At 30.9% G+C, this 72089-nt stretch overlaps 6 protein-coding genes across 9 annotated transcripts; 3 read left to right on the plus strand and 3 right to left on the minus strand.

Moving 5' to 3' along the window:
• Nucleotides 1-11961: 11961 nt before the first annotated feature.
• LOC114179476 (lipid transfer-like protein VAS) lies at nucleotides 11962-13928 on the plus strand. The gene is made up of 3 exons (XM_028065825.1): nucleotides 11962-12467; nucleotides 12598-12630; nucleotides 13551-13928. The coding sequence occupies exons 1-3, from the start codon at nucleotides 12155-12157 to the stop codon at nucleotides 13649-13651; spliced, it is 447 nt and encodes a 148-aa protein (XP_027921626.1). The 5' UTR covers nucleotides 11962-12154; the 3' UTR covers nucleotides 13652-13928.
• Nucleotides 13929-20163: 6235 nt separating this feature from the next.
• On the plus strand, nucleotides 20164-26933 carry LOC114178604 (copper chaperone for superoxide dismutase, chloroplastic/cytosolic). Its single transcript, XM_028064610.1, has 6 exons — nucleotides 20164-20493; nucleotides 20577-20603; nucleotides 20698-20770; nucleotides 21338-21472; nucleotides 23911-24134; nucleotides 26402-26933. The coding sequence occupies exons 1-6, from the start codon at nucleotides 20266-20268 to the stop codon at nucleotides 26663-26665; spliced, it is 951 nt and encodes a 316-aa protein (XP_027920411.1). The 5' UTR covers nucleotides 20164-20265; the 3' UTR covers nucleotides 26666-26933.
• Nucleotides 26934-27406: 473 nt separating this feature from the next.
• On the minus strand, nucleotides 27407-31001 carry LOC114176972 (nudix hydrolase 14, chloroplastic). The gene is made up of 7 exons (XM_028062175.1): nucleotides 30756-31001; nucleotides 30360-30465; nucleotides 29392-29469; nucleotides 28750-28842; nucleotides 28570-28662; nucleotides 28311-28409; nucleotides 27407-27860 (listed from the first exon to the last, which is right to left on the minus strand). The coding sequence occupies exons 1-7, from the start codon at nucleotides 30959-30961 to the stop codon at nucleotides 27624-27626; spliced, it is 912 nt and encodes a 303-aa protein (XP_027917976.1). The 5' UTR covers nucleotides 30962-31001; the 3' UTR covers nucleotides 27407-27623.
• Nucleotides 31002-36780: 5779 nt separating this feature from the next.
• On the plus strand, nucleotides 36781-39889 carry LOC114178475 (probable sugar phosphate/phosphate translocator At1g12500). Of its 3 annotated transcripts, XM_028064406.1 has the most exons (3): nucleotides 36781-38207; nucleotides 39235-39312; nucleotides 39485-39889. In XM_028064406.1, the coding sequence occupies exon 1, from the start codon at nucleotides 37073-37075 to the stop codon at nucleotides 38129-38131; it is 1059 nt and encodes a 352-aa protein (XP_027920207.1). In that variant the 5' UTR covers nucleotides 36781-37072; the 3' UTR covers nucleotides 38132-38207; nucleotides 39235-39312; nucleotides 39485-39889. The 3 variants fall into 3 exon arrangements, with proteins under 3 accessions (XP_027920207.1, XP_027920208.1, XP_027920206.1); XM_028064407.1 differs by lacking the exons at nucleotides 39235-39312; nucleotides 39485-39889 and adding an exon at nucleotides 38309-38553; XM_028064405.1 differs by lacking the exon at nucleotides 39235-39312 and having other exon boundaries at nucleotides 36782-38207.
• Nucleotides 39890-42166: 2277 nt separating this feature from the next.
• On the minus strand, nucleotides 42167-50144 carry LOC114177222 (protein TPX2-like). Of its 2 annotated transcripts, none has more exons than XM_028062489.1 (16): nucleotides 49783-50144; nucleotides 49424-49582; nucleotides 46941-47082; nucleotides 46541-46646; nucleotides 45903-45953; nucleotides 45473-45570; nucleotides 45302-45377; nucleotides 45150-45212; nucleotides 44913-44996; nucleotides 44738-44793; nucleotides 44568-44646; nucleotides 43507-43569; nucleotides 43349-43411; nucleotides 43089-43166; nucleotides 42681-42757; nucleotides 42167-42582 (listed from the first exon to the last, which is right to left on the minus strand). In XM_028062489.1, the coding sequence occupies exons 1-16, from the start codon at nucleotides 49970-49972 to the stop codon at nucleotides 42564-42566; spliced, it is 1404 nt and encodes a 467-aa protein (XP_027918290.1). In that variant the 5' UTR covers nucleotides 49973-50144; the 3' UTR covers nucleotides 42167-42563. The 2 variants fall into 2 exon arrangements, with proteins under 2 accessions (XP_027918290.1, XP_027918291.1); XM_028062490.1 differs by lacking the exon at nucleotides 42167-42582 and adding an exon at nucleotides 42923-42967.
• Nucleotides 50145-65153: 15009 nt separating this feature from the next.
• On the minus strand, nucleotides 65154-68680 carry LOC114178116 (transmembrane protein 64-like). Its single transcript, XM_028063833.1, has 4 exons — nucleotides 68018-68680; nucleotides 67568-67804; nucleotides 67258-67475; nucleotides 65154-65662 (listed from the first exon to the last, which is right to left on the minus strand). Exons 1-4 carry the CDS (start codon nucleotides 68285-68287, stop codon nucleotides 65482-65484), a joined length of 906 nt encoding a protein of 301 aa, XP_027919634.1. The 5' UTR covers nucleotides 68288-68680; the 3' UTR covers nucleotides 65154-65481.
• Nucleotides 68681-72089: the final 3409 nt, after the last annotated feature.

A 72089-nucleotide genomic window follows, 5' to 3' on the forward strand; every position in this document is an offset into this window, starting at 1 on the left:
TGAGCCGGGTTCTAAATGAGTCGGGTTAAAAATCAACCCGTATTAAAATTTCTAAAAATATTTCAACCCAAACCCGTGGTGAGCCGGGTTGGCTCGTGGGTTCCAACCCATTTTGACAGCTGTATTAATTTTTAAGGTTAAATATGTTTTCGGTCTTTAACTTTAACTTTAACTTACAGTAAAAATTGGAATTAGTCTCTCTTCAAAATTTTGGCTCAATTTAGTCTCCTAACTTTAGGATTGCATGAATCTAATCATTTTAAACAATTTTTGTTAAATTTATTTGACGTTATAAATGCATTTCATGATAGTTTCTTAGCTAACATTGGAAAAAAAAAATTGTTAAACAAGATAAACAATTCAAATGCTATCATAAAATACGTTTAAAATATTAGATAAATTTAATAAAATTTGGTTGGTTGAGAGGACTAAAATTTGAATGTTGAGAGGCAAAAAACATATATTCAACCATAATTTTTTATTTCTTTTAGTTAGTTTCCTAACTTAGTTCTAAAAAACATATTTCTTATTTTTATTTTTTTTATAATTATTTAAAGTTGATTCAATTATTATTTAATATTTTTTTATTTATTTAATTGTTATACCATTACAATTTTTATATTTAATATTAGAAAAAATATGTATCCTATCAATATTCAATATATGTATTTATCTTTTTATAATAACAAGAAAAAATGTTATTATTATTATAATCATAAAAATAAAATAAATATTTTTTACAATTTGACTATAGATAAATTTTGTTATTTTATAGGTAAGTTTTTTATAGACATTTATTTTAATTGAATAGTTGATTAAATTTAGAAAATTAATCAAATAAAAGAAATAGTTAATTTTTGAAAAAATATTCATGATAAAATTGATAAAGTAATTTTTTTAATTTAATAAAAAATTTATAAATTGAAAAAAGAAATATGCATACCAAAACAAAATTTCTGGTATAAATAATAATATATTTTTTTCTGTAGATTTATTTTATAAAAGTATATTTATTAATTTTAAAAATTATAAAAAAATAAAAATAAATATACTTATTTTCTGAAATAAATAAAAATTAAACAAAAGTTTCATCCTCATTTAAAATAAGAATTAGGCCAAATAAAGTTTTACTTCAAAAATAAATACTAAAATTTTTAATGACATTTCTACATTATATGATTAAATATGTCTTCATTCTTATATTTAGACATAGTAAAATTTATTAATATTTTAAACTTAAATATATTTTTATCTTTAAACTTTAAAAATAAATAAATATTATCTTTTAAAAAATTAATTTTCTTTTTGACTTTTTAAAAAATATTATAAACTGACATTCAAAACTAAAACATAATTATAAAATATAATGTGTTTAACGTGCCAAACAAATTTTAACACATTTAAATTTAAAAAATTATATCTATTATTTTTGAAATTTAATTTAGAAATCAACACTATAATTGATAACTATAATTGATAATAAGAGAATCAAATAGATAAAGTTGTCACATTAAGATAAAGTTATTTATTGTAACTATTGTACTTATTTAAAAGCAGTGAAATGATAAAGTCAAGTTATATGATAACAGAAAACTATTTTATAACGGGTTTGACCATAATTATTACAATCTGACCGCACGAATCCGTTTAAACCTTTTACATAAATAGAAATTTTCAAAATCAGTGTGAACGTGTCAATAACCTACTAAACCGGTACAAAACCAATCGAGAATTGCTGAAAAAATTTATCTAGTTTTTTTTTTTTCTTATATATATATATATATATATAAATTTGCTATTGATAATTAACATTGTTATAGTTTATTAAAATTAAAATTTGTACATTTAATTAAACTTATATAAATACTTATTAAGAAATTATAAAATGATAAGTACAAAATTTATTTTACAAGTAAGTATTGTTTTGTGTAAGGGTGTCAAAGTGTGATCTGAATCCCATTTGTAGAATGATTGACTTAGAATATGAGTATGGGTATTGCCTGAATCCGTCCCCGTTTTAACGGAGAATTCCCGCATTGACTGGGTATGGGGAATTCCCGACTTTTTCAATTAGGTATGGGGATGGTTATGGGGATGTACATATCTCCGCCATAATACTCGTTCCCGTCATATCTCCGTCATCATTTAAATTATTAAAATATTCACAATTAATTAAGTAACCTTATATATATATATATATATATATATATATATATATATATATATATTCAATTTTTTATTTCTTCTAATTATTTGGTTTGTCATGAAACTCATTCGCATCTCTAATATATTTTTCATTTTCATCTTATCATAACATTTATGTAATTATGTTAAAATGATGTATGTCAATTAAAAAAAATTATGTCTCATATTTGAATATTTATATTATTTTTTAATATTTTTATTTATCGTATATTTTCCTTCCACATGAGTATGTTTAATACTCTCAATTTAAGTGTTTAATAGCATAAACCTTTCATTTACTAGGTAATATAAAAAAAATATTTACTTATTTTTATTAATTTTTTTTCATTTTCAGAACTCTTTTGTTTCGATAAAACAATTATTTCTCAACCATTGAGTATATATGTTGATATTTGAAAAGTGTTCTTAGATGTCTAAGGTATTTTTCATCTTATCATACCCGTAATTATACATTTGTTTTCCTTTGTACGATTTCTTTCAATAGTTTATAAGACACACATTTGTTAATTTTTTAATATTTTTATTTGTTATTTATTTTCATCATGTAAAATACTATTTTAGTATATTTTATCTAATTATTTTTTATTTTTTAACTCATTATATCAATCATACTATAATTTTTACGGGGATGGGTATGAGATAGTGAAACTCGTCCCCGCCCTGCCCGTTGTCATTCCTAATTATGACAACTTGAAATAAAATTAAACTAGAGCCCATTAATTGATTAAACCAAAACATAGTTTGGTCAACCAATTTTACAAAGAATTGAGCCATTATTTAAACAAACTAATAACTTTAAACAATATTGTCGTAAAGTTATGCATTAGTCATTCTCCAATGAAGTCATGATATAATATCAAAGTGAGTCAACTTGACTCACACGAGTTGGTTCACCACTGGTTGAACTAAAAAAGGGTTAGTTCAATCCGACTAACTTTTTAGTGAGTCAGAAATTTTGCAACCCGATCCGACCCACTACGGATTGGTGGGCTAGTTGGTTGGTTCACTTACGAATATTTTTTTTACAATTTATTTTATATAGTTATTACATTACAATGAGAGTGAATAACTTAATTTATTTTTTATAATAGTGAAATGAAAGTGTTCACCTAATTATCAAAATATTATTATGGAGATAATTGTTAAAGATTAACGTATCAACTTATATAACTTGACAAACAAATTAATTAAACATTCAAATTATTCAAATATTTTTTACCAACATCGTAGCATTTAAAAATATAAAATATAATATTGTGAACCTATATAAGTAGAAGTAATAAATAATTATAACCAACAAATTTTAAAAAATGTTAGTGGGTTAAGTGGGTCAACCCACTTTCAACCCAACTCAAACTCATTTAACTTGTGGGTTAAGTGAGTCAGGTTCAATTCAACCCGCTTTTGTAAAACAAAATTTTTCTCAACCCAACCCGGCTCGACTCTGTGGCGAGTATGGGTTGGTTCACGGGATGAAATTCATTTTGACATCTTTAGTTTTGTTAGGTTGAGTTTGATTTAAAGTCCTGTACATGGTATCATATCTATGAGTTCTAATTTGTTATAGCTAGGGATGACAATTTGTCTTTTGTTAGTACTCGCGATTATTTATTACTTATAGGTAGCGGGTATTTTAATATCCTTCTATAAACGAGTTAGGTGCGGTGTCATACCATCTGTACCTGTAGATATATGTTATCTGCAGAAAAATTAAAATTAAAATTTAATTTATATTTTATTAAGTTAAATTTAATTAAAAATAAAATAAATTTATATTTTATTAGATTAAATTTAGTTAAAAATAACATAAAATTTATTTTTATTTTTTATTTTTTTAAAATTTTATTTTAAAAATTTATAAAATATCTTTTTAAATATATATGGGTATTCACATATATTCGCGGGAACCCGCAAATATTTTTTAAATGATTATGCGATGGATAGGGTTATATTTTTTTATTACGGATCGTATTGTAAATAGGTATTATTCGTGTCCGATCCGACCGATCTGTTATCAATTCTAACGAAATTTATTATATGTGTTAGGAATATTAAAAGTATTGTTACATATGTTATTTAACAATCTACTAACTCATTAATGTTTAGTCTCATGTAAAAGTTTTATAGAATTATGATATCATATAATTTAATATTATCTGTTTAGATTTTAAAATAGTGTCTTGCTTGTTGAATTATACGATTTTAAAATATCGGTAGGTAGATAACCATTAAACTCTCTAAATAAATGTTTTGAGATGTTTACGCTTAAAAAAGATTTAAGTTTAAAAAAAAAACTATGGACCTAGTAAACAATTTCAAAAAGTTCGGCAATTTTCACTGTGATTCTAATTTATATGTAATCACATAATTCTCTGCGTTCAAAGGAAGAAGTTGTGGGCTAAAAATATGAATTTAACATTAAAACGATACCGAACTTTGATTTGAAATTTAGAAAATTACTAATATAAAACAGGATTAATCCTAAATAGGTTTGGCTTAGTTACTCGTTTATTTGAATACTTTCTGATTATTGGAGTAGATGTGAAGTATATGCTCTTATAATCAAACTTAAACTTGTGTTATTTATTAACATGAGATGAATTTTCATACGATTTTATCATATAAAAATTCATGTTTTTATTGATAATAACTTGCCTATTTAATATAAAATAAATGAATAAGTGGGTTAAATTTATTTGGTTAATTGATAAATTTTAAAATTTTCGGTGCACTAAAATCGAACCCATAATAGCGAGTTAAATTAACTCACGTGTTTCAACCAGTTTTCATACCCATGATGAAAAATACAAAAAATTAAAGAGAAATGATACTAAAATAAAATATACCCATAAATATGAGAATAATGTAGTGATTAAAAGTCTTGTTACAATGTAAATTACATTTCAAAGTGTTCCAACTTGGTCCCTAATAAAAATTCCATATGAATTTGTCCCTAATTAATTTATTTATTTTTAAAAGTTTGAATTGGGACATAAACAGTAGGCCTTAAACATGATTGGGCCGGCCCTTAACCTGATTGGGCCAACGTTGGATTTAAGTTCTGCGGGTCAATTTTTTCCTACACTCAACTTTTTTCTTCCCGCACCCCATAAAAGCTAATATACCCCTTTTATACATCATTAAAATTATATTAAAAACCCGGTGTATTTAGATGATACAATTTAATATACCAATTTATTTATTTTAAGAATTTAATTTTTTTTTAAATAAAATGACATTTTTTTAAATAATTTTTATTATTATAGTTATCTTTACGTGAGTGTAAATGACTCTTTGCATCCTAACATTATCCGATGCCATTTTGGAAGCTAAAAACAAACACTTTTATAATGAGTCAATTTAGTATGATCTAAAAGGTTTGTTCTTGATTTCCATGATCGGTGTAAAATAGGCTCGCAAGTCCAAAAGAATCATAAAAAATAAACACGGTGGAATAAATGGTGGCCTTTGAAGTGGTGTAGCCTACGGAAAATGCAAGAATATTTCTCTTCGACCATAGTGGCACCAATATTTATGATATTCTGTTTAGAAATATTAAACTCATTGGATATAATTGTGTTGTGTCTCAATGCACTTTTTCCTTTATCATATCCAACATTGACTTTTCTAGCTTGTTATGTAATACTTTTCTAATTTACCATAAAATTTAAACAAAATTAGTGTTTTATTATTTTATTTTTTAGGCTTTTGGAAATTCGATGTAAGTATAAACTATGAATGACTATTTTCGTCAAAAAGAAAACATATTTTTGGGTTACCTATGAAGATTATATATATATTTTATTTCTATGTTAAAGTTCAAAAGAATTAGGCTAAAGTTGTCGAAATGAGTTATAACTCGCGAGTCAATTTGATCTCACCACAGTTTTGGATCGGGTTGGGTTAAAAAAATTACAAATTTCGGTATGGATCAAAAATGGACTTGGTCCACTAAGAATCCGACTTACCCGAGTTGAATCTGTGATGAGTCGGATTGACTCACCAACCCATTCATAAATTTTAAATATTAAATTATATTTAAAAGTGTAAACCTATATATAGTGTAACTGGTCCATTTTTGACATATAATGAATGATATAACTTTGTGTAGATTTTAGAACAAATATAGTTGTGTAAAAGTGTATAAAATAAAAATTCAAAAAGTAAAATGACACACCAAAGTTATAGTTATCAACTTAATGTCACTTTCTTTTGGCTTTTAGTATATTTTCTTTCGGTTGAAGATAGCTTTTTTGAATCTATAACTCTATAATATGACAATTTTATTTAGGATTGAAGAAAAAAAAATCTAAATTCTTTTAATTAAATGAGTTAATCCGTTTAATCCATCCACCCGTGATGAGTCTGGCCGGATTCGAATATTTTAGGTTCGTTAATAAATAAGTTGGATTAGATTGACTTACTAAGTGACCAATTCGTTATGAACTGAATCAGATCAAATTGAATAATCCATTTTGACAACTCTCAATTAGGCAAAATAGTTCCAGTTATTCAGACTCAATTTCTATTTTTTTTTAAAATACATGAGCTTGTTCCACAAAAGAAAAATATGAAATAGTTATTACGCAATTAAGTGTTTTGATTCAGTCAAAATCAATGCAATTAAAAACCACCCGATATATAGCACCATACGAGCCTGCTTTATTGCTTGTGTGCGGCAACACCTTTGGTAATCAATACCATTTGAATTAGATATCAAATTTCCAGATAAATACCCTTTGGGAGGAACAATAAGACATCTCATATTAGATTGAAAAGGTTTATATATTTTTAAAGATAATATTTAGGCCAATAGTCCTTATCCTTATTAAAATTATGTATACTGGAACAATATATTTACAACATGTAATATAAACACTTAAACCAATATGAAGCTACTCACTATTTAAGGATTTGAGGTATTGACTAGCTCATATAATAATAAGACCAACGATAATGTCTTTGTTTTGTGCTCTCTCTTGGACTTAACCGGTTCTTGTCATACAATTATTTATTTTTGAGTCTAAATTTTTTATTAAATGTTTAGATATTATCTTTTGTCGAACATTAAAAATACAATATATTAATATTTTAAATATTATTTTATTATATTATAAAACGTTAAGAACATTAAAAATACAATATATTAATATTTTAAATATTCTTTTATTATATTATAAAACGTTAAAATTAGTGATAATTAATATATTATAAAAATATATCGAAAAAATAACACAAAAAATGTATCCTTAGCAAGTCTGGTAACATTTAGTTAACATAGACCAAATGATAATGACAAGAATATATTTTTTAGTCAATTATATAATTTTGATGTTTCTGAATTTGCTCTCGTATTCTCTATTATACACCCATCTTATTGAGTATAGCTTTTGTGTTTATTACTATTATAATTTCGTATAAACATATTAAAAGATTTAAATGAAGATAATTTATAAAAAGCGTCCTCGTTTGTTGAAACTTTTAAAATAATAAATAAAAAATAATTGGTAGCAATTTTTTCAAGTGGATGTTTACATTGGAAACGGAAGGGGAAATTGGACGGGTGCCGCCGCTACAGCATCTGCGTTGACCGTTGACCTCCACTACAGGTTTGCGCGTTAAGTGAATGCGAGTAATTGGCGTTTAATAAGTATCCGTGCGATACCAAACGCTTCCGTTTTTTTTTTTTTCTTTTCTTTTGTCTGGGTTCACACCTCTCGTCATAATTTTATTCTCAAATACTTTTATATTCTGTCTGCCATGTTTTGTTTTTACTTTTCTAATTTCTCTTTGTTTGGATTTTATTAAATTTTTAATTGGTGTATTCTTCCGTTCTTTATATTTTTCATTTTATTTATTTAATAATTTTTTATGTGATGATAAATGATTTATAAAATTTAGAATATGAGATGAAAAAAAAATTCTTCTAACCACAATAAGTAAAAAAGCTATGTTATGAGGAAACATAGTGGTGCGAAATTTAAATGATGTTCATCTTGAAAAATAAGAATATATATAATAAGAATGTCTCTTGTTTGATATTTGAGTCAATAGGTGGCTGTTGATGAGACCTTTCCAAGAATGTGACTGATTCGTGAAGAAACCTCTCCTCTTTGTGTGGACATAGAAGAATCCATTTGATATAGATTTCGATCATTTTTAATTGATTTCCGCGTCTCATGGCTTCTCGAATCTTTTCCTATTTTATTTATTTAGTTACTATTGGTCAATGTGATGAATGTTCAAAATATGGTTGTTGAATGGGCGTAGAAAAAAGAAAACTACGGAGTTACGAGTCTAATAAGACTATAAGAAGTTTCGTGTTTAATCGCATTTGGACCAATTTCCGCTCTGTGATGTCACCTTTCTTGGTTACAACATTACAAACATTATCAGGTTCAAACATCCTCCATTTTTCGTTATATAATTTCGTTACATTACTCTACCTTTTTTTAAATCGCTGACGTATCATTACATTCCTCTAGTTTTAACATGTATTTGGATAAACAGTGTAATAATTTTTTTAAATTTTAAATACGAAATTTGAATTTCACTTTATTTAAATTGTTTTATTTTTTAAATATTTATTTAGACAAAATAATTCGAATTTATAATTACATTTAAACATAACTAGTAAATAATTATAGTAAAAAAATATATAAAGAAAATACTAATTTAGAAGTTACCCACCTTAGCAAATAAAAGGATGCGAGGAGGATTGGAAAACCGTCAAATCATGAATAAAAGAATATTATTTGGAACGTGCAGATTCGCTGTTTTTAAAAATTTAATCATTAAGAATTTAATCGCGGTGGATTGCACAAGTTACTTCGAATATAATAACAACTTTCCGAATTTTTCGAAAATTTCAGAACTAAAAAGAAAATATATCTCTTTACAGAGGAAGTAACCTAGGACAATAAGAAAAAAATAAAAGGAGAGGAAAAAGAGTCAAGAGAAAATGTGTGTTTTAGGAGAGCACTAAAACACATATTTATAGGTGCAAATGAAGGTTGTGATGGGCTACAAAAATCTCATGGCCAACAAGGATAATTGAAAAGCTCTGCAATAAAAGATGTTGTAACTATTTTTTTTTTTCTTAATTTAGAATTAGTATCATAAAGGATATGAAATCACAATTTATATTATCTCCCTCCCTTATTCTTCTTCTAAAATCACATTGCCTTCACCTAGAAACAACTCATATTTCAAAAGTAGATTATAGAAACGTTATAAAGACTATCTCATTGCATATATTAATCATTAGTATGTCATATACATATATATAATGACACCTTCTTTATAAATATTAAATATCATTAGGTGAAAAGTCATCAAAAATAATTATTTTCTTTTCCTTTGAAAATTGAGGTTAAATTCACTCATTTTTTTTTAATTTTCTCCAAATAATTGAGTAAAATTACTTACACCCCCACATTCATAAATATTTAAAATTGATTGGCAAATGAGCAAATACGTGGTCGTGCTTGTCCTCATTTATAGGTAGGGAGTATACAAACAACTACTCATGTACACATGATAATGGTGGTCCACTGCATCATTTTCCATGTCAGGATCAACTCTCAGTTTACTCCCACACTATTTCTAGTTCTTTCATGTGAAAGACCACTTATTCAAAACACACAAGACAAAAATCCTTTTTCTCTCCAAAATCCATATGACCATATCATCAACCTATAAGTCCTTAAGATTGTTGGAAAACTGAAGAATCACAAACAAAAGAGCACTTCTTAAGACATGTAGATTCACTATCCTTAAGTCTTTAAGGACTTATCTGCGATGTGTTGTGCAAGTCTCCCATGATACAATAAGAAATTCCTTAATTTTTCGAGGATCTCAGAACTAGCAAGAAAATACTTCTCCTTATAGAGGAGGTAACCCAAGACAATAAAAGAAAATAAATTAAAAGGAGAGAGAAGAGAGCCAAGAGAATCAATAATGTGTGTTTTAGGAGAGCACTAGACCACATATTTATAGGTGCAAATGGGGGTTGTGATGGGCTAAAAAAGTCTCATGGCCAACAAGGATAATTGTAACACCTCCATGATAACTCTACAACGGTTAAAAGATGTTGTAACTGCTTTGTGAAAATAAAACAAAAGCATTTGCCATACAAGAGTTAATGGAGAAGATCAAAATGAATGCAAGTGATAAAGACACTACAACAACGATCATATATTTTGTAAAATACTAAAATCACCGTTTTTACAACAAGGAGAGGGTTAGACATGATGAATTCCGGAATGTGAAAAAAAAATTATATAGAATAATAATTATGACAAAAGAAATGAACTCAGTTATAAACTATATAAAAGAGTGATCAAGAGAAAATAAATTGAAATAAAATAAAATAAAATGCATTGAAATATCAAATCTATTACATAGTTATTATTGATGAGTATTACACACATAACATTAATTATTAGAAAATGGATAAAGTATACAGATACTAAGAGTAATCACGTATATAATATTACATAATATGTAACTTTTTATTTATAGTTATGGTACAATATTTTTTACTTTGTTTTGAAAACTGAAATTGATTGTTTGATAAAAGTATAAATTTGCAATAATGATAATAAAATATTATATATATTTTTTTTGCAGAAAAATGCTTTAGAAACTCAAGTGGAGTCACAAATGTGGTGGTGAGTGGAAAGGGGTTCACTAACAAATGTGCTGGAAGTATGAAGTCAACAAAACCTAATCTCCTTTATCAAGTCCATGGTCCATCCACAATGTTTTAGTATCCAATACTTGCGGTTTTAATTATAACTCCAAAACTGGAAAAGGACCCGCTGTAATTCGAAAGCATAACTACATCCGTGCAGTTACAAATCTCCCCGTTGTTATACTATAGTTATCAAATATTAAATTAAAACAATGGCCAAGATCCATGCAGTTTTGTTCCAAGTTTTAGAGGATCTAATCCCTCAAAAGATCCCTGTAAAAACTAGCAATTATTTGGACCTTTTAGAGTAATTAATTAATAATTAATGGAAGAAAATGAAGAAGGAAGCCAAGTCAAATCTCAGTCGGGACGCAATCGTGCTAATGTGTCGCCATATATTATTCAATGTCTTATTTGACATAACTAATAATTTTAATTTCAATTTCTGCAAAATTTCATAAATGTTAATACAATTTTTTTATCCGTAAAAGAGAAATATATGCCAGAAATTTAACACAGATACTAATAAGGTAGCTTATGCAAATTCTGCAGTTTACTCTATTTTCTTTCTGAAGTATTTTCTTATAATATATATGTGTGTGTAAATATTGAATTTTTTGATTTAACCTTTCTAAATTATATTATTTTCATCATTTATTTATAAAGCACCACTTGCAAACATTATTATCCACTGATGAACTAATGACATATTATAAAAAATTGAATTCTGAAGCAAATTAAAAAATAGATTAAAAAATAAATAAAAATGTTTACCATCTAAAATAAAAATAAAAATGTTTTCAGTATACACCGCCTTTAAACCTTGTACATTAGGCTGAAAAATATACTTAACTCCTTTATATAATGAAGTGACGCGTGTGATCCTCATAAAGTATGGCCAATTCACAACAACAATAATTTCTCACATCACCAAATACATTTCAACTCTTATAAAATTTATTAAAAACCAAATTCATGAGCAGAAAAATTAATCATGAATTTAATCAGAGTCTACATCATCGTGCCAGCGAGGCAGCAACAGGGTCTATAAAGCAGGAAAAGAACCGCACCTCACCTAACATAACAACCCCAAAAGGAACCGCCCTTGGTGAGAAACGCAGAAAGATATACAGAGAGAGAGAGAGAGAGAGAGAGAGAGAGAGAGGGGAAAAGGGGATCCATACTCCATAGACACTGAAATCAAAATTTCCGACAGACAGGATCAATCGTTGGAGTGGGAAAAAACACGAGAAAATGGGAGGAAGCAAATGTTTGGTGTGGTTGGTGGTGGTTTTGGCCTTGACGATGAGTTTGGCAGAGGCGCAATCCGGAACTACCGCCAGTTGCGCCCAAGACCTGATTCCGTGCGGGGAATACTTGAATTCCAACAGCACCCCACCCAGTTCTTGCTGCGACCCACTGAAGCGAACCGTCGAAAACGAACTCCCTTGCCTCTGCAACCTTTTCTACAACTCTAACCTGCTTCAAGGTCTCAATATCACTGTCGAAAGCGCTCTCGCTCTCAGTCGCAGCTGCGGCGTCACTAGTGATCTCTCCAGCTGCAATGGTACACACACATATCTTCCTTCTTCTGTTCATAGCCTGATTTTGATAGGTGTTATTGAGTGTGTTTTCACATGGGTGCATTAATTATGGTTGATAATTTTGTTCTGTTTTTTCTACTTTCAAATTTTCAGGGGCTCCTGCTCCAGGTTCAAGGGCACCCCCAGGTAAAAACGTCTTTCACATCGCCAAATTTAATTTCTTCTGATGTGCTTTGTTTATGGTGTGGCAGATAATAATATTCAACAGAAAAAGATAGATGATACTAATAGAGATGCTATATAGACTTTCATCACTTTCATTAACATACGTTTCAGATAATCTGCCTCACGAATGTTTTATTAATTATTTCACAGATAAATTTGTTATTTTATTTTAATAATCATTAAAGAATTTTTTACGGTTAAATTTCAGAATAAACTTCTATTTGACGTGGTACACTTTCATTTAGTTAAAAAGTATCTCTGTATTATTTTTTTAAATTTATGAATATCCCATTCCTTATATTTAATTTTGATCAAATGTTTTTAATCATGGAAAGAAAAAAGAAGAGCGCAGTTCAGAATTGAGTAAAATAATTTGGTAAAGTTAATTTTGAATTGATAAATATGATTAAAATTGAATTAAATGAGATAGTCAAATATGAATTTGGAAATGGCCAAAATGACGCGTATTCTTGTCTACCTACCGCTTCTCCTACTTTTTTTATGACAACATTTTCTCCCTTCTCATTCCACATCCATTATGACGAATAGAGTTTTCAAATGCAATGGGAAATCTGAAAGATATTGCAATAGATATATAATAATGGATGTGGTACAGTATTCATTGACGAGCTTGGATTTAAGTCAGAAGAAGCATAAAGCGTAAACATGCAATTTGGTTTTCTCATTTTTGTCACCCACTATCTTTCACGAGGCCTATCATGGCACGAACCTTCCGTCGAACACAATAGTAACCACAAAATGATTGATTATTTGTGAAATGAACTTGCGTGTGATCCACACATCTGTGATAAATTTGCAGTTTGTAAAGTACACGTTGTTTTGTTTTATTGGTTCATAAATATTGAATTTTGTCCTTGCAGCCACTCCCGGAGGAAGTACCCCCCCATCAGGAGCAGCCAAAGTAACATTCACCGGAATTTCTTTCCTTCTCTTATTTTGGGTATCTATGCTGTTTAATTAAGGTCGCATTTTAGTCTTCGGAGCCTCCTATCTCCTATGTTCAACTTATCTTTGTACTGTTCAGCCATTTCATTGTATTTTCTTGTTCTTTTTCCTCGTTAGAAACCTATGATTCAATTGAGTAAAATAGTTTATTTACGGAGTGGACATTCATTCTTCTGCTCAATTTTTTGTTTCTACACTTATTTGTGGTGCTTTGTGTTGCACCGTCTATATAAACTGGATTGTTGTATTATGAATTATATCATTATTATTATTATTATTATTATTATTATTATTATTTTATCAGTTCTTCCCCAGTTTTCTTACAGATAACTCAGTTAGAACCAAACCAATGTGTGTTGATTTAAAAGTTAAAATGAGCCAAGAAATAATACACGAAGTAAAGATGTGAGCTTAATAACATTGATGTTTTAAACAAGGGTAAATGTTGGAGAGTTCTTTGCGTGTGGGCAAACTAGGATGCTAAAATTATCCGTGGACTCTATTGTGGGTGTTTTTATAAAACAATAAAAAGTTAAACATATATAATTTATCTTTATATTAATCATATGTTTTGGAGAGTGTTCTGGGCAAACTACGATGATAAAATTATATGGGGACTCTATTGTGGGTATTTTTATAAAACAATAAAAAAAATTAACATATAATTTATCTTATGTTTTGTACTTGATAACCTGGTATACAAACATTAATATGGTTTTTATACTCGCAGAACGTCAACGAATTAATTCTTATCATAGTTGTTTCTTTATATAATATTTTATTTTCATTTTTATTAAAGAAAGGTTGGTCGGGTTTCGTCCGGGTGCGATGGTTGAGGGCCCATCATCATAAATAAGGTGCCCAATATTTTTAAAAGATTATATAACTAAGGACACAAAACAACACAAAGAAAGACAATGAACATAAGATAAGAGTTTTCAAAAGGATGTTAAGAGAAAGGGATTGATCTATAGTATTTACTCTAAACAATAGCATCATCTTTCACCTAATTAGAATCAACATGCATCTCTTTATCTGCTCACACAAATTTTTGATGATCATTGCAAAGGAAAAGACAAACAAGTAAACAAAAACACAAGAAGAAGGGTTAAGTTAGTCAAAATAAAAATGAGCAAATAATAAACCAAGCCACTTTAAACACAATCAACATGTATTATCAAACATAGAAGACACACTAACTAAATTATCCGGATACATATAATGAAATCAGATTCACTGGAAACTTGTACATGTGGAAGTCTCTACTGTTATGTAAAGACATTGTCAATGGGTTTCACCCTATCACACACAAGGTTAATCCATGATCAATTAAGGTCATTATCATGTCTTAGACCAGGACACATGAACCATTCTACTCTATGTGAGTCTAAATGATCATTAGAGTGTTAGGATGTAACCTTACTTGAATCCATAAATTATTACATACACTATATTACCATCAAAGGAATTTATCCATAAAATTCTCACATCTTGAACACGTTATCTTAGAATAACTCATATATCATGTAAAACACATTAAATCAAGTCTCAAAAATACCACATCAGTCATACATAGCTTCATACATCATAATTTTAAAATTAACTAAACACATGAACCATTCTACTTGATGTGAGTCTGAATGATCATTAGAATGTCAGGATGTAACCTTACTTGAATCCGTAAATCATTACATACACTATTTGACCACAAAAGGAATTTCTCCATGAAATTCTCACATCTTTTAACATGTTATCTTAGAATAACTCATATCTCATGTAAAACACATTAAGTCAAGTCTATCAGTCATACATAGTTTCATACATCATAATTTTAAAATTAACTCAGTCAATCACAAATGAAAAATAAGGAATTAAAATTCTACAACATACTCGCTTGAGCTAGAAATTCTCTTGAACTAGAAATTCTCGCTTGAGCGACATGAGCTCTTGCTTAAGCTAGAAAATTCTCACTCGAGCGATAGGGGCTCTCGCTTAAGCTAGAAAATTCTAGCTTAGGCGATAAGAGCTCTCGCTTAAGCTAGAAATACTTGCTTGCATGGTAGTCAAAATCGAGATTTTACTCAAGATCGGAAAGGAAAATATAAATCGTAAATCGGAGGAAGATCGTAACATAGATCGTAATATCCTACAAATTTTTTAATCCTAATAAAATATTTTTTTTAATCTTTAAAGAGCAGATTTTTTAATCTGATAAAATATTTTCTTGATTTTTAAAAAGCAATTTTTTTAATTTTAATAAAATATTTTCTAAATCTTTTTGAAGAGTAGATTTTTTAATGGTTTAATTACTCGTATAGTACCCAGTTTAGGGCTAGTGTGTCAAATAGGTACTCGGTTTTAAAAAAGTATCATTTGCATCTCAACTTTTGAAAATTGCTTCAATTAGGTCCCTTTCAGACAGAGTTGACTAACGCCGTTAGTCAACATGTCACGTGTCAATCTGTGGTTTTTTTTATTTTTTTTTTCAAAAACTTTTTAATTTTTAAATTTTTTTTTTAAAATTTTTTTAAAAATAAAAAATAAAAATGCCACGTGTCAAGTCCTTATGTGTGACACATGACATTGTCAGTGTCACGTGGCATTGTAATGCCACAGTGTCACTATCAGATGTCATTGTGTTGATTTCAATTTAGTCCCCATATATGTCTTTCTGTTTCAATTTAGTACCTAAGTATGTATATCTGATTCAATTTTGTCCCAATTTTTTTTTAATAATTAAAATATTTTTGTAATCCATTTTTTATAAGATTAAAAATAATTAAGTATAAATATTTTTACAAAATTAAGTACTAATATTTATAATGTTTCTCTCAATTTCAGACCAAATTTATTATTTGTATAAATGTTATACTAATATTTTTTATTAAAAACGACTTTTTAACATATTACTTTATTAATTACTTTTTTATTAAGTACTCATATTTTGTTAATTTTTATTTTTTTTCAAAATAGAACAATATTGTGTCTTACTAATTTTAAATCAAAATTTCTATTGGTATGAATGTTATACTAATTTTTTTTATTAAAAATGACTTAATAAAATGACTTTTGCCACTAAATTTTAATATAAATATCAAATACTTAATTTTTGTAAAACTTTTATACTTAATTACTTTTAATTTTATAAAAAAATATTTTAATTATTAAAAAATATTAGGTCAAAATTGAATCAAATACACATAAGTAGGTACTAAATTGAAACGAAAAAACATAAATGGGGACTAAATCGAAATCAACACAATGACATATGATAGTGATACTGACACGTGGCATTGCAATACCACGTGACACTGACAATGCTACGTGTCACACACAGGGACTTGACACGTGGCATTTTTTTTTTTAATTTTTTTTAAAAAAAATTCAAAAAAATATTTTTTTTTTAAAATCAAAAAAACCACAGATTGACACGTGGCACGTTGACTAACGGCGTTAGTCAACTTTGTCTGAAAGGGACCTAATTGAAGCAATTTTCAAAAGTTGGGATGTAATTGACACTTTTTTAAAACCGGGTACCTATTTGACACACTAGCCCCAGACTGGGTACTATACGAGTAATTAAACCTTTTTTAATTTAATAAGAGAAAGGAAATAAAGGAGTTGTTATCCCACTGATTGATTTTCTTAACTTTAGATGTGTGATAGAGAGGGAGATAGTAACTTTTTAAATAAAAGTTACTTTTACCTACAACTATGATTTTATTATGCAGTTTTACTTCTGAGTGGGCTTTTAAAATTGGGCTTGTTAGGTTAGAAATTTAGGGTTTTTGAAAATTAGGTTAAAAAGTGCTATTGCCCCTGCAAAGCTTAGTGTTGCTGCTGCCGCCCCTGCAAAGCTTATTGTTACCGCTGCGAAGCCTACTGTTGCTGTTGCCGCTGTGATGCAGAGTTGGTGTCGTTGTCGCAATACGAAGCTCGTGTCGTTGCCGCTGCGATGCGAAGCTCGTACTGTTGCCGCTGTGATGCGAAGCTCGTGCCGTTGCCACTACAAGTTGTAAAGCTGGTGGTGCTGCTGCGATTAGCACCGTCGCGATTGGAAGGGACCGCATCGCCGGAATCCCCGCTCCCAGCCGAGTTGCGATTTACAAAGGCGATCCTTGAAGATCGCGTATTTTAAGTGGAGCGGAATCAAAGAGGATGCAGAAGATCATAAACTCGTACTATCTTACGTTTTGGGTCGTGATTTTGACAACCATGCTCGCTTGAACAACAGGAGCTCTCGTTTAAGCTAGAAATTCTTGTTTGAGTGACATAGATTCTCACTTAAACTAGAAAATCTTGCTTAAGCTAAAACTCGAACGGAGAACAAAGTGAAATTTTGTTATTTTCGCTCAAGCTAGATTTTTCTCGCTTAATCTAGAAATTCTCGCTTAAAATAAAATAACATATTTTCACTTACTCTCAGCATGCAAAGCCCAAATTCAAACAAAAAATACACAAACCACTCCAATTCAATACACTCATCCATTTAACGCATCAAGAGTTAATGACCAAGATAAACAATTCATTTCATAATTTTCAAGAAACCTAGCTTCCCTTACCTCAATATACTTATTTACACTTGTTAAGAGCTTTAAAACAATTTTGTTCTTAGTAACCCTCCCTTCAACCTAAAAACAGCAGACAAACAACAGATGATTAAAACAGCGATCCAAAGACATGAATGTGTTCACCACAACTTAGTGAATTCATAGGAGTGACAATACTCCCATACACACCGAAAAAAATGGAGAAAAAGAGAAAATAATTCATTTTTTTCCTATAAAACTAGGATGAACTCAGCTTACTCTAACCAAGATTTTCGGTAGACAACATAGATTACTCCTGAGTGCTTCCAAGAACCGTCTTTGTCAATAAAATGTTGAAGATTGAGTGAGTATCGGAGAAAAGAAGGTTGAGATGGAGAAGAGAAATGAGCTGGTGAGTGTTGTGTGCGGTTAAAAGAATTAGGTTTTTCAATTTTGAACATTAAAAGTTTATGATATTTTACTTTTAACATTTTAGTGTCATTATTAAATTATGATGTTATTTTGTCTATAATTAAATTATTTATATTATTTTGTTAAAATCAATTTAACCATAGGTTGAATCACTAAATCTAGAATTAGTGTGCTAATAATTCAAGGAGAATGTTAACCAGTGCCCTAAGGACACTGGTTAAGAAATAATTAATGTGCATTGGTACTATTATTTTTACATTAAAAAATGAAATAATTAAGTATAATAATTAAAATAGTATAAATGCACATAATAAATTTTATAAAGACAAATATATTTTTTTAAATTTTTAGACAATAACTTTCTGATACAAAACAAAGACTTTAGAGCTTTTAAGGTCTTTACTAAAAAGCAAAAAAAAAATTAATGAAGTTTCAAATTGACACTTTAATTATTCTTTTTTTGTAAAATTTTTAGATATTTAACACTACTTTTTTTGTTGGTTTGTCTATTAATTTAAACTTCCTTATTTTATTTTATTTTTTTGTAAAATTTTTAGTTATTTATGAATATTAAATAAAATATTAAACACACAAATATAATATTTATGGGCATTTTTATCTTTTAAATAAAATAAAGTTGAATTAATGATTATTAGATCAAATTTTATTTAATATCACACTTTTATATATATATACTTTTGTAAAATCAGTATATATTAATTATCCTTAGCCAGTGTCCCTAGGACACTGATTAGCAAGATCCATAATTCAATAATCATTAGTTGTAAAAACATACCCCCAACATACAAGTCTGAATATTTAAAATATCTAAAAATGATGACTTTGAATGCCTACTGAGGCACATGTTTTTCAGGCAAATAGGCTTCGTGGTAGCAAGGGGGTCATTAATATTTGATGCTTTATATGCATAAATTTCAATGAAAATAATATTAGAAAAACCCATGTGTTAAACAGTGTGTTTAGGCCTCAAATGTTGTGGTCCGCTTTTAGCCCATAGTTTTTCTTCCTGCACCCCTGTACTTTTAAAATAATCCTTTTACTCTTAGTCAAAATGACTTTTCAGATTATTTATTTTCTAAATTTCCTGAAACATGATTTTCGAAACAAGTTACCTAGAATAGTATTTTTAGAACAAAGTTTTTGTAACAAATTTTTTAAAATAAGATTTTTAGAACAAAATTTCTCAAATATAGAGGAACAAGTTTTTTAAAACATATATAATATATTCTAGGGTGAGTTTTTCGGAATAAGTTTTGTTGGAACGAACTCCCTCTCTTTTTTTCTTCATCTACAGTAGGGAAAGAAGATGCAGGGTGATGGTGGGAGGGAGCAGTGAAGGTAGTGATAATGTTGATGTGGTGCAATGAGTGAGGGTGTTTTAGTCTTTTTCTGTTAATAAAGGGGTGCATTTAGTAATACTAGGGCTGTAGAAATTAAAGGCCTGAACTAATTTTGATGGACCCAATTATAAAATCCAAATGAAAGTGGTGGAGGATTCACTAATTAGTGAAAACTACTTGGAAGGTGGAGAAATGTGGATCCATCTAGAATGAAGTGGCATGAAACAAACATAGAGGTAGCTACCTACCTACCAGCCAGAGTGCATTTTGTTCTGTGTAATAAATAAGAAGGAATAGTTGGGAGTAAAATGGCATTTCTGAGGTCAGTAGCAACAACAGCAACTGCTGTAGCAGCTATTCCTGCAGCATTCGCCTTCTCTTCTCTTTCATCTTCTCCATCTTCTTCATCATCATCATCATCTTCTTCTTTCTCTCGCTCTTCCCAATCTTCCAATTCCCCCAATAGATTCGGCCTTCTCAAAACACTTGCTACCCCTCCCTCTGTTCTCCACATGGACCACAAACTCTCTTCTCAGGTTCCTCATTCTTATCTATCCTACTTTTCTCTCAATTACTTAATTCCCCGCTAATCTAATCATTTTCTTCTTTTCTCTCGCAGCCTGATGCCGTCTTGCCCGAGTTACTGGTCAGTTAGATGTTCTCTCTCTTCGCTATTTGGCTCGGTTAAGTCAAATTCTTAGTTAGTTCCTTTTTTTTATTTTTTTCTTTTGTGATGTCAGACGGAGTACATGGTGGATATGAAATGCGAAGGTTGTGTTAATGCTGTCAAAAATAAGTTGCACGAGGTTAATGGTAAGTGTTTAGTTAAGTGCTTGGACCATCTTGTGTGATTTATTTTCTGCATTCAACGTGTTTGCAACTATGAACGAATAGAATTGGAGTTTGTAACCTCCAACCGATCAATGTTTATCAGACAGGATTTGAGGTATATTGTGATATTGTTCATTAGCTATAGTAGTTACCGTTGCCTAGCCCATGTCCTCTTAATAAGATAAGTTCTCGTGACCTATAATGTTGCTTCTCCCTCCCTACAATCTGGATAGTGATTGAGGGGAAACAAATATGGACGCAGTCTTCTGTCCCCAAGATTTTAGAGAACATCAAGGAAACAATTAAAAACTTTCCAGTAATGATGCTAAGGGGGACTTTTATATAGGAAGATATTCCCACAGGCTGTACACGCTTGAATGCCATTAGACTAGGTAAACTCTAACCTAAGTAGAGGAACTTTAGACCAGAACAGGTTTATTTTGAGCTGATTTGCTGACATTAAATTAAATCGATTCACAATTCTGATGGTTTTAAGCACCCCATAGATTTCTTGATTCACGTTGTTTGGGTCCTCGCATTTTTTTTCAGGAGTTAAGAACGTAGAGGTGGACTTGAGCAATCAGGTTGTAAGGATTCTTGGTTCAACGCCGGTTAAGACTATGACTGAAGCCTTGGAGCAAACTGGTAGAAAAGCCCGGTTAATTGGACAAGGAATACCGGAAGGTTTGCTAGTCAATTTCTTGCTTTGTCACGATTTAAATTGTATATTTTGTAATGCTAAGCTTTCCTTAACGACTTTGCATGCTTTGTTGGCGCCCAAAACCAATTTCACTCGCTGGGACTTTTTCAAAGTAAAAAATGTGAGTGAGATTAATTTGGACACACATCCCCATCATTTTAGTGTAGAGTTTATTTCAAAGTCAATTTTACCAAAATCATTTTGATGTAGAGTACTACCTTTTCTAAGTTAATCATCTTACATGAGATTGTAAAATCTGCAAAAATAAGGTTAGTGGTTTTACTCTTTATTTGTTTATTTGGAGGAATGAGTGTGATAATTATGAAGTTGGATGTTTAGTGTGGTTATTTTCACCTATTAAACTTGAGTTTGTATGCTCCTTTAAACTACATCCTTGTCACCGTAGTTCATTTACTTCTTCTTTCACTGTCGCAGGGAGAGAAATAAGCTCCTTTTCTTTGAAAAACTCGTAACATACTAAGGCACACAACTTGTATACCTAATAGGTTATTCCTTACTCTCCACTTTTTTGGTTCCAAATCTGTTACAACAAATGAACACAAAGTCAAATTTAGAAGCTTTAGCTCTTATTTTGAACATTTTTGGTAATTTACTTATGTGGCTTGATGATAGATACGTTTGTTATATTCTCTCCAATTACAAGGACTCAATGACCTTATTTCTATATGTATATGACTTCATATATGTATTAGGTTGAGGCTAGGTTGGGAGACTTGGCCCCTGTTTGTTTCCAATCCAAAGACAGGCTTGAGGATTTCTCTCACTGTGGGAAACAATTATTGACTGTTAAGATATATTTATTTTAAAATTGAAAGTTCGGAATTTTTCGCTTTATCTTTCTCTTTTCCAACTTATCCCTCCCTCTTGATCCTTTCTTTCTTGATTCTCACCTTTTCACCCTATGGATCTGAACCCAACACTTTCTCCAAATTGGAAATAAGGAGTTGGCTAGCGCAAATTATAGATCATTCTTGCCGGGGACCTTAATTTGGCTCAACTTCAATGGCTTGTAACCATGATGGAGGAAGCCATGTTGTCTGCATGATATCCCAAAATCTTCTCTACTGATTTTGACCATGCAAGAATGAGCTCCTCGAAGATCAATTTGTTCCCAAACATCGTGTTCATTGTGGCTGTGGTTCTGGTGATACTAGATCCTAGGCTGCTTCCCAAAGGCAAGCCCTTTTGGAGCGAGAGGGAAAGATTTTCGAATCAACTGGCAGGCATTTTCATGACTTGGATGGCGGTGATGCCAGCACTTTTTCAAATTGTTGATGTTTCAACCAAGGTTTGCCACTGGCCGAATAACCCTTCCCCATCCTTAAATGAGACCCTGATTCGATTCTTCCCTTCTTGGGCTTAGTGTTGCATCCTTTTTTGATTATATGTTTCCTCCATTGATCATTGTCTTTAACTTTCTTTCCTTCATGAATGATGTTGCTGAGTAAGCAGAAGTACCAGAAATGTGAATTTCAGCTTCAATGTGCTATTGAGCGTCAGTCCAATTTGGTTCATGCAACACAAAACAGAGTTGGACGGGTGGAGCAGTTATATGAACCATTCTTTTTAAAATAAATTTATCTAAGGTTTCACAATCTTGTACCCATATTGTGAGACATTTTGAAGCCTCTACCTATATGCATTACAGGTTGAAGATCGGAAATGAGCATATTACATGGGCTACTGCTGCTCTCTGCTATTTATTCCTACATTGTACCATTTTTATTGTTTGTCTGTTTTGTTTTTTATTTTACTGAAGCAGTAGAATATCTTATATAGGATTTCTGTTTGCTCTTATTGTCAATCGCAAACAACAATAGAGTAAAAACAACTCTTCCATCAATGTCTTATTGCCTTTTGACTTAAGAAAATAGTTTAAACTGAATCCTCCCACCCCCACCCTCTGTGTTGTTTTACTGACACTCCAAAAATGTTCATGTGTGAAATATCAGCTATCGGATGCTTTTGTAATACGTATACCATCAATATGTGGGTAAAGAACTGTAGTATTTCCTTGAGCAAGATGAGATACTATGGTATTTGGTTTCACGTTTTCACTAAATTTTGTCTATTCATATTTCATACTCTCATTGTTTCTCCCCTAGTTGTTGTGACTTGTTTGTACATCTATTTGTCAACCCCAATTTGGAATAACCTTGTTTTTGTTTAGCTTAGACTGCAGCAGATACATTTTAAATAAATATTTGTAGTTCTATGGTGTCTCCTGATTTCCTTGTTTTTAATTATGTTGTTACATCATTTATTACACATTGCGCCACTTGTGTTTAAGGGACTCATTCGAATAATATGATTGTCAGCAATATGTTTTTACTTCTGTTTTCATGGTTTCAGCTTTACTATAACTTCTGATTTAGTTAAATATTTCTTTTTTGCCTTTCAGATTTCTTGATATCTGCTGCTGTTTCCGAATTCAAAGGTCCAGATATTTTTGGTGTTATTCGCCTAGCTCAAGTAAACATGGAACTAGCTAGGATTGAAGCCAACTTTAGTGGGCTGTCACCAGGAAAGCACGGTTGGTCTATTAATGAGTTTGGAGATTTGACTAGAGGTGCAGCAAGCACTGGTAAAATATTCAATCCAATAACTGAGGAAAACACCAAAGAGGTATGATTTTCCACATACCTTTAAAAAAAAGTTCTTTACATGGTAGACATATTTCTTCTAGGTTTAAATATTCATTTGGTTCTTACACTTGCCCACAATTTGTGTTGTCCGTATACATGGAAACTAAGTATTTTAGTTCTCTAAATCTGCCACAGAATTGAAGCCCACTCAAAATTAGTGTAAAAAAACCACTACAAAAACTATGAATTGTTTTATATTTCTAGTGGTTCAGAAAATTTCTGTCAATTTTACTCTGCCAGATTCAGTTTTGTAGCAGTTTTAGAAAACCTAAGTTACTTGGTGTTGGAATGGACTAAAACATAAGAATGAAGCAAAGTAAGGACCAATTCAATAATTAATCTTTCTTTTACGGATTGATCACTAGTGTATATATTATTACAAAACAGTTAGCTTAGGATAGTGAATATTTTTCTATCAGAAAGTGTCGGGTCGCATCATGATGTCTATTAAGTTCGTAGAATACTTCTGTTATTGAGGCTGCTCTCCTCTCAAGTGTGATGTTTGACATCTCTTCTAGAAATTTCATTCTGCCACTGAGAGGGGTGGGGGTTGGTAGGTCGGAAGGAAGATGCACATAGAATACCTCAAAAAAAAAACTTCTTCAGGCTACACAAGATACTTTTAAAACTGTACACTCAGGAAATAATCCTACCCTTTTATTCGGATTAATCCAACGACTAAGTTTTAAGGTGGTCAGCCCCTGAACTTCCTAGGGCTGATAGTAATTAATGGTGGTCTCTTCGTTCCTTTGGCTTGAGACTGGGTACTCAAAATAATCTGATCCGTTGATTTGGACTAATCCAATGAGAAGTTTTAAGGAGGTCGGCCCTTGAGCTCCTTGGGATATGCAGAGTTGACAAAAAGAAGCCATATGCAAAGACTATGGAAATTTCAAAGCCAGTTCCTATTATCTCGGGCTGACTAGATTGAGGCCTCCGACAGCCTTTTTGAGTGGAACAAAAGCCTATTTTACCAAATTGAATAATGCATTCTCTGCGTCCTTGCCTCTACTTGAGCAGTAAGTATTGTGTTGATGCATGACATTCCTTTTTACTATAATTCCACAATCATTTACTGGTCGTCGGACTCAAATCCCATGTCCCACACTCTGTCTCACACATGCAGTAGTGTCAATTCCTTTCTTAATTAAGTTTTCAAAATGATTTCGGTAAGAGATGTAACCAGAGTGCAGTTATATTTGGGGCGAGGCGAGTGGAGAGTGATGCTTCTTCTAGTACAATCTGCAGTATGAGATCGAAGAGAAATAGAAAACATGTTGATAAATTTCAGGGTGGAAATCTAAAGGTTAGAAATTGGTATATATCAAGAAGAGGATTGTTGTTGTCTTTGCTTGCAACAGTGACTAACTAGTACTAGGCCCATGATCTACGTCATCATGTCTAGGAGCTTGCATAGGCTGTCGTTGAGGGAGGAGACTAGGGGGCCAACAACGACACTCCACAGGTTTCAGCCCACCGTCTATGGTGGTTTATAGTATTTCAGTATGTGTCAGCTCCTCATTTCAGGAAATAATGTTTAAGATAAGAATGTTAATGACACAATATTATAACATGATGAAGATCCTACTTTCTCTAGAAACATTATAATATATAACTAGGAGCAAATTTTATTTTACAAGTTTGTTTTATAAGGTTAAAATAAATTTAAAGTAAAATTGTTCATACAAACACAGTTATACTAAATTAAATGGGGTGGATTTTTTAATTGAGTGTCATTATTTGATTGGAGGGATAGAGTTTTTGAGCAGGAAATGAAGACCGGTGATTTGAGTCCCTTGCAGTCGGTCTAGTTTTTTTGTTGTACTCTTACCTCTTTTTGGTTGAGTTCTGTTGTTAGTGATAGAGTGTTAAGAATGTTGCGTCAAATAATTTAATATTTTGATTCAATTTATAAATTAAATTCTGTGTTTGGAAGTTGGAAAATATGAACTACTATGATTTAAAGTCTTTTCTTTATTTTGGTATAAATTAGCTCGTTCACATTTTGTCGGATTTCAGCGGATTTTAGTTTTAACAGTTGAAATTGGCAATTTTGCAGTTATTAGTTAATAGACTTAATATATCCTAAATATGGATTGTGTTTCAAGCACGATCTGATTAAAAAGTCAATTCAAACCGTATTTTTCATATTGGGTTCAAAACTGTAAAGTTAATTTATAAAAAAAAAATATTCAAATTTTAGATTTCAAACCAAACATAAGGAGATCCGGTTGATTGGATTTTCAGCCACTTGGCGACCTGGGAACACTAGAAGCCAATGAAAATGGTGATGCCTTCTACACTGGAGTCAAAGAAAAGCTGAGGGTGGCTGATCTTATTGGAAGATCTGTGGTGGTATATGCAACAGAAGATAAAACAAAAGATGGTATAACTGCCGCAGTAATTGCCAGAAGTGCAGGAGTCGGTGAGAACTATAAAAAGCTCTGTACGTGTGATGGCACCATTATATGGGATGCCACGGATAAAGATTTTGTATCCAGCAAGGCCTGACACAGTAATTCACTGAAAGCAAAGCATTGCTATTTAGTTGTCTTGTCCCCATCAGCAATATTGTACTTCTGAAGATCGCATACCTCTTTCAGATGTAATTCATCTCTCTTTGATTTATTCTGAATTTCTTCTCCAGAATTATGAACTTATTTTTTTGGTTAAGATGGATGTTAATTTGACATAAATTAGAGTTATTTTAGATATTTTAATAATTGTTGGACATTAAGAAAATTGCATAATAAAAAAAATGTAGTAAAAATTGTTCAGAGTTTAGGATTATTGTGTATGGTTGCAGGTATTATAACATAATTCCTTGTTTAATTATTTGATCTAACCATTTTTAAAATGCACACAGTATATTTTATCGATGATTCTCTAGTTAAAAAATGGGTGTTAATTATACAGTATGAGACTTGGGTATAGTTTGACCAATTACTCAAGTCACGAGAAAAAGTGTTTCTGCATTGATTTTTAAATTTCACTTCTCCATGTCTTTTCTAACAACGGTTATGATAATCCATCCGATTGGTAATAACCTTAGAAATGCTTCACTAATTTGATTAAAAGAGAAACAATAGGAAAACAGTCTTTTAAATATTGTTTTAATTTATCGGTAGTTGTTAGTTTTTGGTTAGAAAATTTAACTCAGTCTCTTCCTTCTAAATCTCATCAAATTAACTTTATTTTTTCAAATCGTTAGCATGAGAAAAAAGATCAAATTCACAATCTTCTTCTCTATCCTTCCTTCTAACTAGGTCATCTTTTAAATATGTTATGTTGGCCGTATCAAATCATTGATGGCAATGGTGTACAATTAAGTATCCATTTGCAAGGTCCTAATAGTGCTAAGCACAACAATAATAATCAATTCTTCTTGTCGGGTACAATATGCAACAGGGATAAAGTTAGAGTCGTTAAAAGAACTATTTTTTTATATATTTCTATTTCTAATAGTTAATTAAGTAGACAAAGTAGGCAATAGCCCATCTTTCATAGCCATTTCTAACAGTGCAACAGCCACCAAAACTTTGCAATCCGCTGTTGTGTGCCAGAGATTCTTGTAAGGTACCACGCGTACCTTAATTAGCTCCCCGTGTTCACGAAGGCCAGTCTCTTTTCCCTGTAGTTGTGTGATTATCTCTTTGTCAACACGCCCTCTGTAAAGAAAAATACTGATTTCTTCGTCACATCCTCCCTTATCACCAAAACAAAAAAGATGAAAATTAGATTTCCAAGCGATAAAAGCAGTAAGGACAAACTCTATCAGCTAAATGTATAAAGAAATGTAGTGATTAGATAGTTTCAATGCTTTCTTAAGAATAATTTTGAAACATTTTACAAGTCAATTAATTTGATAAGTTTACTCCGAGCAAATCATTTCAACAAATTTATGGACTAATAAAATATTTTCAGTATGTAGCGGTATAAGGCTTGTCTGCAAGGTTTATTAATCAACAGTTATTATATTAGCCTCACATGACCAGAAATTGAACTGCTTCTTAATTGTTTGATAAATGCAACATTTTAACATAACGATACGATACTAAACTATACTTATTGCCATGCCAAATTATTAATAAAACTTGCAAAGCAGGATCATGAAATTTGAAAAAGCAACCCAAAGACAAAAGTCTCAGAAACACACCCCAGAGGGAAAAAATCTGCATCCAGTTGTAGAGTCAAGGAAAGCAGTGAGGTCAACCATGTCTTCTACATTTAACTTGATACCAATCTCTTCTTCAACCTATCAAAGTCATAAATACAAGAAAGCGTGTATAGTTTAAGACATATAGTACTAGAAAAGATAAAAAATGTCGTGTATACAAGTAAAAAGGCCACAAAACGTGCACTTTCAGCACTGCTATGTATAAAAAGAACTGTGTAAGAGGGAGAGAAAAGTAGACCTCGCGAACAGCAGTCCCAACAAAATCACCTTTGTTATCATCCAGCATTCCGGCAGGCAATTCCAAAATAATTCTTCCAAGAGGCACCCTTGCCTTATGAATAAGAATAGTCATAACAAAAATTCAGTCATAAATCTAATTAACCAAAAAACAAAAAAGCTGCAAGGCACCAGCATCTACCTGTTCTGTAAGAACAGCATATGTTTCACTCTCTGATTCCAGGAGTATCAGCACCGCCACAGCTGGTCCTCTTGCAAATACAATGCCTGGAATCTAATTATAATGTACTTTATTATAAAGGAATGAGATCAGCATTGGGAGCACTCAATATAGATAATTGAAGTGGTTAAATATTTGTTAAACAGTCGGCAAGTCCAAGGTCTTAATCATCTTAAATCCCTAAAGAGGATGTGTTTGATACATGGCCATGAGATTACTATAGGCAGGTCAAATCCCTCATGTTTTTGCATGATGTGTGTGGAAATACAATGCTGTTCCAAGCATACGAGAATCTAACAAAGCCCCAGCTTATGTGAGATTGCAAGGTGTAGCACAACACAAAGGGCACCTAATTCGGTCTGGGAAGTTAGATGCAGAGAGGCTATTTTGAGGATATGGATCCAGGTCACAAAGCAAAAACCTTATGACTGCTTCTGGGCTTGCCCTCAGATATTGTAGTGCATTTATTTTAATAATTTGTAGAGAGAAGGTTAAGACAATATGCGTACTACTATTCAATATTCATAGCTCATAGCTGTAAGTAAAGTAATGCAGGACATAATGCTAATATATTGAAAAGCTATTATGTAGACCATCTCATACCTTTTTCCCTGTTTCCTTGTCAAAAATATCCGCTTTAAACTTGAGAAACCCAATGCGCTTTCCAAACATGTCAACTCCCTGTTTATATATAAAATTTGTGTTAGTTATAAGGAAATATGAATAAACGAAGAATACAATGTAAAAATCCTTTTACTTAAATTCCCTTGTAACAAATCCTTAGATGATCAAAAAACAAATTGTTCAGGGCAAGGTTACCAAGACTCTGTAGCATCAAAACCCAATATGATCTAACCCATCTTCCTAACTAATGTTAGAGTTGGCCCCTAGGTTTTGTTACCTCGCATAGAGACACCTAAGGGGAAACTACAGCCTTCCCCCAGACTTATTAGGTCAAAGAGGAAGACTTCTAATTGGACACTGCAACTCCTCCATAAAAGCAAGGATAGGAAACCCAATTATGGTCATCAGAGCATATACTTGCCCAATTACCCTCATTGCTTGAACCTTTGCATACTCAAATTTTTGAGTACCAATGTGTCACGGAGGTTTCGTTATCACTCCTTCCTCCATTATTTCCATCCATCACCAAGGTGAAAGTGAAGGAGACCTTCAAAATTCAGCCGTCAGAAGTTGCAGACGCAAGAACATTGCCCTTCGCCCATACTCAAAGCCTCATATCAGATCACATATGCTTCTTATAATCTACAAAAGCTTTATAACTATATTTTCTGAAATGACTACCTTCTATGGATCACAATCTTAGTTAAAGCCACGAAAGAAAGAGTAAAACAACACCAATTAAGTTGCTTGTCATGCATTCTAGACTGAGATATGCATGTTGTGTTTGGTGTCGCATATATTAGATTCCAATCCTTCGTCTTAAATGTGAAATAGTCCAAAATTTAAACCAATGTGATGCAGATCCAAGATCTAGAGTAATGCAGAGAAACCTCTTCCACGAACAAAGTATCATTCATCAAAAGTTTTAGCTAAACATATTTGATTACCTGAACTAGAACTTGTCTGAGAGACATGGTGCCATCAGCTAGAATCCCATTCTCAGTTTGCAAGTTATGCAACCACTGCTTGAACAAAGAGGATTCAACAGCATTCCTGCAAGGAGGGCAACGTGAACAACAATCCTAAAGGACCCCCCCAGCTACCTAATGTTACAGAAAATGAAACAAGTTACCCCTATCAAACAACAACGACATACAAGCATGTCAATCTTATTTTACAATTGTTTCTCACGGGAACCAATAAAAAATAACACCTAACCGAATGAAACCTTCTAGATTCTATTAGAATTTTAAAACAAAGGAACAAGATCGTATTTGATTATATCTACGTTTCTCTCACATTCAAAATTAAGTAGTAGAAAAAGAGGAAATATAAATGATGACCAGAAATCAGAATGGGAGACGCCAGGAGCAGCAACAATGTGAACGGGTTCATTGGGTTTATTAGGCAGTGTGATTGTGTGAGTCAAGGAAGGTGACTCGGTGGACATTTTGCAGCAGAAAACTTTCTTCTTCCAAACCCAATTGGAGGCGTGAGGCCGACTGAACCTTTTCAGCGCACCACATACAGCGCCAACATTCGTAGCCATTGAAGCTCATACTTCGGCTTCAGCAAGAAGATGCAGAATCACTTCCACCTATTTTTGGGCTCATTAACGAGGCTTTTTCTGGCCCAAATCTGCAAATTCTTGAACTGGGGGACTTCTGTTTGTACCCTGTGTTTTCTTCTTACACCTCCGTGGGAATGTGTAAAAGACCGAAGTTGTTGGTGGTTCTTTCTCATCTTCTTCCACCGTCCTACTCCAGCTGTGTCTTATCTTGGTCATACACTTTCTCTCGCGTTTTTTCGTTCAATATATCACATTCTTATTTTTATTGAAGCTCTTTGCATTTTGATCGAAGCCCTTTCGATACTTGATACTAATTTTTGTTTCTTGTATGAGAGCGAGTTATCTTTGATTTCCAGTTATGGGGTGACAAAGAGATAAAAGATAGATTTCTTACTTGGACTGAAATTTTTTTATATCACCTGAATTTAACTCTTAACTTCGTTACCTTACCATTGTATCTGTTTGTATTCTCTTCATAAATATCAATAAACTCCATGAATGGCCTATAGTAACCATAATCGTTACATTCCCTGATGCCGCTTATGTTGCCATAATTCTTGAATGCACTCCTATAGCTCATATCCCATTTGTCCATCTGTGATGTATGCGCCTATGTACTGGAATGTACATCGTATATATGTATGCTTAAGCCTATTCGGACGTACGTTTGCAGGATGTCAACGAGGCGAGGCGAGTCGGATAATACAGAAGTAGTAGCTCTCTCGTATTTTATCTGGATAAATATCTGTCCTATTTATGTATTCATATTTGTCGGTAAGTACTCACATAATTTTTTAATATCCACGAGTACCCGTTGATATTTACAAAAAAAATAAAAAAAATATTTAACAATATTTTATAACATTTATAAATTTTAAACAAAAGTCCAACTAACTCATCATTTAAATAGTGTTGAATGACAGTTTACAAATAAATGATTTTTTTTAAACTAATTAACAAAAAAATAACTCATTCAAAATGAATATGTTAATATTTTAATCATATTTTTTTATTATTTTTTAATTTAAATTAGAGTATAGCGGGTACAGGTATCCACGAGTATGAATATTATGATACCGTACCCGTCCCGTTAACATGCGAGTATTAAAATAAATTTGTATCCATTACCTGCGGATATCCATTTACAATAACCATATTCTACTCGTTGCGGGTTTTATTCGCAAGTATGAATTGTTTTGACATCCCTATACGTCTGAATGACTGAGATATGTATTGGGATGTACCTATGTAGCCTGAACCCATGTGTGCTGGGATGTACGTTTGTATGCATGTACATTTGTATGCCTGAACCCATATGTATGTCTCTACCTCTAAGTCTAAATGTGAATTTGGCCAAGATATATTTGCCCCTTGTTGAGGCCACGATGTACTCATCCCTAGATGAGACCGAGATCTACGTTTGTACCCCCTACGCCTAGATGTGGATTAAGCCAATATGTATCTACCACTTATTGAGACGGGATTGTACTCATTCCTAGGTAGGCCCGAGATATACTTGACTCCCTATACAAATTTGGAACATGACAATCCGTAATCACGTAGGGTGACTCGGTGAGCATTAAGAAAAAATAAAGTTAATTGAATTTTAGTTTCTTTTTATGATTTAAAAATTTTGTGCTTGTCTACTCTCCAAACTTCTCCAAACTTGTTTCAAATTATAATTAACTCAACTTCATAATAATATAACGAGAACATTAATCTATTTTACTAAACACTGATCGTACTTAAAAATTGATACAGTAAAGATAACGAGTAAAATTAAGAGTATTACTTAATATAACTGAACAAACAAATACAAACCATTGAAGCACAATTAATATTCTAATCCTTTTGAAACAAAATCAAAGGTTCAATTCACATAATTATCAGTAGTAAATAATTATTGTGAAAAAAATGATGAAACATATTTATAAAAGGTTGTTGCAAAGTAGATTATAACCCATATTAAAGAAAAAGGTAAATATTCATATTAAATACAGATAAATATGTTTTTAGTTTTTAAATTTCAATGCAAAATTGGAATTCGTTTATATTCCAATTTTTTATATATTTTGGTCTTCAAACCTTAAAATTAAATATATATAATCATTTTAATCAAACTTTGTTAATTTTTTTACATCTTAAACGATGTTTCAAACTAACATTTAAATTGAAATGAGTGAAACAGTATAAACAGTTCAAACATTAGCCTAAAACATAGTTTGACATGTTAAATTTTTTTATCATAGTTGGATTGAGAAGATTATATTCATTAATTTTTAAAGTTTGAGGACCAACCTATATTAAAGTTTAGAATATGAATAGATTTCAATTTCACATCAAAATTTAAAGATTGAAAACATATTTAATCCTTAAAAAAAATGAAGTTTTATAATTAAATATGTCATCGATCAGGTTGACCCATAAATCTAAACTCATTTTGACAAGCCTACTTTTCTGTACCAAGTTCCACCTCCATATTCCTTCTACCTATTTCCCTATCTCATTAACATTCTCGTTTTTTTGTTATGATATTGTGAATAAACAATTAAACTCACTACACATTTATCCTTGTTGTTATTTCCATCCAAAAGACCAACTCGAAACTTACTTCATATCCGTTGTAAATTTTTCTTGTAATATTTTCATCAAACCATCCATTTTAACATTTGTCTTCTCCGTACACTTTCTTGAAATCCTTCCACCATATATATACTTTTCTTTTATTCTTATTAGCATTATCATCATTCTTCCCACCCTACTTGGCCTTAAGGATTTTACACCGCATTGAGTTTTGTTTTTGCGGCAAACCTCACTTTTATTTGCCTAATAATCCCTTGTTAAAACATATAGTTGTTCTTTACTCCTTATCCACCAACATATGACCTAATTTTCTCACCATTGTTTTAATTGTCTTAAAGAAAAATATGCAAAATAATGTAATAATTGTTAATAACAAAATTTAAAGTACACAACCTCCCAATCCGAGAATTATCTTCCTTTTCCAACTCCCAAGTTTCTCCTTAACTTTTTACATAAGAGGTCCCCAAGTACTTTACTTCCTTTGGTTAGTACCTACGGGCATCCCTAAACAAATGAAAGGAAATTCCAAAATTTCGTATTTTAATTTGTCATTTATACTTTTAACCACTTCATGATTAATCCCAAATGTTCCAAATCTACTCTTATTAAAATTTGTCTTTTGTTATGATGTCATTTCATAACATTCGAGGATAGCTTTAAGTACTTTACATTTTTTCCAACAAGCCTTTTCTATGAAAATTGTATTATTGGCAAATTAAAGAATATTCACTTCTACCTTATATTTTCCAACCCTTGAAACCAAAATATGTAAATAATTGAATAATATTTGCATATGACATGTAAAGGCTAGACGTAAAAGAGGATTAATTTAGTTTAAAAAATAGTTAATTTAAAAAAAAAAGTTAAATAAAAATGATTAAATTTAAAAAATAAAATTAGTAAATCATTAATTTAATTTAAAAATACAGTTATTTATTTAAGAATAAAATTAGAAAAAGATATATATACCGTAAAAGTAAATCTTCTTTGGTATAAATGAAGATAATAGTTATTATCTATTATATAAGACATTTACAACGTACTTTCTCAATCATAGTAAATGAGACGTGTCTTCCCACAATACTAAAAGGTTTTTAAACTCTTCGATTTTTGAAAGAGAAATGTTATTCCATAACTTCCATATACATAACTCTAGAAAAAAAAATTATTGTGAGAATTTCATGGAGGTTAAAATCTTTAATAAAACTTCAAACATAAACGAAAATAGATCTCATAATTTCATTCCCAAATTTATTTTTACTTAGTTCCTTATACCCATACTTTAAAGTCCCTCGGGATGATTTTATACAAAATTATCAACCTTTACCTATTTTTTCTTCGTTTCAACTTGTAGAAAACCACTTCCAACAACAATATTATATTCTTTATATTTAAAAAAGAATCTTCCACTAAACCTAGATAACATACATAATCCAACTTCATCCAGGTATCATAGATTATAAACTGATTACTAATTTTAGTTACTGTTTCTTTTGCCTATTTACTACATTCAATTATTGGACTAGATGCTTTTTTGCCTTGTTATTGTAATATTCCAACTATCAACACTACAAAATTATTTTCTTCTGTATATCTCTCTATTTCCATTTCTTACAATTAAATAATTTGGATTTAAAATTATTATGATGTTAATAGGTATCTTGCCAATTCCAATGACAAATTGGTATGTTGTCGAAAATATAAAATTCTTTCCGGAAGCAATTGAGTGTAATAAGAAAATCATTCATATTTCCCCAGATCAATCAAATAATTAATTATCATAACAACAATGAACATAATAAAGGATTATGAATTCCTGATTTAGACCTAAATATAATCCCAAAAAGAATAACTAATTATAACCTGAACTCGGGGAAAGACAAAAGAAAAAAAAAGGCATAAAATAATCCTCATATATAGTAGGGTAAATATTACTTTAATGTTATTAAAGATGAAGAATAACATATGAAGCTTGCAACTAATCCATTGAAAGTTACAAAATATGCGAAAATTTTCAGATTCGGTTATTCTTTGATTGTCACAATGCAGCATAAGCATTTCACTGCGTTCAAAAAAAATAAAAAATAGAACTAAAATATTGGCCTTGCCATACTCTGTCTGCATTATTAATTAATTAATCAATTCCCTTCAGACTTGATCGGAAGCAACTGAACGTGGTAACACGCCAAGTGTATCGCGAAAAAAAGGCTGTAATAAATACAAATGTTTCAGCATATATATTAAAGACAGTGACATGAGAACAAGACTTTAATGTATTTAAATAAAAGAAATTTGTTAATTTTTATGAGAACACTAATTATTAATTTGTGAAAATCATCAACGAATAACAAAAATTTTCTTTTACCAAGTATATTATTTAACGATTCTTATAATAAGTAAATGTATTTTTTAAGGTGTTTAGCATAAAGGAGTGTTTTAATTAGAAACGTGAAGTTGTAGTTGGAGTGGTTTATTTATTACAGTGCAGAAACCCGGATTTTGTGCGAAGTCATGGAATCAAACAAAATGACGTTGTAAAAAGAGTCCTCAAATTTAGAGCAGCAGTCAAAGTTGTTGCTTAAAACTTATTCAAAAAAATCCACACACCAATAGACGCGTTATATTTTGTTTTAAGCCCACACAACAAAACACCACTAACTCACGCTAATCTTTCAAATATCATAAGCACACCACTTTATCAACGGGACAAAGATCGCATCTCCTATCGTTACAATCTTGCATTCACATTCTAAGTCCATTTTAAAACACTTAAGCTTTAGATCCTTTTAGTTCCATATTTTATGCCACAAAACCACAAATGTTTTTTTTTCCACGAAAAATAATGTTTTTTTTTTTTAATTTTCGATCATGGGATTTTAAAACTCGTTGACTTCTTAGATCCAAGGGAAGTTTTAAATTCACATTAATTGATGATTCTTAGAGTTACGAGGATTTTTAGTTTCTTCGAACTGAATTTTGAATGACAGATCCAAAGTGCATGCAAATAATAGTTGAACTAAAAATTGAAACAATAAAAAGTTGAAATAATTGTATAATTTGAAATACAGGAAGCATATCTTATATTAGAATATAGTAGGTAAATAAAAAATGGAAGAAGGAAGTGAAATTTGAGAGGGAAAAAAAAAAGAAAAAAGAGAGAAGAAGAGGTAATCGGTATCAAGATGTTACAGAAGAGAACACCGACAGGAAGGTGAACATGTGCAAGGAGAGACTAAACGGAGGATGTAAGGTGTGTAAGCCATCCATCTTTGGGGAACGCAAAACAACCCTGGCCCACCCCAACACTCAACCAAACCCTCTTTAATTATTTATTATTCTTCCCTCCAATCTTCATCCAACGCTCCAAAATCTCCCAACCCCATCGTGCGATCAAATATTACTCTCCCTCCCCACAACACCATCGCCTTACTCCGCTTCACTTCAGATCTGGCCGCTCAAACCGAACAAAAACCTTAGCATCCCCGAAAGCGGAGCGTGCTGTCGGCGATGGTGGAGGCGCAGACATGGACCACGCGCCGAATGAGCAATCCTAGGCTCGACAGTACGGAGCAGGTGCTCGACATTCCGCCCACGCCGCCGGGGGAGCACCGTAACAGTTTCGGATCCAACGGCGGGGGACTCTCGCCGACGGTGGTGACCGCCCTCATCATTGCGTCGTGGTACCTATCCAACATCGGCGTCCTGCTCCTGAACAAGTACCTCCTCAGCTACTACGGCTACCGCTACCCCATCTTCCTCACAATGCTCCACATGCTATCCTGCGCCGCTTACTCCTACGCCTCCATCAACTTTCTTGAAATCGTTCCCCTCCAACACATCCACTCCAAGAAGCAGTTCCTCAAGATCCTCGCCCTCAGCGCCATATTCTGCTTCTCCGTCGTCTGCGGCAACACCTCGCTCCGCTACCTTCCCGTCTCCTTCAACCAAGCCATCGGCGCCACGACGCCGTTTTTCACCGCCATCTTCGCCTTCGTAATCACCTGCAAGAAGGAAACCGCGGAGGTTTACCTGGCGCTTTTGCCCGTTGTCTTTGGGATCGTGGTTGCGAGCAATAGCGAGCCTTTGTTTCATCTGTTCGGGTTTTTGGTGTGTGTCGGTTCAACTGCCGGTCGAGCTTTGAAGTCCGTGGTTCAGGGGATTCTCTTGACCTCTGAGGCGGAGAAGCTTCACTCCATGAACTTGCTTCTCTACATGGCTCCCTTGGCGGCTTTCATACTGTTGCCGTTTACTCTCTACATCGAAGGGAATGTGTTCGCTCTCACTGTGGAGAAAGCCAGGGGAGACCCTTTCATTTTGTTCTTGCTGCTTGGGAATGCCACCGTCGCTTATTTGGTCAACTTGACCAACTTCTTGGTGACGAAGCACACCAGCGCGTTGACGCTTCAGGTGTTGGGGAATGCCAAAGCCACCGTGGCGGCTGTGGTTTCGGTTTTGATTTTCAGGAATCCGGTGACGGTTATGGGAATGGCGGGTTTTGGAATCACGATCATGGGGGTGGTGCTTTACAGCGAAGCCAAGAAGAGGTCCAAAGTTACGACTCATTGATTGATTCGCACGAAGCCGTTTCTTTTTCTCCTTTGCCTTTTCATAAAGCCATTATTAACCCACCCTGCATCTTCGGGTATTTCTTTCTTTCTTTTATCTTCTTCTTCTTTTTTATGTTGCGCCGATTTACTTTGATTTGATTCTATTTCCGTGGATATTGGAGGGAGTTCATTACAGCAATTGGACTGTATAGGAATGACGGAGAAACAGAAAGAGGGGAAGGGTTACTTTTGTTGTTCTTGGATTGGGTTGGGTTTCTGATTTTCTCTCACCTGTTGTGTAAGCTTATATATCAAACGCTCTGTGCCCTTTGGCAACATACATAAAACGTTCAAAGAACGAAAACTTATGTGTATTTCGTGAGGGAGGAAAATTCTCCCTCGCTGCATTTTGCCAATCACATAATCTTTTTTTTTTTTTCATCTCTTGTCTTTTCCTCATTTGGTGCTTTGTCAGATTCGATTGTGAGCTTAGAGCCAACTGCTTGTATGGTTGCCTCTTTCGGTTTATGGCCATCTAGGGCTGACCTTATCCGCCGAACCGTTTCATAATGACGATTTGTCAATGCAGTAATATTAACGATTCAGACATTGTTCTTTTGTTTGTGTTTGTTTGTTAAGGAATTGTAGTTTCTTTTTGTATTGTTCTGCGATTCATGAAATTAAGCTTCCAATTTCAGTTCTATGTAGTCACCCATTGCTCCTCTTTCTTTCACATATATCCAGTGCCAACTTTATTAATTACTCTTAAAGTACTTCTGGAGTAAACTGAGTACCCTGAAACCAGTCCCAGTGATAGCTTAGTTATTGATAAGGCTTGTCAATGTTAATCATAATCTGGCTAGTTTCAAAGGACCTTTTGGAAGTTTATATTTCATGGCCACTTGTTCTGAGTGTTAGTGTTTACAGCAACTTTGATGGATATAGCCAAGTTTAGTGTAAATTATTTTACTCTTTCAGCACAAATCTTTTAACATCTGAGCAGGATTTTATTTCTCTGCTTAAAGAACCATTAGTAATTAGAGTTCATTTTCAGCAGTTGAATGGAACAAAGATGATTTGTATGTATTGCTTGGTTCAAAATGTATGGAAATTGTTGTGCAGGTTCAAATGTACAATTGAACACATTGAGTTGCATAAATTGAGTTGATATTGGGGAGAATGTTTATTGGCTTTCTTATGGTGAGTAATTCCGATTAAGTATAACTCCAAAAACTAAGTCTGGTTCCCCATGCTCTCGTGTGATATCTCAGGCACAAAATGCATTCAAATTGAAATACATCAACAACACTTCTTCCCTCCCTGCCTAAATTGCACCTGATTTTGCTAATTTCTGTTTTGCTTGGCTTGCTAGGTCAAAGCGTAGTGTGGCCGCTAAACTAAGTGAAAAGACTGTCATGTTTCATACTCACCACCACCAATCACCTGTGTCCTAAACTGTGCTTTAAGCTTCAATGTGGGTTACACTTCAACAACAACAACAACCATCTAAAATATTGAAAAATGACATTCATTGCATCCATTTGGCCTAATGTATGAAACTAGCTGCTGTTACTCCATCTTAGTCAATCTGATTGAAAGTTGCATTGGGTATTTCAGAATATATATATATGTTTAAGATGTTGGTTTGTTAAATTTCCAAACTTGTCAAAGGGGTAGGGAGATGTCCATGTTTAAAGCCGGTCAAATTGCTATTTAAGTATTGCTAGGATGTTGCTAATCCCACTACAGATTCAGCTTAATAAATTATTCTTCATAAGTTGTTTTGGGACTAATATACGAACTTCACTTGACTTGTGTACTAGGTCGATGTTAGGTGTGTAATAATGCCACTAATGGATTTTGTTTACGCCAAGGCGGCATGTGACTTCTTACCTACCTAAAATATTAAATTAATACAGCACGTGATCATAGTTCAATTCGCGTATTTGTGGGACATGCAATTCATTTTCATTTTAAATTCACCTTTTGTAGGGACAAAACATTAATGTTTTTAAAGAGATTGAATTCGATAAGATTGTGGTTCCCATAGATACTATATTTCCGGAATCGTTTGAGCCGTGTTCTCGTTTACCCTAGAAAACAAAGTTCAATGTTGCTCATTATAAAAAAAATTGATAAGTAACTCGCTATAATTTTAAACAACTGAAAATCACATATGTGGATCCACATGGAAATGATATTTTAGTGATAAATAACATGGAACTGATATTTTATTGATAAACAAAATAAAGTATATAACTAAGATATTCTCATCATAAATAGCCTTAATGAGAGACAATAAGTTTTTTTTTAATGTAATGCAACATAGCAAATAATTAAACATTGGTCACCCTTGATCCCTACCTAAGTATCAATACATAGGCATTACAAGAATAAGAAAATCTTAGGTGTACATTCAATGATTCAAAGAAATAATTGAACTATCTTCAGTCAACTTTTACACACATTGAAGATGAGACAAACATTTTCTTCAAATCTTCCATTAGGATTTTCGGTGCAGTCTGACCCTAGACATATTTGAGGGTGTATATTAATATTAAGAGTTGTGGGGAAGCTGCTCCACTAAAGTTTTCAGCTTCTATAGTGCAATAGAAGCATGGCTCCTTGAGTGGTTTCTGTTTGTCCGTACTTTTAATACATTTTCTTTTATGTATGAACTATATAAATCAAGGTTTCCAATAAAGATTGATTAGATAATTAATAACGATATAAAAAAAAATATCAACTTGTAACATTTGAAGCTTCTGTTTCTATTTTCTGAGAACAAATAAATTAGTGCTTTCTTAAATAGATAATACTTATTATTTTAAACAGAAAATATTAAAAATAAAAAACTTTCTAAATAAAAGAAATTACTTAATTTCAACCTTCAACCCTTCCACTGTTTTCATTCATAATAATTAAACATCTATTATGTCTTTAATAACCTGTATTCACAATAACACTTCCACTGTTATAATCTAAAATTGATTACCACTTGTATCTATCTTCTACCAGAGTCTCGAGGTACATCGTGTGTCACTGCCAAAGAGATTTTTGATAGTGTTAAAAATGAAAAATAAAATCATGCTAAGTTTTCAGAATATAAAATCCTGTAAAGAACAATAATATTTATTTTTAAAACAATTTTATGTCAAATTTTGTATGTACAAATACTGTCTCTACACATTTATCTGTAATAATTCCTGAAGACTTGGGAAGTGGCCGAAATAAATTGATCAATCTTATTTACAAGGTGATACAATAAAAAAAGTTAGTCCGGCCGACGGATCAAGTAAATTTTTCATTTGATATTGTGGCGCCTGCCATTTGGGAATGAAATCAAGCATTGGAATTTTGACTGCGAGTACAAGAGAGTGAATAGAGGAATGATAAAAATTACAAGAGAGTGCAAAAAGAAAATAGAGGAATGATAAAAACATTTCACGGAATATTATAATTAAAAATAATGCTATTTTTGAACACATTCAAAACATAACTGGATAAAACATTTTAGTATTTCTTAAAAATTAAAATCTAAAATAATTTAAGTAAAATTGCGTTGATGAAATAATAACTTCCTATATTTCCATGAAAAAAATCACTTTTCCGTCACTCCTCACAGGAATAGAAGTGTAGAGAACATGATAAAAGGAGAAATTACAACTTTCCTAATAATCAACACTAAATTTTCAATTTTTGCAACAGACATAAGAATGTAACAGTCATTTCTAGGAACTAAAAGGTATTTAGTTTTGTTTGAAAATCCAAATGGCGATACATGTCATCTGTTCTTTGTTTGGAGCCAAGTTATTGGCCAACTGTATTAGTGGCATTTAATTATATTCAACGTCTAACGACGGATATACAATACTAATTAATTTATGTGAAATGGTGGTCCTCTTAGGCCCTTCATCGAATAGAGGACCAACAAATATAAGCTCCTTTTAGGTTGTGGCTAGATCAGAAAGGAAGAAATGACAAGTGAAAAGAGTTGAGATTAGATAGTAACTTTATTGGAAGTTTGTTCCCACCTCTTACATATACGTTTCAAAAAGTTAATTCAAGTTGAAAGAGAAATGACCAAGAAATGTGAAAGGGATATACCAGTCGATTGGGCATCCGAACTCGGTCCAGTTACATATACCATTCCAGAAATTAGGATAAATAAATTACATATTGATTAATGCTATGAAAAGAGAAATTAAACATAAGCTTAAGGGACTGCAACACTCTCGCCTTTAATCATATACTTTTTGAATTATGATCAAGGACAGTTACAGAAGATACAAGCTGTTCACCTAGAAAAAAAATGTAAGATTCTGTGTACAGAAAAAAATATACACCTATCATCCGCGGTCAGATTCAACTATGTACAGTCAATCTCATGTCAGCAAAAATTCTAGTTTGATGCCCATAACTAAGCAGGTTGCACATTTTCCCTAGTTTAGTCACCGAATTCCTAAGCTCCTGGAATATTTCAGTTCGATGTTGAACACACTTATATAAGCAATCAATTGATGTTGAGTTCTGATTTAACAATCGAATTAAACATGAAGAGCCCATACCTCCTTCCACCCATCAGATTGATGCAACCGCGATTCCCTCGAGAAGTTTGACTTGCCCCAAACATAAAAGTCTTCTCCTGCAACACGTGTCTGAGCTCAGCTAGATGATGAAATTTGTCATTAATGGTGAATCACTAAAGATAGAAATATCACATTCAAATGTTAAAAATTAGAAAGTTATAGGAAAAGCAAATGTTTACAGAAGTCGTGTTCTTCATAATACATTCTTAATATATTATTACCTCTTGGTCCGGACGAAAAGAATTTAATATATGTTATTTTGAGTCCTTGCACCAAGAAACAAATAACTCAATATAATGCAAACACGAAAAAGTAATCCAAGATCATTTACGTGCCATTCAAAATTGTAGGACAAACTATAAAAAGAAAGTAATGTAGATGGTAAACCTTTCTACACATCCCGGAATGCTGAGGCAGTTTGAAATGAGATCCATTATTTGGCTGGCACTCAGATGCCAGAGAAAGCTAACATTTCAAGAAAGTTGAAAGATTGAAATCGTTAAAATATATCTTATGATTAGCAACAAAACCATACGAAATTTCAAGCGCCAAAGTTACATGCTGCAAGGCTCGAGAATTAACTCAAGAAAGTACACCAAGCAAAAAGGTAGCCCGAAATATAAATTAAAAAGGAAAAGAAAAATCACCTTGCTAAAGAGTTCAGTTGGCGGATCTTGCTGAACCTCCTTTTCAGACTGTAAATCAAATTCCTGTATGAATTGAAGCAAGGCGCAATTATTAATATTTTCTACTCTGAGAAAGAAAATGTCATGGGAAGAAAAAATCAATAAGCACTATGCCATACCATTGGGAGTGTTGTTTCCTGTCTGCAGTTACGGAAACCACCATCTCCTTTACTTTGAGTTATCTGTAGTCAGACATTGGAAGAATGAAAGATGAAATTAAAAGACAAAATTACAGACAACAGGGAGAACAAAAGAATCTGAATTTCGGACTTCTGCAGGTATCTTTCAGAACTCGGATTACTCATACATAATAATGAAAAGACAATAAGATGAACTAAATAGAGAGTTATCTACTTGTCTCATAATAGTTTCATTCATCAGTTTTACTTATATTGCCTTTAGGATTGTGTACAAAATTTCCCCCTGGAAAGTTATTCTGATACTATCTGAAACAATATGTAAATCCTGAACTCTCTTTAAAAAAAGAATCGCCTTTCTTCTGAAGACTTGCTTAAATTAGAGTTTGAAAGAAAATTTGACGTAAAAATATAGAAGAAAGAGGATTGAAACGGAAAGATACTATTGAATCCAGCAAAATTATAGAAGGTGTTTTTCACTTGCAGCTTCATCTTAACTAAAATGGATGGTAAAAGAATAGCGCTGCATTTATTATCAAATTACGTGCTTAATTATGTTTATATAGCTTAACAAATACTGAGGCCCAGACGCAGAGTTTGAGAAAGAAGTCAGTATCAGTAGCTACATGCATCTATAAGCCAAAATGTATATCATAGTCAAGATAATTCAGGAAAAACTTCTTTTTATAAATGATATACTTAAGTTAGACCCGGCTTTAATATGAATTGTGTTTATATAACAGCTTGATGGTGATGAGATATCAATGATTTAATGTTGCCCTATACTACTATGAAAGAGATAAATACTATTGTTTCATGCAATAAAAACACTACCGTCTGTGCAAGTTTGTTATATTTTCATCATCGAAGCATGAAGATTGTATAAACTATTTCAAATGGAAAACTTTTCAAATCATAATGAAAAATTTTAAAATCATATCTCATCATGCCACCAGAAAATATAATAATGGTTTACATTTTATTCTTTGCTAACAAGTTACTATCATGTACCTCATCCAAATTTATTATTGACGTCTCATTACCTTCTTATTAAGTGGCCGAGCTTTAAAAATGTGTGTAAACCCCAATCCATCATACGTTGGTGCACCTCCTGGGGTAGGTCTATGGACAGAGAGTATTTTGTAGTTAGTACAACTGTTTCATGAATAGTCAAAGTTTGAAAGACCATTATCACTATCATCAAATTTATTACCTTCTTAAATCCTTGATTCTATTTTCTAAAGAAACGTTAGTATGCTTGTCCCAACCCTGCAACCAGATAACTTCGGTTTCAGACAAGCTAATCATATCTATCGTGCAACAGGAAAATGAAACAAAAAAACGCATATCAACAATAAAAAAATACATAACAAGTGTATGAAATTAACCTTATCAGAATCATAGCAGTGAAGTGAAGATGACGTAGCAGATGTGTGTTGGATTGCCCTCTCCGAAGTTTTCAAGTGAAATTCCTGAGAAGTAATACAGAAACCTGAACTTAAAGATAAATACGTAGAAACAAAATCATTTTCCTGATTATTTGTTCAGTACTTTTCCTTTTATAATAACAGTATGGTGATAAATATGGATGAATAGAGAAATTAAATATCAGAACTCGAGCTTACTTGAAATTCAGGCAACCGTGGAGTGCTCCTTTTGGGAGGTGGCAATGAAGGAGCCTCAAGAATCTAGATTGTGAACATAATTTAGTGAAGATGATGAGAACAATGCACCAAATTAATCAAACAAAAGAAATTATACTTAAACAAGAACTAACTTTTCTATTTAATGGGCGAGCTTTGAATCTGGGAGCTGCAACTGTTACTCGCTCTGCCTCAGCAACATTTTTAGGTCTGCAGAACACATTTATTTCTTAATGGCTACTGTCTTAAAGAAGAACACTCATCATCCAAATTTCAGTGAACATCATACATTCACAATCACAAACCTTATCCTATGTGCTCTCTGTGCTGTTCTAAGGTCAGGCTCCCTTGGAATAGTAAGCCTCAGCTTCGAACATGTAGAGTTTTGTTCAACCATGACATCCTACACGAACATACAATTGGGTAGAGTATATCACATGAACCTTTTTCCTGCCCCCTTAAGAAACAAGATCATATTCCTCAAAGATATACAAAATTCATACTTAATAGAGGATACCTTTAGCCATTAACAAATTTCCACTCAACAACAGCATTGTATTAAGAAAAAAAAATGAACTTTTGTTACTTCTTTTTTTGAAAAATCAAATAACGAATAACGTCTTAAGGACAAAAATACAAGTACCGTGCAAATCATATCAAGAGAATACTTGACAATTTTTGAATAATTTACATTTACCAAGGGAAGATTCAACAATTCTGCATTAGGATTCATACCCTCATTCGAGTCTTGTGGAAAAAATTGGTTTGAGGCTTCACATCTGGAACCTGCAGAGACAAAACAGTAAGCATTTCAAGCACCCTGTCTAAAATAAATGTGATGTCAACATTACTTAACCAGCATTCGAGTTCCTGATCCACATTTTAAGTACTTCCCACTGCCACCCAAACCTTGAAGACTAAGAGCATGTTTGAGGGTAAAGGAAAGCGCGAGAACATTTTTTATTTTTAAATTATGTAATATACAAAATAAACAAAAAAATAAAAATAGAGAACATTTATTCGAAATGAGAAGTTTGTTCTCCCATCCCTTCTCGTCCAAAACCCAACTCGCAAACACACCCTAAAAATGTAATCTACTAATGCATTTGACCGCTACCCATGACAAATATCAACCAAGCACTTAAGTTCCATAGAGCAATTTGATACATCCAAATGTAACAATGTTAGGAAAAGTTTCTGAAGATGAACCATTTGCCACTTGCTAGAAACTGAGTAAAATTTCACAGCATTATATAGTCATCTTTGTGATAAATTTCTGGTATACATCTACTTATGATCAAAGAGACAAATCTTAAGGCAGTTTCTTTAAGTATTGTAAAATTATAAAAGAAAGAATAGAGCAACTCGCAGACCTTACACAAGAGACCGCCCTCTAGTTTTTGCCTCTTGGCAGCTTGACTTTCTACCCCAGAAGAGATAGATAAACTTTGTTCATTCTGAGATAGTAGCTTTTGAAATCTGAGAATGGAAGAGTTGCAGATATAGGGTTATCTGTTTTTTTTTTCATAAAAAAAAAAAAAATCAAAGATATACAGACATACTTATTAAAAAATATGACTTCATTGAAAATAAAATGCCCGCTCAATTTGGTGATTTCACCGCTTCAAGCAAACAAAGATGCTGTAGTATAGTTCAATGAAATGGTACATTTCAAAACAAATGGCAATTTATATTGCCATTCTATTCCTCACGCCCAAAGAAAAAACCATGTCACTTTAAATATGAAAAATGGAAATTTATTCTAATATTCACCTTGAACCAACAATTTTAGCAGGGAGATTTTGCTTGGCCAATTGACTGGTGGTAGGTTTCATTAGTGTTGAACTCTTGGACACGGCAGACTTAGCCTTAGAATTCAAATTATTCCCGATTGTCTTACTTCCAAATGTAAGTCCTAGAAAAATGCACAAATGCAATTTTCAAGCAGAATAAGAATAAGTTGGAACAGATGAAAGAGAGAAAAGGCAGATATATAGAGAAAATGAGTGAGAATTGCAAAAGCAATGTTATAAACATCAGAAGCTGGGAAAAAATAATTCCGTGTTAAAGATATACACCACTCGAGTACTTCCATCTAACAGCTTAGACTTTTGGGAGAGTAGTTATTGACATAGTATAAGCCTAAATGACTATGTAGTATGGAATTTGATTCCTGCCCCATCATTTTTCATGACTAAATAAGGTAAGGTGAGATCACACATTGTCGCCACCTTAAGCTTTGGGGAGAGTTAATCCTTAGAAAAAATGAAATCACAGTCATACCAAGAATAACCATACCACAAGAGACACTTGCAACATAAAATCAGGATTATATATCAAACAATATCATTAGCACATGATATTGTATATTTAATTTCTAGAAAGAAACTGATTGCTCCAAAGATGCATTCATGAAACTAATCAATTGATGATACTTTTATTCACATAATAATAAGGATTATAATGTGCTAAGCCCCTGAGCATATTTACTGCCCTCATACATTAGCATCTGGATGATTGGTATCAGATTGCTACCGTAGGTACTTTTAGCGGTCTTGTACTATCATTTTGTAGAATTCCAACCAATAATTGAGAGATATTTCCACCAAGTGTTTTTTGTCCTAACAGTTAAAGAAGAAGGCATATTGGCATTATCATGTTTTATTTTTTATTTATTTTGATCTTTTATTGTTATTTTATTACTATCTTTCTAGAGATTTTATGTTTTATTTAATAAAATTGGAAAAGATAAATATTTAGTTTACATCTTTAATATTTTGCACATAAGTGGAAATATAAAAGAAAATAAGAAAAATATCAATAGAAATTGATTATGAAAGTTATCAACAAGAGAAAATATTTATAAAGTTGGTTACTCCAGTACACTTATTGTTGTTGGGAGAAGGACAGTTCACCTAAAAGGAGAGAAGGTAGAGACGCATCCTGAAAGCTGGAGGCATTCATCTCTATTCTTATTCTAGTATTCAGACCGATAAGGAGTAATGTATTCTTAACTCTTTGTAAATTTCACTATTCAATATAATTTTTTCCATCACTCTCTGATTAGGATAAAAGAACTAATAGATTTCACATACTAACATAGATGTGGAATATATGTTAGACATAGATGTGGAACATTTAGTCATTCATAATCAGAATCTTGATCATTAATGCAAACTTATAATAAAAATGGCTAGATATAGGGTTTTTATTATTCAAGTTTAGACAAAAGGTGTGAATCCTAGAGAAGGAAGTAGAAGTATATTGTTTGGTGTTTTTGTGAAATTTGTTGTCTAATTGAGTTATGGATTGTAAGAGTTGTTAAATGTTGTACAAGTCTCTTGGAAATGATACTTGAACTTCCCACTCTATTACTTGTGTGATTTAGTACACTTATCAATTGCATACCAAGTTATTGGCAACAAGTCAAGAAAAAGTATTGAGTTCAGAAAGCTTGGATGTAACAAATGTATCTCTGTATAAACCCACTACATAACAAAGTTTTCAACTTACCACTTCGAGTGGAATAGAGATATGTACTGCATACAGGTCACTGTTGCAGTTATTTGAGAAGGACCTCAACAAGAGTGTGATAATTTAAAAATTACGCCAAGGCTTGTACAGAACAAGCCTGGTAAAATTTTACTCTCTGCTAAGTAACAGGCGGTAGAAAATGTGTCCACATTCAACAACAATGACTTTCATTGGTTCCACTTCAACTAGCAGATAGAACACGGAACATTTTAATGCACATAGGTCCACATGATGACCAACAGAGAGACCCTACCCAACAAAGGCGGATGTAAATACAGAACATCCCAGGCCAGAAAACTAAGCTTCCCGATTTCCATTCTTTTTAATTCACATTAACAAAAACAATACATAAACTACATAGTGTGTTTGGTCCAATTTATTTAAGAGAAATCATAAATTATTTTTGCTAGTTTGAGAAAAGAGTTTCATGAAGATAAATGATTATTCCCTAGTGTTGAAGCTGTACTAAACAAAATATCAGTGTAACAACTAATTACTGCTTAATCGGATCACCTAAGGCCTAAATAATAATAGAAATTGAAAAATTCATCAGGCAAAAGGAAGCACTGGAAAGACAAGTAGAATATACAAATATACAAAAGCAAGTTGATTGCGACGTCGTTTTGGACAACTTTCAGAGGGAATGAGAGTTGCATAAAGATAAAGAAAACTCAGTAGAACAAGCAAACGGCATTGAAGAAAGTAAAATGGTGGAGGCATACCATTATCTTCAAAAGCCGTGTCCAAAATTCCCGTCTGTAACGGAACACTGGATTTTTCATCATCAACATTACTCGTGCAGTTCAGGTGTTCGGATTTTGGCGAATCGCTAAAATCGTCCAAGAACAAATCCTTTCTCATAACCAGCCTTCTCACAAACGCTGAAGCAAAGAAAAACAACACAGATTTCGTAATTTCAGCAAGAACAGCAGAAAAGGGTGTGTAGACCGAAAAGAACGAAAATAAAAAGGGAAAACGAATATAGCAAACAATTTGGCAGAATGTGGCAAACGAAAAATGTGAAAACGAAACGCTTCATGTAAATATTTGACGAGCGTGTTAGAAAGAGAAGGATACTAACGCAAAGGAGGGTAACTAGCAGCAGTTTGAAACCAAAACTCAGCTTGGTGAGCTTCCGCTGGAGTCTCCGGTCGAGTGAAATCGAAGAACCGAGCAGCGTCGAACTCGTAATCGAGATCGATTTCATGAGCAACGAAGACGTGCTCTATTTCTGCGTCTTCGTCTTCCTCCATCACCATCGTCATCGACATTACCTCTTTCACATACACACTGACACTATCTGTTTCTCTACGCTGTCGTTTAGTAGGTGAACTGAGTGCAATGCGGGTTCGGAGCTCCTAATCTAATCCCAACACCGAAGAATCTGTTTCTTGGGCTTACAGAGAGATAGCTGCTCAGTGACAGTGAAAGAGGGAAGTGGGTTCTGTTCTGAAGGGGTTTGGTTTAAACTATAATTAAAATAAATGGTAATTTATTATTATTTTATGTTTTTAAAGGGAAATATATTTAGTGCATGGTGAAGGAGAGGAAAGTAGTACTATCATACCATTTTTAATTTTAATTTTAATTAATTATGTTTTTAAAAGGAAATATATTAGTGCGAGGTGAAGAGGAATGTACTACTACCATTCTTTACTTGGAAGGTGGCAGCAGGAGACAAAGCACAGAACCCCTTGCAGCTTTTTCGTTTATTTAATTAATTTTTCAATTTTCGTTTTAAAAATACTCTTTTGCAAGAATTTAATACCAATTCTACCTATATAAAATCTCCAAAATTGAAAAAAAATTGTTTATAAATTTTTATTTATTTAATTTATAATAATATTTTTACTTATAAAAAAATTTAGTTATATATTATCTTATATGGGTACCAAATTTGTCAAAGTGTGGTAGGTGTGAATAAGCATACAAAATTTGAATGTATTGAGGATGGTTCTTAAATTACATATTTATGGGAGTAAGAAATTGGTGAAATTATGGTAATATTTTATCCATATGACGAAGAAAACTATACAAGCTGGGGAATTTCATTGTTCTGTCTACTGTGTGTTACTTGTGGGGTGACATTATGTTTTGATAATTAGGATTAGTTTAATTTTCAAGATTTGGGATAAGATGATCCTGTTCACGAGAGATTCTGTAATTTCGGCGCCTGCCTTGTTTCTGTTTTTTTTTTTAGATGTCAATTTCTATTACCATTGTGTTTTTCTAGAATAATTACAATATTTCTTTACTAATTATGCGTGTATCTACTTACAAGTTAAATCTTCATTTGCTTTCAAAATAGCGAGGTATTAATTGTTTTAAGGTTTAAATTCCTTGGTTCTTTAATTTTTATGAAAAATTTAATTATATTTTTCATTTTTTTATTTAATTTAGTAATTTTAATTTTAAAATGATTTAATTAGGTTTTTTTAGATTAATATTTTTTTTTATAATTTATACATCAAATCATTCTGTCTATAAAATAAAATTAATTTGAATATTTAAGTTTTTAGATAAAGTTATTTGAATATTAATTTTAATTAAAATTTATTTTCAATCTAATGAAAAGAACTTAGAATTATTTTATAAAATTAGATAACTAAATTAAACCAAATAAATAGTAAAAATCTAATTGAATATTTTATAAGAATTAGAAAACTAAATGATTATTTTAACCTTGTTTTAAAAAATTGAAATTTATATTTTTTTATTTAGTCTAAATATCATATTCGTTAAAATATAAACAAAATAAATAAATAAATATAAGATAAATTATAAATTGAATTTGATAAACATGATTTTTGTTAAGGTATAAATTAAAGATACTAAACCAATAAATAAATTTATATATAAAATTTAATAAACTAAATGGATGCTTGAATATAAATATTTTAATATATTTGAAAATGCTTTAGAATTTTTTTTAATTGGGTGTAAATATTTAATACTTTTAATAATGATTAGTCTCTAGAATAAATTTTGCTATACAAATTATTTAAAGAGCATAACTAAGTACTACTTGAATAAATGTTGACCATTTTTAATTATTTGAATACAATATGTATTTTAAAATAAATAATTAAATATTACATTAATTGTAGTTTTTAATTATCTTAAACAAATAACTCTGCCTTGTTTATTGAACATTGAATATTTAATAAAATTAAAGCTAAACTATTGCATTGTTGCAGGTGCATGTTTCTCTTGTCTTGTCGCAATAGTGAGCAGCTGGGTCCCACTCCTTGTACTAATATTGACTCCCATATCCAACTAAGGACCCTATGAGAATCCAATGAACAGTTATGTTTTGAGTAAACTTATTGCGACTCCTTCGTATTTTTAAATATTAATTGAAAAGTTTGTTTTAATTTTTATTTTTTTATAGATATAAGGTACAATATTTTTAAATAATTATTAGAACTTTTTAAATAATTGACATATAAATATTTCGTCAAGTTTTTCAAAGACTATGAAGTATTCTCTATTCTTCTATACCTTAATTTTTTTTATTTGTTTTTAGTGTTCAAATAGAGGTTCTGTATTTGTTATATATTATTATATAAATTTTCTTTCATATAAATTTATTTCTATTTTTTCTTAGTTATATTTTGATTAATTTCTTCATATTTATTTTTATTTTAGAAAAGTTGTGATTTTGCTGGTAATTATAAGTGTCACTAAATATTAAATAAATTTATTTCTTTCTTAAAAAGGTAATAACTTTCCATATTATTATAATTGTAGTTAAATATTGGACGAGAATATTTTAAAATTAATTGAGACATTTTAAATTGACGCTAATAATTTTAAAAACAGTTATTTTTGCAGCTATATTAATTTTTTTGTAGTTATATGTGGTGTAAATTTTTAGTTAGTGGGTTATGTGACAAAAATAAAAATTGTGTGGCGGTTAAAATTAGATGCTAAAATGGGTTTAGTCGTTGGGTTCACCCATTAGTCTGTTAAGAAAAAGATAAATTGAGTTGGTATTTTTAACTTGCTAACTCGTTTTAGTTCATTTCGTCTAGTACGTCGAATTGATCGATAAAAATGGGTCAATTTACTCTTAACTAGTTGGTCCATTTTTAATTTTATTTTTTTAAAATAAAATAATTAAAAAAAATCTATATTATATTTTTGAATAAATGTAAATATGCAATATTATTATAATTTAAATCATTGACACTTACAATTTAAGTTTCAATTATAAGTTCTAATAAAGTAATTTAACATGTAAATATAATAATTGTTTTAATTTATTCAGTTAAATATATTAATTGATCAATTAAAAGCTTAAAAATTATTTATATAATTAAATATGCTCTAAATATTTACAAGTATATATATCAACAAACTTTATAAATAATTAAAAAAAAAAGTGGCGGGTTGAAGTTTTTGGCCCATTTTCTAATGGCGGATCAGACATCTCCAATCCGTTTTTGACGAATCAAGGGCGGTACGAACCAAAACGGGTCAGAGTGGCCTGTTTGCCACCCTTAGTTAAAACCAACACTAGACAACGCATTTAATTAATACTAAAATTAAATTTTTAATAAAATTATATATTTTATATTTAAACAAATAAAAAAAACAAATTGAACATTAGTGAAGTGAAGGATCATGAAATAATGGAGGGTGTGACTAAATTGAAGAAATTTAACTAAAACAAAGACTTATTTGAATAAAACACAATCAGTCATAATGTGAATAGTGTCATGTCATGTGACCAGTTTCAGCACACTTTGTGGTTATCAATTTAAACACCGTTACGAAAAGGACCAAATTGAACATAATTTAGCAAGACCAAATTGAACACACAAATAAAGAAAAGAGAACTAAATTGAACAAACTAGACCAAATAGGGACCCAAAATAGTATTTAAACCTTTATTATTTAATTATTTTTTAACTTCTTGTTTTTTTCATCAAAGAAAGTATTTTTGTCGTCTAAATAAAGTAAAAGTGCGCACTAATAATTATTAGAGAATGCTATCTAAGGATATGGTTTAATGAGCAATTAATGAACATTAATTTTTGTAAAAATTCACAAATAATTATAGTATTAAATGAATCATAACTTTAAGGGTCTTGCTAACTAGTGCCCTTAGGGCACTGGTTAAGCATAATTAATATACATTGAATTGAATCCTACAAAAATATATAGATAAGTGTAATATTAAATAAAATCTGACCTAATAACCATTAATGCAACTTTATTTTCTTTAAAAGACAAAAATGTCCATAAATATTGTACATGTGTATTTAATATTTTATTTAATGTTCACAAATAAAATTTAAAAACTAATTAAATAATAAAATAACTATATTTAAATGTTAAAATTTAAAATAATAAAAAACCAACAAAAAAATAGTGTTAAACATCTAAAACTTAAAAAAAAAAAAACATAAGAAAGTATAAATTAACAGAAAAACCAACAAAAAAAATATTGTTAAACATCTAAAAATTGTTACAAAAAAAGAATAATTAAAGTGTCAATTTAAGACTTAATTGATTTTTTTCTTTTTAGCAGAGACCTTAAAAATTCCAAAAACTTGTTTTGTAACAGTAAGTTATTGTCTACACACTTAAAAGAGTATTTTTGTCTTTATAAAATTTATTATGTGCATTTATACTATTTTAATTACTGTATTTAATTATTTCAACTTTCAATGTAAAAATGATGATATCAAAGCACATCTATTATTCCTTAACCAGTGCCTTAAGGGCACTTCCTGACTTTAATAATTATTAATACACTTTTACTTTATTTAGAGGACAAAAGCACTCATGTTATATATTTGTAATTGATAATTTATTTCATACAAAAAAGTTAAAAAATAATTATATAATAAAATAATTAAATTTTAATATTGTTAAAATTAAAATATAATTAAACATAAAAAATATTGTTTATTTTTGTAATTAATACAATATTATGTTAAATGTATTTTTATTAAAAAACAATATTTTATATCCATTTAATTTTATAAATTTTTTCTTTTAATTATATTTTAATTTTTAACAATATTAAAATATAATTATTATTTAATTATAATAAATGATCAATTATAGATGTATAAAATTTATGGGTATTTTTGTATTTTAAATAAAGTAAAAGTGCACTAATAATTATTAAGGTTATAATTTATTTAATATTACAATTATTTATGAATTTTTACAAAATGCAATATTAATTAATGGAGAATGTTAACCCGTGCCCTAAAGGTACTAGTTAACAATAATTAATTTGCATTGGTTCCTTCGTTTTTATGTTGAAAGTTGAAATAATTAAATACATTAATTAAGATGGTATAAATGCATATAACAAATTTTATAAAGACAAAAATACCCTTTTGAAGTTTTAGACAATAATGTACTGATACAAAAGAATGATTTTGAAATTTTTAAAGTCTCTACTATAAAGAAGAAGAAATATCTCTAGTGACACTTCAAGAGTCTCTAAGAGTGAAAGTTTCGAATGTGAAGACTCTAAACCAGTGGCGAACCTTAGAAGGTTTGCAAGAGGGCCATGGCCCCCGCAAAGATTTTTTAATTTTTTTTTTTAAATTGATTTTTACTTTTTTTTTATAAAATATAATATATAATATGAATACATAATAAAATAAAAAATTAAACATAATAAAATATAATAAAATTTATTGAGATATATTTTTTGTTCTTTTCCATTGTAAGTTTCTCACATTCAGTCATTACTTTTGCCTCTCTTCTTTTGTTTTTTGTTTTAAGAAAGAAATAGAAAGTTATATATAAATTTATTCTCTCGCTCTTAGTTCTCATTGGTTCTCTTTAAGAAAAAAAATGGTAACTATCCCTTCTCTTGATAGGAAAATATTAGTTTGATATTATTTTTTTTTTTCATCTTATGTATGTATGTATATTAAAAATGTGTATATATATATATATATATATTAAAAATGTTCCTATAAGATATTTTGTATGACACGTAAAATTATGATATTTTTTCTTTCCATTTTACATGTTTCTTGTGACATCCCATTTTAATAGATTACACTATTAAATAAAGTTTCACACAGTTATAATAACGAGAAGCACTCAGATGAACATAAAACGTAGGAGAGGTAACTGTTACAGTCATCTAGAAGTGTACAGTGAAAACAAATTTGGGCATACTACTATGCCATACACAACATAAGAGAAAGTTCACAGTCATGCAAAAGAAAAGCTCCTAGAGCTAGGGATTACAAGGGGCACTAGGGCCATAGACTGCTCCTGAGAGTCACACAACAAATTCCCTTAAGCTGCACCACTGCTACCACCAGGCCTACTCCCAGAGTTTCCTCCATCTGCTCCCACCAAGGGTGATCATCGCAAAAGAGAAAAACACAACAGGAACATAAACAGAAAATGCAAGGGTAAGCTAGTGCAATTTAATCATATTATGATACAACGGACAAGTACTTAAACATTCCTTAACATGCTACACCACAAACACAAGGCATCATATTGTAGCAAACAAGCAGGACACTATGACTCAATTATCCGGATAAATATATTAGGATCGGATTCACTGGACGCTTGCACTTGTGGTGGCCTCTACTGCTCTGCAGAGCCATTGCCAATGGGTTTCACCCTACCACACACAAGGTTAGCTTTTAAGCGTCTAAGGCCATTATCCTGCCATAGACTAGGGCCTCCCGCTACTCTCACCACTTGGGTCAGTTTGCTCTACATGAGACTCACTGACCCTTTAGAGTTTCGGGATGCGGTCCTTACTTGAATCCATATCTCAATATACACACTACACGCCACCATGAAGTCTCCCCACGAGACTCATGGAATTACGCCTATATCACACCAATCTCATGTTTCATATCTCATAACCACCACTTGTTATCCCGACATTCATTTCTCATGCACATTCTCAACCAACCAAACAAAGTTTCATATATTACTCATGCTACCAAACAAATTTCAGTGCATACAACTCATACAACTCATGGAATCACACCAAAATCTTGCATGTTCGAGATAATTAGCCACACCCAAGGTAAACAGGAATCCAAAAACATAAAACTACACTATTCTCGCCCGGGGCTAGAAGCCCTCGCCTAAGCTGCAACGACTGTCTCGCTTAAGCTAGGCCTTCTCGCCTAGGCGAGACCTGGAACAGTGGCACTCTGCGAGCATCTCGCTTGGGCGAGACCAGCTCGCCTGGGCAAGATCACCCTTCGCCCAAAATCAAATCCTTCGCCTGGACGAGGATGCAAACAGAGCACATCAGGTTCTTCTTCGAGAACTCGCTTGGGCGAGGTACTCTCGCCTGAGCGAGACAACGCATCGCTCAAAGACAAGGGCCTTTCGCCTGGGCGAGTTGCTCGAGTAGAACCTGGGTGAGTCTCAGGCGCTCTCGCCTAGGCGAGACGAGCTCGCCTGGGCGAGATCGACAGTTCTCGCCACTGTCCCCACACATGCAGCAGAGTAACAGTTCAATCCAACACCCAAAAACACATGCACCCAGTTTCAATCAATTACACATACTTCTCAAGCTTATAAACATGCAACAAACCAAAAAGACACCCAAAAATAGCTTTGAATGGTTAAATCTAGCTTCCCTTACCTCTGTTTTGAGCACCAAACACAACAGACCCTAACTAAGGGAATACCTCTGCTCCAGAAATGCGAGTAACGAGCTGAAACGTGATTACCAGGATAAAACGAGGTAAATACATGGAACCCTAACCAACCAACATGCTCAAACAGTGAAATGAGGGAAAAGAAGACCAAAGGCTCTAGAGTTTGACTTACCAGGAAGTACAGGGTCGATTTTGTTAGCTCAGGGTGGAAGAAGATTGTGTCCTAGCAGAGCACCTAGCAGCAGACAAGAGAGGGGAAGGAGTTGTTTCTGGAAAGGTGACAAACGAAAATGAGAAGGTTGAGTGAGGTATTGGGGTTCTACTGTAGGGCTGGCCTTGGGCCTACGAAGAGGCCAGGCCTAACTCATAAAACTGAAAAAGGGGCTTACATTTCTAAAATGACTTAATTACTCGCCTAGTTCTAAGTTTGGTTGCAAAGTTTTAAGTCAATTCCCAATTATATATTTTTTTTTCAATTGAGTCTCAATTTTTTAAAAATTGACTCAATTAAGTCTTTTTATTAATATCTTACAAACTATGTTAGAGAAATGTCATGTCAATTCGTAATAATTTTTTTATTTTGTTTGCAAATTTTTGTTGTTCTAATGTTTGGTCCTATGGTGAGACATGTAGCAATGTTAGTACCACATGACAAGGCAATGCAAAATATGAGTTTGTTTGATTCAATTCAGTCAATTTTTTTTTCTTTAAATGGAACACTATAGTCCCTCTTTTAATTGGGACCAAATTTATTATTTATACAAATGTTATATTGATATTTAAATTAAAATTGACCTTTTTATTAAATATTTTTGAAATTATTTTTAAACCAACTCTACCATTGGATACCATTTAAATTAATTAGTTTTAATCTTATATAGAAATATGAATTTATAATGTAGTAGTTTTAAATACTTACTCTTTGTAAATGAAAAACTTAAATTTATTTAACAAATATAATAATATTTATACCATAAATAACAAAGTAATATGCCAAACTTAAAAAAGGAAATAAAAAATAGGGACTTATTAAAATAAACAAAGTAATGTTTCAAAATAATCCAGAAATATTTAACAAAAAGTCAATTTTTAATAAAAATACCAATATAAACTTTATACAACTAATAAATTTGGTCTTAATTTGGAGAAGACAATACTGCTCTGTTTTGAAGAAAGTTGAGACTAAATTGAATAAAAAAAAAACATATATAGAGACTAAACTGAATACATGATAATGATACTTAAAACTGACACATTGTGGCACTGTCCTATCACGTGACACTGATAGTGTCACATGTGTCACTATGGGACCTGTGGACAATTTTTTTTTTTACAAAAACAATTAAAAAAATTTAAAAACTACACATTGCAGTTACGTGACAGTAATACCATTTGTAAGGTACTAACGGAAAAGACTTAATTGAGTCAATTTTTTAAACAATTGGAACTCAATTGAAACAAAATTGTAAGGACGGAGCAACATGAAACTTTTCAACTAAATTTGAAATCAAATAAGTAATTAAGTCTTCTAAAATTTAATTTATATATTTGTTTGGTTTGTATAATTTATAGCTAATACGATGTAATAGAATAAGATTTATTGTATATTAATATATTTAAAAAGTAATTTAATATAAAAAAAATACATTTTATAAAAATTAATATATAAATTAAGATTTGATGTAATAGTTTTAATTTTATAATATATAAATTTGTTATGTCTTAAATAATAATAATATATTGAAAAAATTTATTTTGTTTAATATTAAATAAATTGTTTAATTTTATTTAGTAATTATTTCAATATTACCATTAACTATTTATCTAATATAACTATTAATAATATTATTCTCATTAAAAGAAATCAATATGTATTTATAACATAATATTTAAAAAGATAATAATTTGGTTTTTAAACATTATATTTGTGCATAATTGATTACCTACAATTGATTATATATAAACTTTGGTCTTCTTTCTTAAAATGTAAGTATTATTATTTTTTATTTAATGGAATTTGGTATTGTAAGTTTGAAGGGAATTAAGTTATTGACCTCACAACAACTACCCTAGTTGAAGAGGATGCTTTACTGGATAATTTAGGTGGCTTTGCAGTTCTTCGTTCCGTGTTGAATGTTTGGAAAACACAACCACCACTAACTTTTCTCTTCATTCTATAACAAACACTTTTTAACCATAAAGTAAACCATTTACCAAAGAAAATTAGCTACACACAAAAAAGAAAAATGGTCACCGAAATCAATTTCCTCTGCATGAATCGCAAAACTCTCTCTAACAAAAGTAATAATTCAATTGCTCATTCAAATTATACTCGCTTGTGGTGCTAAAACCAACACTCCTCTCTATTTAGCCACACGTTAAATTTGAAATTTCTCATTAACCATATTTTAGGCCATGAGCTACATATTAATACACCTAAAATATATGTTCATTATTTATAAGGCAGAAACTAATACGAATTTTAGTCAAGTGCTCTTAATAATTTCATCACTTAGCATAATCTATCTTTCAATTTTTAATTATGTATTTTGTATTTCCGTCTTAGGTTTAGGAATTATAGTTATGAATATTTCGTATTTCCTTTTAATTATTGTATATTATTATTTGAATTAATATTTATATTATTATTATTATAATTATAATTATTAGTTGGTTATAAATTTTTTAATTATTAGTATTCTAATTATTATAAATTTTAATATCAATTTCGTATTGTTTTTTTTACTGTATTAGATTTCACGAAAGGTCTACATTTTTAACTTAACAACACCTTTCAATATATATCTTTTTGTAAACTCTACGTATCTCATATGTGCTTCTGTTTATAAATTTTAATATTAATTTCAAATTATTTTTATTTTGTTTAGATGATTCATATTTCATAACATACAAACATTTTAATTCTAATTTGTACATATATCTTATTTATATTTATTACATTATCATATCTCAATTACTTGCACTTTTTTTTATATCTTATTTTGATGTAAAATGTACTAGGGAGTAGAGATGGCAAATAAACTCCCCCTGTGGTTATTGCCCGAACCCGTCTTCATTTTGACGAGAAATCTCTGCATTAACTGGATACAGGTATGAGTATGAGGAATCCCTGACTTTTCAATTAGGTATGAGTATGAGAAATCCCCGACTTTTCAATTGGGTATGAGGATGGGTATGAGGATGTACATATTTGTCCCGTCCCCATACCCGTCTCCGCCATATCCTCGTTCCTGCTTAAATTATTAAAATATTCACAATTAATTAAATAACCTTATATATATATATATATATATATATATATATATATATATAATATTACTACACATTTTCTATTTTTTATTTCTTCTAATTGTTTGGTTTTTCATTAAATTCATTCGCATCTCTAATATATATATTTTTAAGACTCTCCATTTAAGTGTTTAATATCATAGACTTTTCCTTTACTAGGTAACATAAAAAAAAATTATTTTTTTGACTCTATTATTATTAATTTTTGTTTCATTTAAAAAACCTTTTTTGTTTCGCTAAAACAATTTTCGTTATTTTTCAACTATTGACTATGTTGATATTTGAAAAGTTTTCTTATATATCTAAGGTATTCTTCATCTTATCATACATTAATCATACATTTTACATTTGCTTTCCTTCATGCAATTCCATTCAATTGTGTCTCAAATTGTTTATAAGACACACATTCGATAATTATTTAATATTTTTATTTGTTTATTTTTATCATGTCAAATACTATTTTGATATATTTTATATAATTATGTTTTATTTTCTAATTCATTATAATCATGGTATAATTTTGTCACTATAATTGTATAAATAAATTTTATTTATTATAATATAAAAATTTAATGTAATTTCCATGATTTTTTTTATTATCATCTAACATATATGAATTTTAAAAGATACAAGGTCTATGTTAAAATTTTATTATTATTAGTTTAATATTTGTTCTTTGCACAATTTTGATCAAGTGATGTATTCTAATTTTTATTAGTATATAAAAAAGATATTCATTAGAATAAAAAAAATGGAAGTATACAGAAATCTAAAATCTATTTTAATTTGAATATTTATTTTCTTTTATATATTTATAAAAATGTTTTTAAATTTTAATCAACTAGGTTTCATTAATATTTGCAAATTTAATAAATATTTTGGTTTTCATGAAATTTTATTTGGTATTCTAGTTTGAAATGTATACAATTATAATTTCTTTATAAATATTTTATATTGAAGTAACAATCTTTCTTTTAATATTGAATATTTAATATATTATGTTATCTTTACCGTAATTTTTTATTGTTTTATAAAAATTAATTAATTAATATTGAAATGGGTATGAGAATATGCCCGTTACCCATGGGGATGGACATGAGATAAGAGTTTGATACCCAATTTGGGTACAAAGATGAGGATGCATTTTTTTATGGAGATAAGTATGATATAGTGAAACCCGTTCCGCCCCGACTCGTTGTCATCCCTACCAAGGAGAGTGTCATCTCTAATCATTATTATTTGTATATTTATTTATACTTATATTATACTTTTTATATTGTTATTATAATTATTATTATTATTTAATTTTATTTATGTTATTATATTTTTATTTTTTATTATTATTATATACTTTAATTTATATTTTTATTTATATGACTTGTTTCGTATTTCATAATATACCTATATTTTGATTTTAAGTTATACATGAATTTTATTTTTATTTAATACGAGATTATATTTTAAATATTTTTTTATTTATCTTTACATCTTATTTTGACGTGGAATACAGTATGGGAGAGTGCATTTTGTCATGCTTGTTATTTGTATATTTATTTATATTATTATTTGTTTTATTATTATTATTATGTTCACTTTTTTTAATATTAAAAGTTAATATATTTTTTTAAAATTCTACTATATATTTTTTTTATTTATTCTCTATGTAATTATTTTATTAAAGATACTTAATCTAGTTTAGAAAATATTAATTTATAGTTGTGATATTTATATTAGTATTATTTAATTATGGTTATTATTATTATATATTATTATTAGTATTTGTAAAATTGATTTTATTATTATTAATATTACAATTAGTATTAGTATTATGGTTAGTATTAATATTTAATTTAATATTAATATTTATATTAGTAGAATTATTATTATTATTCTTATTATAATTTTTATTTTTATTATTATTGTTGTTAGTATTACTATTATGAGTTATTTTTATTATCAATATTATTATTATTATTATTATGATTTTCAACATAGTGTTGTTTTTATCTTGTACAGAATCATATTTTGCACCATGTCTACATCTTTATTTTATTTTATAATATTGGTATTATTATTAGTAGTGTTATTATTATATATTATTATTTGAATTAATATCAGCATTATTATTATTATTATTATTACAAACTTTATCATTATTTTTTTTATCATATTTCACCATATGCTTAAGTTTCCATTTTAGCGACACCTTTTGTCTTTTAAACTATCTATATATATCTATATATATCTATATGTATGTTTCTATTTTTAAATTTTAACATTAAATTCATATTATTTTTATTTTGTACTTAGATCATTCATATTTCACAATATCTCTATACTTAAATTTTATTTTTTACCTACATTTTACTTTTATTTATTATGGGATCATATTTCAATCATTTGCATTTACTTTTGTTAATTTATCTTTACATCTTCGCATGTAGTTAGATGGATATATATTATCATTATCATTACTACATGTATATTTATATTATTATTATTATTATTATTATTATTATTATTATTATTATTATTGATATTAGTATTATTTTAATATATATTAACATAAAATAATATAAGTATTTAAACTTTTTACATGATTCAACTTTTTATTTCTATAACACATCAATATATTATATATAATTATAATTATAATTATAATATTTAAATATTTATTTTTTAAATTTATTTAAACAAATATAATAACAATTATATTACTTTTCTAAAAAAATAAATAAAAAACCAAAAAAAAGACGTATGCACGGTCACGTACTAGTTTATCAAAGAAAATTGGCTACACAAAAAAGAAAAATGTCACTGAAATCAATTTCCTCTACGTAAACTCACTCTAACAAAAATAAGATCCAATTGCTCATTCAAATTATACTCACTTGTGGTGCTACAACTACACAATTGTTGTTTGCAAGCTTCAATGATCGCAAACATACTAAAACCAACACTCTACTTTCTATTTAGCCATACGTTAAATTTGAAAGGCTTAATTACTCGGATGATACCCATTTTGGTTCGAAAATTTTAAAATGGTACTCACTTTGAACTTTATCTCAATTTAGTACCCAATTTTGATTATTGCATCAATGTAGTACCCTCCGTCAAGTTTTCACAAACGTCGTTAACTACCTTGTCGCGTGTCAACCTCTGGATTTTTTATTTTTTGATTTTTTTTTTATTTTTAAAAACATTTTTTTTGCCACGTGTCAAATCCTTGATGTGACACGTGGCAAGGTATCGCTACGTGTCAAGGTACTTGACAAGTGTCATTATCTTCCTTTCAACTTAGTCCCCACATGTGTCTATTTGTTTCAATTTAGTACTCATATATATTTATTGGTTTCAATTTAGTACCCAATTTATTTATTTTAATTTTGTCTGAATATTTTTTTACAAAATAGAGAAATATTATGTCTCCCTTAAGACCAAATTTATTATTTATATAAATGTTATATTTATATTTGTTATTAAAAATTACTTACAAATATGTTATTCATGACTTTTACCATTAACTTTAATATAAATTTCAATAAGCCCTTAATTAACTTTAATACAAATTTTATTATTTATATAACATTTATATAAATAATAAATTTTGTCTTAAAAGAGATACAATATTTCTCCATTTAAAACAAAAATATTTGAATAAAATTCAAACAAATAAATTGGGTACTAAATTGAAACAAATAAACATATATGGGTACTAAATTGAAACAAATAGACACAACTAAGTTGAGATGAAGACAATGACACTTGCCAAGTACCTTGACACGTGGCGATACCTTGCCACGTGTCACATCAAGGATTTGACACGTGGCAATTTTTTAAAAAAAAAAAAAATTAAAAAAAAATTAAAAAAATTAAAAAAATCCAGAGGCTGACACATGACAAGGTAGTTAACGCCGTTTGAGTACTAAATTGAGACAAAGTTCAAAGTGGGTACCATTTTAAAATTTTCGAACCAAAATGAATGTGATCCGAATAATTAAACCTTAATATATCTCATTACCCCAATTTAGGCCATGACCTACATATTAATACACATAAAATATGTTCATTATTTATAAGGCAGAAACTAATTCGAGATTTAGTTAGGTGCCCTTAATAATTTCATCACTTTACCTCAAAGAATAATCTATCTTTTAATTTTAAGAATTATAGTTGTGGAAATCTATTCAATTCATCTATTACAAAGTTATAAAAAAATATTGAATCAGACCCTATTATCAATACCAAACAAGTTGAAATTAATCCAATATTGTTTTCACAAATCAGTCTTTCTCAAATTCACCATTTTAAAATGTTTTCAAAACGTAAACGCAGTTTTGAAATTAGATTTGATCAGGCCTTTAATTAAAAATTTAAAGGATCAAAATAGATTTGTACATATTTTCATCCACTAATCAATCAGTTTGCAACGTAATTTTACGTAGTAAATGAAATGTCAAACTGGGAAAGATAAATCAATACAACCAGAGCATGGGAAGTCCAGGAGCATTGAGGCATTGGATTTACACAAACGAATCTTTGGCGAAATGAAATAAATGATTTATAAATCGGGAATTTGAGTGATATACAAAATGATAAATGAGGTAGAAGAACTAACAAAGAAAAAAATCTGTAAACCGTATAAGGAACACGGAACGAAAATGGTGCACTAAAAGAGGTGTTGGTCATGTCAGCCTGTTGGTCAACCCTTCCCCACTAGTTATAATACATTTGACGGTCAACTCTTCCAATGGATAATGTCTCCTTATAAAGCCTCTCCCTTCCCAGATTTATGGTAGGAACTGCTTCATATAAGGAAACAGAGAAACCAGACTAAAAGTTGTGAACTACTATTGCAACAATGTCTCCTCCTCCTTCTGTAACTCATCAAGCCGTCTCCTGGCAAAAGCTGTGATAAAGATGGTTGTCGCCACAGTTATGCAGAAGCCGGCAACATTCAGAATAATTTGTGGGGCAGATAGAGAATGTTTTTCATGTGAAGCATCAGCCAATGTACGAATCAAAATTCCACTGCAGAGAAATAACCAGGTAAACAATGAGTTTCAGAGCATCCAGGTAAACTTCATTTCAAGCAACAGTATTTTTACTGACCAAGTAAAGATACAATCTCAAAGCAGAAAACAACATAATGGTGCAAGCCTTTTATCCACAAGAACACAAGTTTATTTAGCGTAAGTAAAAGTTAGGAAGGTTGAAGGCCCTAGTACAAGGTCAGAGCAATCTAAAAGCCTCAACCAGAGGCTTACAGTCACATATAACTTGTAGATGAAAAACCGCAGAAAAAGATCAAACCCTAATTCCTAGACCTTTTCGCAACTTTGTTCAATCCTGTCCTGACAAATCTCATTGACAGAGCTTAGGTATTTTGGCTAGTGACAATCAAAAATCTTTGTTGCACTAACATTTGTTTTCCTTATCCTACCAAAATATGATAACTTGATGACAAAACAAAAAAAAAAAAGAAAAAATCCCATTGACATTCAATAACAACTCTGCATGCTGAATTGATGCATTGAGGTTATGGTTGCCCTTTTTCAATCAAGAGCGACTCCGAAACTATGATAGTATAGGTGACAAAAACAGCAATGGTATTAGAAAGGTAGAACAGCCAGGTATAATTGATAGCTTTAAGTTTTGGTTTGTGGAACCGGTTGGTTTTTGGAGTTTCCCTAGGTATGCACGATGCAATCAGGCATTTTTGTGTAAATTAGTTCAATAAATACGCAACCATGATAATTTAGCAGACAAAAGGCCAGTATATTGATGTATTTAAGAAGCCACATACATAGGTCATGCCTGGAAACAGATCAATATCTTACTTCTATATAAAGTCATAGAACGGTTTGTGATATAAAGCTTGTGCGATTAATAGCATTCCTAATTAAGATCTAACAATGGAAACGAGTTACTTAAATACTAAACTTCTCCCAGAAAAACAAAAATCTATTTGATAGATAAATTATTAATTGTCCAATTACATGGCCAAATTCAAGGAATATCAAAACGTGAGGACACAATATAAGTATGCTCATTTAAAAAATGCACTAGCGTCAAACTCTGATGGCCATAAAAGAATCCCCAAATTTGGTTGGAAGCATACGTAGAGAAGTTAAACTGCAAAATACAACCAGAAATTTAAAAAGCACAGGCAAGAGCAATTACCCACCTCACAGAAAAGGGAAACTCTAAAGGCATATCTCACACTCATCATTATATTGAAGATTCATCAGTTCATCAAATCAGTCTTAGAACTATTCCATAATGAATGAATAATTATGAAAGAAACATATCGCAACAAGGAGAAACAGAAAACAAGGTAATGCAAGATGAAGGGTTTGCAAGACTCTTGATCGTATCAGTTATTGAAAATCCAAACCATACATCAGAGCCAAACATAATCAAGCAAGAGCACGAGTTATTCAAAAGTGAGCAAAAAGTGGTCACCTTACCCGTTAGTACTTCAGGTACATATGACAAATTTCAAATGCAAACATTAGATATTGAGGAAATAATCAACCTACGCACGCATATAACGAAGATAAAAAAACACATAGTTTCTTAGTATAGCTTAAAAATGTGATGAGGAAGACAGAGAGAAACCCTACGTGTAGATTGCAACAAATATTTCCGGCACCATTCCTACCAAGGATCCAACTATATAAGGCCCGTATTTAACATTTGTTGCCACAGCACAATAGTTGAAGATTAAGTATGGGAATGGGGAAATTCTGATTAAGGCAACAGCCCGGAACTGATGAAACCAGTTCCCTCCACCAGCAGACCTTAGAATAGAAGCCTTCTTTGGATACTTCTCCAACCACCCCTGCATAGATATGCAAAACATTGAATCCACATTAGTAAAGGTGAGGCAAAACCTGCAAACAAACCAACTCTGATTCAAGACAAAGCATGTACTTCAATTTTATGGTGGAAGGTTTTGCCAATGAAAAAAGGGAGTGATACACCAATAGCTGCTGCGGATATAATTAGCAAGAACCCAAAGCCATAACCAAAAGTCATTCCAGCCACCCACATAGAAGGTGTAGATGGCAAGAGTAAGGTTGGGAATATTGCCACGGAGGCAAACACAAAAACAGTTAATACTGGAGTACTGAAAGTCTCTGTCTCCCAATTTATTATCGGAATAACCCCCTGCCAAGAACAAATTAAATCATCCATTAGAATTCAGAACATTTTAATCTATGTTTCATGTTACAGACAATATAAAAAATGCAAAACACAATTATTCTACACTATGCAGCACAAAGGGGGGAATTCAGCTATTTCATTATCAAAATCAAAACTTTACAAGGGAAAAACAATCCTCAAATCTAATAACAGGTAGTGGGGAAAAAAAGAACAAACCTTGTCCATGCAAAAGGGTCCAATCCAAACGAGAGCAACGACAGCCAAAAACCCCAGGCATAAAAACAACATCACCAATTTCACCCAATACAACACGGTGGCTCTTATCGTCGGCACAGAAGGCTCCACCGCCGCACCCAGCGGAGAAACGTCGTCGGGACCGGCCCTCAATTTCACATAGCCCCCATTACCATCATCGGGTCGGATTGTGCAGGAAATATCCAGAACCACCTCCTCTCTCCGACCACCATCATTATCGTAATACGTCATCAGAAAATGAAAAGAAAAACTAATTTATCAGGCACACAAAAAAGGATTTCTTGTTTTTGGTTTATGAATGATTGATCACAGTCGATGACAGTATATCATAGCCCAATACGATCAGCACCCACGACGAGAGAATCGATTAGGGCACGAGGAAGACGATGATGACGAGAGGAGGATCGCGACAAACTCGTCGATTCAGGGAATGGGGCTTTAATCTGGAGAATGAAAGCGTGAAACTGGTAGCAAGCAACACCCTTTTTCGGTTTTGGTTTTCTTCCCAGGTGATCTAAAAGCTCATGACACACAGCAACAAAATCACTTGCTCGAAACGGCGCCGTTTCTCTCTTGAAGGCCACGCGGATTTTGAGTGACGGGTGTTGCAACTTGCAACTTGCAACGGCATGGATTGCTTTCAAAAGAGGAGGCGTGGCGTTTGGTTTGGTTGGTCCTGTCTTCGCCGTTACTGCTACGTGGACCTCATTCATAGGCCTTTTATAATTACAATTAATTTATCATTAATTTTTACTTTTTCTTTTCTATTAGTAAATTAGAATAAAGCTGCTAATAAGTCACGCTTAAGTATCTCCGGGCTCGCTCCTCTAACTTACTTTGTTTGTTGTTTTTTTTTTTTTTTTTTTTTTTCTGAAAGCGTAGCTTCTTCAGCATAGTGCGATTTTTTGTTTGTGTGAGGAAAGAGAAAGATACAGTGACGTTAGGAACCGACATGTGGGCATTGTTTGGATGTGTAACCAATGGGAATCTGACACGTGGTCGTGAGTGGCACCGACCGGAGGCGTGTGTGGCACCAGCAACTACCTCGCAGCTTCTTGGGCGGTTGGAATCAAGCACAGTATATAATCTTTTTCTCAACTATTCATTCTTCCAATCATTTTATATATATCCCAAAGAATTATTTGAGTTCTTAACTGAGCAATCACATTCAAGAGATTTTGGTATAGAGAACGATATGAATTTGACAACATACACGAATCTAACCTTCGTATGTCAAAGAAACTATTAAATCCTTGATTTTTCCATGACACAATCCTCCTTGTTAACAAATAAAATGATTCAATTTGTGTATATTATTTTTTTTCTGCACAAGTTACATCAACAATAACTGAAATTCCAAAATCAGTCCATGGTCTACCCACCTATTATGAATAAAACATGTACTTTGAAATTTTTTTCTATTAAAAGTTAGTACCTTCTATTTTTAAGAGATTTTAATAAAAAAAAGTGATTTGGTTTCGTCTTTTCTTGAATTTTTAAAAAGAAAATAGACTTACATATTATAAGTGTAACAATAATAATAATATGTTTCTCTAATTTTAGTAAAAAAAAAAAACTTCTATTTTGATTGTAATTTAATGATTTTAGTAAAATATATTGAATACTTGTCTTATTAAGAGGTTAAACGTGAAAGATAGTTACTCAAACAAAAAAGAAAAAAACTCTTTCAATTTATCTTTAAGATGGAGGTGACAACTGCATAAAGTTCCTTGATAGAAAATAGGGTAATGATCATTTTTCTATTTTCAATGGTTAAAAATTTGTTCGCACATATTAAAAACTATCAAATAATTTTTTTTATATATAAACATTGTATGAGTGGCGTGATACATTTTAAATATTAAAAAGAATACAATTACCATTCATAAATTATTTAATTGCTGTGGTTCAATTAATATATTTTATAATTCCTAAATTTATCTGTAAACAATGGATCTGTTTTAATAGTAAATGATATAATAAGCAATTTTAAACTAAACTTGTTCTTTTTTTCTTTCTTTTGTGTAATTTTCTTGATAGACAATCGAAAGTTTTCCTGGCAAAAGTCCCAGGTAAGGGTTTTAGGTAAGCGTGTCCCGTTAAGAATAACGGCGATGGTAGAAAAGGAGTACTCGTGGTTGGGCAGCTTCCACTGGAGGGGGAGTGTACCAATGTGGTTGAAGGGACTCACCCTTGAGGGGAAGATTGTTAGGAATCCAAGTGTGAGTCTAAGTCCCACATTAACCAGAATTGAGAAAGTAGAGCACCATATAAAGATCAAGGCCCATAAACCCATTGCCTTAAGTTTTTGGGTTGAGAGTAGTGTCAGTATCTTATGTGTTTAGGCTCAGGTCTCATTGGTGTTGTTCTCCCCAATTAAACCCTCTCTGTACAAACCTGACAGATTATATAATGCTACATTTACCTTCTCAATCTTAAAATGGGTTAGACCACTGCAATCAATATTAAGAAGCTAATAGTGAATCTCACTAACACTTTGTGATAAAAACCAGATCTTCAATTATAAGAGTAACTTGCTATTTATTTATTTATTTTACACTCAAAGGGTATGAAAATGCTTGGTACTAGGCAAGAAAGAATCACTTACAATAAAAGCAACAAAATTGTTACTGGTTAGCACAGTGTAAATTTTATCATGTTAATGTTAACAAGTAACAACTAGCTAAATCAGTAAAACTAATATATTTACATTTAAATACTCTTTTCCTAACAAATCATTATATCTATGGGTCCTTAATAAAGTAATTTAACTTTTTTATTCCTGATAAATTATTGGATTTTGTTTTTAATGTATAAAGAAATTTAGATTCGTTTTACAGATAAAAAGAAAAATAAATAGTTGTTACAGATAATTTTTTTAAAAAAAATTGTTCGAGTAAAAAAAAAATAATTTATTGAAAATAAAACAAAGTAAACTTTAATTTTAAAATAATTATTGTTAATTGGGACAATTGCAATCATTGAAACTTTACCATTTAAAAAATGGTTTAACTTTAAAACAAAACACTTATTAATTAGTTGGAGTAATGAATATATAAACATTATATCCTCTAGAAGAAAAAAAATTAAAATGAAGGTCAACATAACGTTGTACATTCTATATTCAAATCTATATCAGCATTGGTTAGTTGATTAAGAAAAGTAGTATCATGATGATATAATTAAAATTAATTAAATCTTTATTTCCATTTTAATAGAACAAAAAAAGTGTCTTAGACAAGGGAGAATAGTTTGAGTTAGGTAAGTGTTAATAATTGACGGCATAAGAAGGACCAAACACTTTTGTGACAGATCGTATCATCAATGGCTTCAATCAATGAATGAACATAAAGTATATGGTCATATTATATTATATGATTTTTAAGAAAGTACAGATAATGTATTAAACTTGGTACGTGTGTGAAACAAATGATTGATTAAGCAAAGTATGGTCTAAGATTAGTGTTAGAACCCTGTTGGCTTGCTTTCAATTAATGCATTAAGAGGCCGTACAAGTGCTGAATCGGAACAGTATCACTTGGTTGAAGGCTTGAAGGAATGAAATTCCCTCTTTGGTGAAGCTTGTTTTGTTAACCAATTAACAAATACTCCACCTTGCGTCTTAACGTTACCGTTTCCTTAACGCTAAGGCCTATATCGATTTTATACAAAACGACACAACTTTATTAATTACCCATTGCTTCTTACTTCTTAGTTTTGGATACAAAATTAATAAATGGTTGACAAACTGATTATTGCATGATGTTGAAACTAAAACGATTAAATACTCTGGAGTTAAATTTTCTTAATGTAGACCTATGCTTGTTTAGAGGGACTCAACCGGAATAAGACCGAAATTCCTATATATAAATTTATGATATTTCTTTATAATTTTTCTGTGGGAATCATATTATAGGTCACATATTTTTTCCATGTTCTACACTAAATTATTTTTTAGGATAATAAAAAAAAATACAAATAATTTGTTTCTAATGATTTAGATTGCACACGGGTCTTGACCTTTGTACTTAAA

This window comes from Vigna unguiculata, chromosome 3 (assembly GCF_004118075.2).
Source record: "Vigna unguiculata cultivar IT97K-499-35 chromosome 3, ASM411807v1, whole genome shotgun sequence".
In the NCBI taxonomy this organism is placed as follows: domain Eukaryota; kingdom Viridiplantae; phylum Streptophyta; class Magnoliopsida; order Fabales; family Fabaceae; genus Vigna; species Vigna unguiculata.

Bases quoted from the DNA above. Each gene is read 5' to 3' on its own strand.
- LOC114177222 (XM_028062489.1), bottom strand. From the start codon at position 49,972: ATGTCGATGACGATGGTGATGGAGGAAGACGAAGACGCAGAAATAGAG. The intron at 45,954-46,540 runs GTCTGCGAGTTG...TTGTCTCTGCAG, and splicing joins AGGGCGGTCTCTTGTGTAAG to GTTCCAGATGTGAAGCCTCA. The intron at 43,570-44,567 runs GTAATGAGACGT...GTCTGACTACAG, and splicing joins CTCGGCCACTTAATAAGAAG to ATAACTCAAAGTAAAGGAGA.
- LOC114178604 (XM_028064610.1), top strand. From the start codon at position 20,266: ATGGCATTTCTGAGGTCAGTAGCAACAACAGCAACTGCTGTAGCAGCT. The intron at 20,771-21,337 runs GTAAGTGTTTAG...ATTTTTTTTCAG, and splicing joins TAAGTTGCACGAGGTTAATG to GAGTTAAGAACGTAGAGGTG. The intron at 21,473-23,910 runs GTTTGCTAGTCA...TTTGCCTTTCAG, and splicing joins TGGACAAGGAATACCGGAAG to ATTTCTTGATATCTGCTGCT.
- LOC114176972 (XM_028062175.1), bottom strand. From the start codon at position 30,961: ATGGCTACGAATGTTGGCGCTGTATGTGGTGCGCTGAAAAGGTTCAGT. The intron at 28,843-29,391 runs GTATGAGATGGT...CATTATAATTAG, and splicing joins ACAAGGAAACAGGGAAAAAG to ATTCCAGGCATTGTATTTGC. The intron at 28,410-28,569 runs GTCTACTTTTCT...TGACTTTGATAG, and splicing joins TTGGGACTGCTGTTCGCGAG to GTTGAAGAAGAGATTGGTAT.
- LOC114178116 (XM_028063833.1), bottom strand. From the start codon at position 68,287: ATGACGTATTACGATAATGATGGTGGTCGGAGAGAGGAGGTGGTTCTG. The intron at 67,476-67,567 runs GTACATGCTTTG...ATATCTATGCAG, and splicing joins CCTTCCACCATAAAATTGAA to GGGTGGTTGGAGAAGTATCC. The intron at 65,663-67,257 runs GTAGGGTTTCTC...ATTTCTCTGCAG, and splicing joins ATATTTGTTGCAATCTACAC to TGGAATTTTGATTCGTACAT.
- LOC114179476 (XM_028065825.1), top strand. From the start codon at position 12,155: ATGGGAGGAAGCAAATGTTTGGTGTGGTTGGTGGTGGTTTTGGCCTTG. The intron at 12,468-12,597 runs GTACACACACAT...TCAAATTTTCAG, and splicing joins TGATCTCTCCAGCTGCAATG to GGGCTCCTGCTCCAGGTTCA. The intron at 12,631-13,550 runs GTAAAAACGTCT...TTGTCCTTGCAG, and splicing joins AGGTTCAAGGGCACCCCCAG to CCACTCCCGGAGGAAGTACC.
- LOC114178475 (XM_028064406.1), top strand. From the start codon at position 37,073: ATGGTGGAGGCGCAGACATGGACCACGCGCCGAATGAGCAATCCTAGG.